The sequence below is a fragment of the Canis lupus genome, unplaced genomic scaffold (assembly GCF_011100685.1).
Source record: "Canis lupus familiaris isolate Mischka breed German Shepherd unplaced genomic scaffold, alternate assembly UU_Cfam_GSD_1.0 chrUn_S1887H2086, whole genome shotgun sequence".
NCBI classification, from domain to species: domain Eukaryota; kingdom Metazoa; phylum Chordata; class Mammalia; order Carnivora; family Canidae; genus Canis; species Canis lupus.
In genome coordinates, this window is record NW_023330750.1 from 1 (window position 1) to 64,311 (window position 64,311).

Consider the following 64,311-nt stretch of genomic DNA (forward strand, 5'->3'; position numbering starts at 1 on the left):
CCCGGACTCCAGGATCATGCCCTGGGCCGAAGGCAGGCACTAAACCGCTGAGCCACCCGGGGATCCCAGGCTCCTAGATTCAATCAAGAATCATGACAATGCATCATATTCACCCTTAATTTCTGTCAGAGTCACAGATTTCTCTGGAAGTCTGATGATAACCGGAAACCTTTCCCCAAAACAATGCATATATGCATATCTATGTATATGCCTGTGTCTCTGCCTCTCTCTCTCTCACGAATAAAGAAAATCTTTTTTTTCTTCTTTTTAAAGATTTTATTTATGTATTCACGAGTGACACAGACACGACCCCGGGGGTTGCGTGTCTCCAGGGTCACGCCCTAGACTGAAGGCGGCGCTAAACCGCTGAGCCACCCGGGCTGTCCAAGAAATAAGATGTTTAAAAAATACAAATGAAGTAACAATAGCCTGCCACCCTCGGATCAGAACGAGCGGAGACACGAGAGTGAGAGGTAAGGAAACTAATATACTTAGGGAAAGGAGTCAACAAAGAAAATGGTTTAGAAGTCTTAGGAAATTCAAGGAAAATGAAAGATAGTTTAGAGAAAACGAAAAATGAAAGCATTAGAGATTTGCCCGGCTGGAGGCTTTTGGTTTTCTGAAGAACTTCAGAGTTCTGTTCCAGTTTACTCACCAATATTGGCAGGAAAGGGTACTTCATGTACAGCCGGGTCCAGATTAACCACATAAGGTGGAGAGCCTCGGCTATGCAGATGTCCAGTAAGCCTCTGCAGAGACGCGAGAAGAGCGGTGGAGTGAGGCCGAGGGAATGATAAGGGGCCGAGATTCCTTTATGGATCACAGCTGAAGACTTCTGCACTACGTGTCCCTCCCTCTACCTGAAACGCTCGTCCCCAGGATCCGCCTCCAGCATTCAACTCTCAGGTGAAATGCTTTCTTTTCTTGATCATCCCGCCAACAGGGCCTCCCCTATTGTCGGTCGATCACTTAATCACTTGATTCGTGTGAGGTTTCTCCCCATCACTCCCATTAAAACATCAGCTCCGATAAAGCGGGAACCTTGTCAAATTCGATCGCGGTCTCTCCAGCGCTCGAGACGGAAGAGCCGCGCAAGAAGCCACACCGTAGTAATCCCCACCCAGGGCCTGGGCGCCAGCACCGCACTAACTGCCGGCGACGTGGGAGCCCCCCCTTCCAGGGGGCGGCAGTGTCAGCGGCAAGACGATTCCAGAACAACGTGGCAAGCTGTAGCAAATACGAACTGAGGGTGCGGAGAAGAGAGCCCTAACCGAACCAGGCTAGAGCCCGAAAAGGCTCGGGGCCGGAGCTGCTGGCGAGGTCCTGAAAGCCCCACGCGGATCCCCTTCAACTCGCGAGCGCGTCCTCGAGGTCCCCCTGGCCTTCCGCCCACCACTGACAACCTCTCGAGCGCACCTCCTACTCCCGCGCCCTGTACGTCACCTGTACAAAGGTGGTCTTCCCAGATCCCGCCATTCCTAACACCAACAGACACACTGGGGGCCGAGGACCCCCCGAAGCCCGCTCCTCAGCGGCCTCCGCGGGCGCCGCCATCTTCCTCGCGCTCCGCCCGCTCCACCATAGAGACGCCGCGCACCTAGAGAGGCTTCCGTGCCGCCGCGGGCCGCAAGGGACGCTAGAGCCTCCGCCGCGCGGCCGGGGAAGGCGGAGGGGCGGGCCGCTCGCCAGAGCATCCTCGCCTCCGGGCCAACCAGGGGCAGGGGCGGGGAAATGGAGGGCAGGGGAGGAAGGGGAGGACCCGGGGGACAGGCGCTCACCGCCGCAACGGAACGAAGGGTCTGGGAGAGACGACGCTCTGGTCCCCAGGAGGGCAAGACGAGATGCGGTCCCCAAGGCAGGGCGCCCCCAGGTCGCAAATGAGGAGAGTGCGCTTCTCCTTCCGCCCCCAAGGAGCGGGGGACGGAGCCGCCGGGGAACTGGCTGCTGGGCCTTATTCGGCAGCCGACGAGGTTCAGGAGCTCAGGGCTGGACAGGCTGGGACTGGGGCGGAGTGCGACCCCGGGGGTTGCTGGGCGGCGCCGACCCCCGGGAGCACAGAACCGAGAAACTGCGGAAACGTTCCGCAAGGGGGCCGCGTCCGCGCGTCGGGGGCCCCTGACTCGAGCGCTCCTTCCTTGGCGGTCCCCCTCGGTGAGCCTCACCGTCGCCTTGGAGACGGACGCTCGGATTCCGGGAGCAAGTAGGTACTGAAAGGGGCGCTTTTCCCTCCACGGAAGTGTCCCCGGATACCGGGAAGGGGCTGGAAAAGCCGGGAAATGTATTGCTGCTCTCGCCCACCTCAGCGGGTCCCGTCGCCCTTTGTGGCTACTGCAGTGTTCAGTGAATCTTAAACTCGAGGTTTCACACCCACGCGCTGCCACTGCTGGCGTCGTTTAAATTCTCTGAACTTGTTTTCTCCTCTCTAAAACGGAGGGAATGCCTTACGGGGGTTGTAGTGAATGCGTGCTTGTAAATTGTAAGCCACATTCATTCATCTCTACCCTGGTGCCTCGCAGAGTGCAGAACCATAATAGGTACTCAAAAAATTTTTCTCATGTGAATTAAAGTATACTTGTGCATTTTGTGTTTACTAAACTTTCATTAAGAATTGATGGGGAGGGGCAGCCCGGGTGGCTCAGCGGTGTGGCGTCGGCCTTTGGCTCCAGGCACGATCCCCGAGTCCCGGGATGGAGTCTCAGGTCAGGCTCTCTGCCTGTGTGTGTGTGTGTGTGTGTGTGTGTCTAATGAATAAATAAATAAAATCTTAAGAAAAAAAAAGAATTGATGGGGGAATGTCTTACTTGTTCTTCCTTCAGGTTTGCTAAGGACTCTAGGAGTTCCTCTCCACCGTATCTTAGTTTAATAAATGATTTTTTCAAGCCAGAGAAGCTAAGCAAGTCAGAGATGAGGTTTAAAGAAAAGGCAGTGGTGGAAATGACAAAGCTGAACAACCAAATAAAACAAGCTCAAAGCCAGCAAGAGTCACTAATGGAGGAAACCAAGCAGCTATATGCTGAGAAGTTACTTGTCCAGACTGAAAACAAATTCTTCCTGGAATATCTAACCAACAAAACTGAAGAGTATAGAATGCAGCCTGAAAAGCTGTGGAACAGCTATTTACAAAAAAGTCAGGAGATTGAACAAAGGAGACGAGACTATGCCTCCAAATATGCGAAACAAACTTCAGTGTTTAAAAGGGAGCTTTTGCAGAAGGAAAAGATCCAATGCAACTTAAAGCAGCAGTTGCAGACACTGAGGAAAATTTCACTGTTAAAGGAGAAACAGGAGAGAGAAATCCAGATATTACAGGACGAGAAAAAGAAAACCCCAGCTGAGACAGATGCCAAGAAACAGGAAATCCAGGTCCAGTTACTCCAGGAAAAAGCATTTCTAGAGAAACAACTGAGTGAGCCAGACATGGGGCAGTTGGGAAAGAGGAAAAGAAAGGAGCTTGACGGGAAGGCCCAGGCCTTGGAGTTGGAAGCAAAGCAGTATACTTTTGAGTTCTACCGTGGCATCAGGAGAGAGAACCGGGAGTTACGGAAAAGAAGTTACTGCAGCAAACTCAGCAGTGCCAGGAGTTGCAAGCTACTAAAAGCCAGTTAGAAAATCAGAAGCAGCAGCTGCAGCTGGAACAGTGGTATGTGGAGGGCTTAATCCGGGCGAGGCAACGATTGCAAAGAAGGCGTAATTGGTGCCCAGGACAGGATGCTCCAAGGACCACATTAACCTCTGAGTACCAAACCAAAGATTAATCCAAACCAATTCCTAAAATAACACTGCGTAAATAAAGACTGGAGCAAGTATTCTTATAAACCGATGGCTGCATAAACTTAGTTAGGAAGGCTTTAGGATCTCAGATTGCTATGGCAAAGTATCCATCATGATGTGTTAGTGTGAAATATTAGGTGCATTTTTCCAGCAGTACTGCTGGATATTTGTGCCACCAGCTTCCTTTAATTAGATTTTTCCTTAATTAGATCTTGTTAATAAATGGGATGTTCCTCAAATCTCTAGATAACACCATTTCCCAAACACCAGTACATTAAACTAGCTCAAGAGACCACCTGGAGGTAGTGAAAGGAAGACAGTGGTGTGATTATTTCGTGTGGCCAAGTTAGATTTCTAAGAGTAGCATTTCAGATTGACTTTATATAATACCTTCCTCTCTGTAAACAAACTGCTTATCCTCATGCCTCCTGGCCAGCTCCACACAGAAAAGGGAAAGTGATCAAAAAAAAAAAAAAAACAACAACAAAAAAAAAGGCAAAGTGCTTTTAAGGTCTTTTTCAAGTTTGCACCACTGACCAGGCAGCTGCTTCTATAGTTTTGTCAAGAGTGGAAAAGTAATTTAAGCAATATGTTCATTAAGAGCTAGGCAAAAAAAAAAAAAAAAAAAAACTGGGCAGAATGACCTTTTGTCTAATGCTCAGCCCCTACAATTTTAGCTTTGAGTAAATTAAGGGAAGAGCAGATATTAGGTCAACTCTTAACTTTTGAAAAACCTTTTCTGTCAAGAAATACATCTAGCATTAATGAGGTAACTGAATGCCTCTACTTATTTCAGGAAAATATGTGAAAAACGTTTTAAAATATTGGGACAACTGTAAAGAGTCTTGTGCCGTCTATTTCCCTAACAACATTCTGAATTCTAAGACAACGAGTAAGATTACTTAAATATAAGTACTTCAGGTTTAGGTCACTTCTACATTTTCTTACTATGTGTGTACCTGATAGTACATTTTGAAATGCCTTTTATAATTAAAAGTGCCTTATATTTATGTCTATTGAGAAGAACAAGCTTTGTGCAGTGGCAGTATCCATCATAGCCAAAGAAGTTTATTGCTAATTTAGAAGAACTGGAAATAATATTTTTAATTAGTAAGACTTTTATGGTAGTTTTTAAAAATTTTTTTGCACTGAGGACATATAGACGGTTAGACTAGTTATTTATTTGCATGCTGAATCCTAGTACAGAAATATAATCCCACATTTTAACATTGCTCCTCTATGGGAAAATAAAGTCAACTTTATGTAATCCAGAAATTGTCAGTGATTAAAAACTTCAAAATAATTTTCCTGAGTTTTCAGTTTCATGCCTAGGTAAAAATGAATTCCTTTAAAATTGTGGAGTAAAACGTTTTTTCTCCCTCAATGCCTTCACCGTCTACCTTTAACAATGTTTTTAATGTGTAGCTTATTAGAAATAAAAACCTTAGATTATACTGTATCCGTTGACTTTTCCCCAGTAACGGATTTCCTGTTTCATCACTTTTCTCTTACTACTGCTTCTGTATATCTCATTCATACTAGTATGGATATAATAAAACCAATTTCGATACAGAAAGTAGAATTTTAGATAGTATGCAGGTAACTTAACACCTTCAGTTCTTGAGCCGAAAATACAGAAAGACTGAATCTGGAAAATATGGTAACCAACACAAATTTGAAGCCTTATTCTCTGTAGATGCAAAAATGTGCCAAAAAGCGTAGGAAATACATACCAAGGCTCGATAAGGAGTTAGAAAGCAAGAGGGATTTAGAATCTTAGTATTCTGCTGTTAATTTCCCTCCTGCCTTTGCTGTCCCAGTAGTACCTAAGTGGGGGAGTGGATAATTTCCATCTCATACGTTTCTTCTTTTCATTCCTATTATCCAGATCATGAATCTGGTGTATTGCTGCTTTACGTCTGTCCCTTTCCAAGTGAGCTTTGAGAGCCTGAAGACTATTTAGAGAGTGAATCATTGATAAAGATAATTTGAAATGCATACCTGCAAGTGAGCAGTAGGCGGGCCAACTAATACTTCAATCTACTTTGAATCTGCTTTTGCAATGAAGAAAACTAAACACAGTGATGTTACAGAAAGTGCATTTAGGTGGAAAAGGACCTCCGAGGTGAAATGTAGGTTAAGACCTAAATGATACAATGAAGCCTACCTTGCAAAGCCCAAGGAAGAAGCCATTCCAGGCAATGGGAACAGTGTATGCAAGGTCCTAAGATGGGAATGAGCTTACTAGGTTCCAGGAACAAAAAGGTCAATATGGCTAAGGTTAGCTGGGGAATGGTCAGAGAACAAAGGAGTAGGGGAAGAAGAGGCTAAATGGGTTGGCAGGAGGAGGAGAAGGCCTTGTGGACAAGGAGGGAGTGATTTGGATTCTAAGTGGAATGGGAAACCAGCAGGCTTTGAGCTGGTGAACGAGCTCTGATTTTACAAGTTTAAAAACTCACTAAGGCTGTTATGTGGAGTGTATCCAAACCAGTAAAAATCAGAAGGAAACAATTAGGAAACTTATAGTCTAGGCAAGAGGTGATGATGGTTTTGGAGTATGGCGTCTGCGGCTTTGAACTGAAATAGACGTAAATAGAAAGAAGAGCAGACTAAAGGGTGAAGGGAAAATGAAAGGTTAAGACAAGTAACATTTCTAAGGTGTTCCCTATTAAAGGAGGTGAGCAGAACAGTTTGTGGGCACTGATTTTTTAAAAGAAGTATTTCAGACACAAAATACAGAAGATCAGAACAAACTTCACTATCCACCTTAAGAAATAAGAACTTAAAAATTTCACTTGTAGTCCTTCTGAGTCCCAGAAGCACTGTCCTAAATTTGGTGTTTATCATTCCTGTGCATGTTTTCATGCCACGTATACATATACATATGATATTAAACTATAAATGTATACTACATACACATATTTACATATATAGCATATAATATATTTTTATATATCCATAAACCATATAGAGCATTGTCTTTAAGCCTTTTATAAATGGCCTACTTCATGTATTCTGTAACTTGCTTTTCCCAGGAATTATTTTTGAGATGTATTCATGAAACAAGGAGCCTTAATTTTATCGCTGTATAGTATTTCAGTATATAACTGTATCCCGATTTATCCCTTCTCCTGATGGAAGATTAGATTAGTTTTAAAGTAGGTTAACAAAGAGACCCAAGAAGGTTATAGTGCCTCAAATAAACAGATCTTTTTTTCTCTTCAGATAGATGTTCCTGGTTGGTGATTTAGTTCTTCATGGGGTGATTCGGGGCATCAACCATTTTCCATTTTGTGCTCTGCCACCCTCTAAAGCCATTTTATCATCTGCATCTGGCCCAAGGAAGGGGGAAAAGAAGCATAGAAGTACACTCATTTTCTTAAAAATTCTAGCTTGGATGTGACACCCTCACTTCCATTCACATTCTACTGGAGAGAAGTGAGTTGGCTACCCCTTCGATACAGGGGCAGGGGGTTAGAGAGCTGGGAAACATAATCTAACCATTTGTCCTGTAATCCTATAACTCTGCAAGGTGAGAGCAGATTATGGTGGACAGCTATTCGTCTCTGCTATGTGGTATCAACCGTACTACAGTATCATTCTTTGTTTATGTCTCCTGGTATACCTGGGCAGGAGGATTTCCCTCTGTATATACCCAGGAGTAAAACTGCTGCATCTTAAGGCATATTTTCAGCTTGACTAGATACTAACAAATCGTTTCCAAAGTGATTGTACCATGTTACATTCCAAACCGTGCATGAGAGTTCACATTCGCTACAAACCTGGCTATGTTCGATATTGTCCAATTTGTATTCTAATGAACTTTGTTTAAAAACTTAAAAACTCAGTAGAATGATTATGATACTCTCTACTGAGACTTGCTGAGACCTGGCCTCAGGAAGGAAAAGTTTTTTTTTCACAAATTTTCTTTCTTTTTTTTTTTTAAGATTTTATTTATTTATTCATGAGGGACACGAGAGAGAGAGAGAGAGAGAGAGAGAGAGAGAGAGAGAGAGAGAGAGAGAGAGAGAGAGAGAGGCAGAGACACAGGCAGAGGGAGAGGCAGGCTCCATGCAAGAAGCCTGATATGGGACTCGATCCCCAGTCTCCAGGATCACAACCTGGCTGCAGGCGGCGCTAAAACCGCTGCGCCACTGGGGCTGCCCTCTTTCTTTATTTAAGAGAAGGAGAGAGAGAGATAGAGAGCATGAGCAGGAGGAGGGGCAGAGGGACAAGCAGACTCCCTGCCGAGTGAAGATCCCGACGTGGGGCTTGATCCCAGGACCCCAAGATCATGACCTACACCTAAGTCGGGTGCTTAACCAACTGAGCCACCGAGGCACCCCAGGAAGGAAAATTTTTTTAAAGTGCCTACAATGGCACTAGATGAGACTGGACAAGTTTCCTATACTAATTCACTTTAACCTCAAACAAATTACTCGTTTTAGCCAACACATTTCAGGAACTAAAAAACTACTGAGACACCGCATTTGGTACTTATTTCAAACCCACTCCCATGTCTAGCCATCTTCTTATCCCCATACACTGTGTCGGCAAGGAGTCGGGCAGCAGGTTGGAGTCAATGAACACCTGGAAACATCATTCTAACCGACAGTCATTTATTTCTTTTGTCATTGCCCAACATTCCCCAAGTCTTACTCACCAGAAATTAATATAGCTTCTTCATTTCTCCTCCCTGACCATCCTCACCTACCGAAAGGGTTTCAAGGGTGCAACTGCCAATGAAAAGGTAGACTGGACATACCACGTCATTGACCTGTTTCAAAACTATCTATCTGGCAGTATCCAAATCTGGTTTCAGTGCTCCCTTGTTTGAAAGTGGTCTTCACAAAAGCCCACATTTTAAAGCTATGTGGAGCAGCACAGAATACAGAGTTAAAGAGCAGTAACAGCCTTTCAGAATTTGAAAAGGTAGTATTTATCCATATCAGGGTTAAGGGCCCTTGCTTTTTATGTGGCATATGCCACAAAAGTTGGCAAGAATATATAAGACCAATATTTATGGAAGAGGGGAAGAGAATCTAGAAACACAACAGAGCTGTTCTAAACAATGCTCCAGAGAAAGCCAGCCTTGAAGAAGAAAAGTAGCCCACTAGACATTACCAGGTAGGCATGAGGTACAGAAAAGGAATTTTTCTTTCCAACACCAGAGAAATACCTACATCTGGTGTCAAGTCTCAAGATATAAAGAGGATAAACGCCACATACAAAAGAGGACAGAGGACGATATTCTCAGAAAACTCCAAAAGACAAGACGTCGGCTAAGGGGAGGAATAAGGACTTAGCGTGGTGTAGACGAACAAGTGAGGTCAAGCCCAGGGGAGACGGAATGTGCCCCTTGGCTGCCAGTCTATGGCATTACTAGGAACACTAGGATTCTGTGTCAAAACATCAAGTGCAATGCGGTAATTCTTCATCCTTAAAACTGGGGGTTGGGAGTTGAGGGGTTGGGGGTGGGGCACAAGCGCCCAGAGGACACTGATCATAGCAACAGATGAGGACTCAAGCCCTAGGAAAGTCAAGGCAGTATTTATTGCTTCGTCTACTTCCTGCTTTCCAATCATTTTCATGTTTGGGACATTTTGATGTTTGGGCTGCTTTTCATGCTTGTGGGTCTAGCCAGTCACTGCTACTTGGGACAAACGAAACACTTCCCAGTAAAACCAGCATAGAGAGGTTCTAGCTTTTTCATCTTAAGTCCATTTTCTTACTTTCAATCCTAAAACCACACTGAGAGAGAACAAACGGCCTCCATAAAATCTGTTACCCAGGGAGACAGGATAAGCTTATTACATGAGTGACAACAGTTCTAGCTTCTAGGATTGTTATATCACAAATACAAAATGATAAATCAGTATGATTCTTAAAAATTAATTTGGAATTGTTTTATAAGCGAAATGATGGAATGACTAATCAGTGGAGAGTCCAAGAACATTCTATAGCCCGGGAAGGAAAAGGACAACCAAATGGGTTTCTCAGTTTTGTACAGAGCAAGAATGGCCCACAGTTGGCCTGAAGAGGGAGCTCTTTGGGCAAAATGAGAGAACAACAAGAGGACTCCAATGAGGAATAGCAGGAACACCTACCCAAGAGGGGGTGGGGGGGGAGTGGGGTAAAAGTGAATAAATAGAACAGTGAAATTTACACAGGAGGAAGGAGCTGAGAAAGTCACAGCCTTACACAAACAAAAGAGTACATTTCTCCTCGCTCAGCCCCAGTGACTCAGTCCTCCCAGCACAGGTCCCCGTGACAACAGCATCCCATTTGCTCTTCTAGGAGCTTTCACACTGCCTGCCTATTTCCTTCCTCGTTTATGATGAGTCTTTGGGGGCTTTACTTTCTGGAACTGTGCTGGCACTGGCTCCTGCTCCGGTTCCTTATAGGAGGTCGACACTAGCAATTCCTCGTTATTCCTCCTCTGATCCTTCCCTACTCTAAGACTCAGCTCCGCCTCAGGCAGCTGGATGCCTGGCTGCTGCAGCCTTCGCAGAGACCTTCTGCTCCTGTGCTGCTGTCTCCGCTTTTCTTCTTCCTGCTGCCGCTGCTTTATCTTCATTAGCTTTTCAAAGCTTTTGGTGGTGGTTGGGTTTACGACGAACCAGTCCTACAGAGGCAAAATGGAAAAATTATCCAGTCAATACACAGTAGAGAGCACAAGGAATGGGTTTGGGAAGAAATTCTTTCGTTTTTGAAAGATTTACTTATTTATTTGACAGAGAAAGAGAGCACGAGGAGGGGGAGGGGCAGAGGGCAAGAGAGAATCTCCAGCATATACCCACCCCTCCCACCAAGCATGGAGCCCTAGGCTGGGGCTCGATCCCGCGACCCTAAGATCATGACCTGAGATGACATCAAGAATCCCATGCTCAACCGAGTGAGCCACCCAGGCGCCCTGGGTGCGAGAAGATTTTCTAAAAGGCACGGCTAGGGCAGAACACAGTAAGAAGGAAACGGATAGGGAACCAGAGCTTATAATTCTGTACTTTAAATGGGAGAAATTCAATACAGAATAGTGAGTAGTCATTATAAGCATTTATTGTGTAGCACACGATTTGGGGTACTTCATACTTCAGTAAGTGAACTACAAAGTCTGTTCACTTAGCATCATCCTACTTATTTATCTCCTTTGTAAAAATCTCATGAGCTATAAAGCTTCGGGCCATAGGACATTTTTATTTCATGAAAGTATAGTGGTTAAGGGCATGCATTCTACAGCCAGACCGTCTTAGTGCAAATCTCAGCTGTTTCTGGCTCTGTGACCATGGGGAAATTACTCAACCTCTCTGAGACTCAGTTTAAAAAATTAACAGTTGAGGAACATGCAATCCAATTATGAAACACTCTTGGGGAAGGAAGGAAGGAAGGAAGGAAGGAAGGAAGGAAGGAAGGAAGGAAGGAAGGAAGGAAGGAAGGATTTCAATGGAAATCAAGTGATCTGATCAGTCTTCTAGGTCTAACTACCGATTCACAGGAAATACCCTGAGAGAGGACCACCACCACCACAGGAATGCACTCAGCAAAATCCAAAATGTGTATACATGTGACAAATGACCGTTTCTCCAACATATAAAAAGGGGGAGTAGGGGAAACTTCTAGACCTACAATTGAGATATGCTTTCAATATAAAAAATACACATTGTATTTCAAAGACTTAGTATGAAAAAATGTAACGTATCTCATTAATTTTTATTAACTACATGTTTAAAAGATAATATTTTAGGTATACTAGGTTAAATAAAATATATTATCAACATTAATTTCACCTATTTTTATTTAAAAAAATTTTTAGAATGTGTGTACTAGGAAATCTGAAATTATATACAGACTCACATTACATTTCTATTGGATAGCACTCTAGATTAAAATATACAGTACATGGACATTTTTTTTCTTCCTCCTGAACAAGCCAACTCTGAAAAAAAATTATGAGGCAATCAAGGAAATTTAAATAATTTCAATAATGACTAGGTATATGATGATATTCAAGAACCATTCTTTGCTAATTTTTTAGGTGTAATGATGGTTGTGCTTATACAATTTTAAAAGTCCTTATATTTTAGACACACAGATCAAAAGAAGCAGTGACAGTTGACATGGTATGTGGAATTTGCTTTAAAATAAGCCCTAAGGGACAAGAAAAGTGGGTGTGATTATAAAGGAAAAGAAGATTGGCCACACACTGATTTCTGTTAGGCTGTTCATTATACTATTCTGTCCATTTTCATGTATTTGAAAATTTCTGTTGAAAAAAAGTAGCTTCAGAATATGTGAGGCAGAGAGGGAGGAACAGAGTGAAAATCTTTTACCACCACGTATAATTTATAAATATAGGCACAAATCATTGAACTAATAAGACTTGGAGAACAAACTCCAAACCAAGTGAAATTTGTTGTTTCTAACTTTTTAAGAAGAAATTGGAGAAATAGGCTCACTACATAAAGGCTGGATTTTGTTAGGAGATTAATTATCTTTTAAATACTTCCTGAAGTATTTACACTATTACTATGAGAAAGATATGACCGACTGCCTTCCAGAGGAAATCTCAGGTATAGAAAGCGATTCCCAAAGCTTAAACCTGTAAAACAACAGAGACCACATTTCATGACACTAACTATAGCCCATAGCGTTAAGAACTATTAAATGTGAGGGCAGAAAACAGTTGACGGTGTTTGCTCTTTTTCCTTATTAGGCCACAATAGCTTCTGCGGTAAGATATTCCAAGAGAATGCACACTCTACTCCTTAAGCTTTTGAAATACAGGTATTTAATTACACAGGAAACAATTTCTCTATTGACCTGTATAACTAAAAACTTGCCCCAAGAGAAACCTCTTGACTTTCTGTACTTAAAGTATTTTTATGCAGAATTGATTTTATTTATTTATTTATTTATGTATTTATGTATGTATGTATGTATGTATGTATTTATTTATTTATTTATTTATTTTTTGAGAGAGGCAGAGACATAGAGGGAGAAGTAGGCTCCCTGTGAGGAGCCTAATTTGGGACTCCATTCCAGGACCCCAGGATCATGACTTGAGTGAAAGGCAGACGCTCAACCACTGAACCACCCAGGCACCCCAGAATTGATTCTTTAATTTTGAAAATTTACAGACCTTAAGAAAAGTGACAAGAATTCAGTGAATCCTAGATTTACCACTGCCTACCTCTCTTCCCTTTCTTCCTTCTTCTCTTCCTTTTGCTGAACCATTTGCAAGTTATTTGTAGACATATTTCATCCCTAAAAACTTTAGCATAGATCTGCCTGAGAACAAGGGCCTTCTGCACAGCTACAACACAATGATCACATTTGGGAACATGAACATTGACTCATCACTGTTATTTAATAGAGCCAGTATACCAATTTCTCCAGTTTGTCTCACTGATGTCCCTTATCGTCATTTCTTTGCAGTATTTGAAACATTAAAAACAGATTGCTCAAAGGCCTTAGAATAGGAGAAAACAGAAGTATAGAGACTGCTATAAAACAAGAATTCTACAGCTATAAACTCAGCCCAGTGCCCAAACTCTTGGTTTAACTGAATTTAAAAGAATCACAAGAGCTCAGGGGTGCTCACACTTACAGTGATTTCAAATGCTTTCACATAAAAATACAATTACACATCTAATTTCACAAAGTATTTTAACTCTGTCTCTGGTAAGCACTTTCAAATTCCTTTTCTCAACAGTCCCAGCCCACAAAAACGCACAAAATCCACTTTTGGGGGCGCATACGTATGGGTTCCACAGGATCACAAAAACATGGCGGGGAAAGCAGGGACCTCACCTCAGCATGGACAGAGTTGATGTGATACTTGACACCACTCTCTGACACAAATTCTTTTTGACACAGAAGACACTTGTATTTTCCAGCCACAAAGTTTCCTTGTTTTCAAGAGAGAAAGAAAAGAGAATTACTCGTAAATTCAGGAACACATACCTGAGCCATGTGGGAGATTGTTAAGAGACAGAAAGGGCGGGGATTTTACTTCAGCAAAGAAGGAAGAAAATCCAAAACAGCAATACATTTAGGAAAACTCGGTTGGGCAGACTATCACCACTATAAATCTATCCTACTTATAATTCTATACGTAATACCCCCACCCATTCAACACAAACTGAGGTTCTCCTTCTTTTGCTATAAAACCTGTCACACTTTTCTAACTTCCTTGTTTCTTTCCCTTCCTGGTTCTCTTGGAATGACTCTTGGACTCCTGAGGTTCACCAGAGGCACCAATGCATATAATTCTTCCCACCATAATCCACTGTTTCAAAGAGTGCCTTGGACATCCAGAATTCGAGAAGTATCATCTGCAACACCTAGGTTAAGGACTCTGAAACTAAGATCATGACGACAAACTCCTAAGCATTCCTGGACAGATGCGGTTTGGATGTCTACACTCCCGTGCTGCCTTGACTCCTGAAGCTCTGAGTGCCCATGGGGCTCCTTTTGTGTGAAGAGATATTTCTGAATGGGAATTAAAAAGTTACAGCAGTTTGTAGGGCACCTGGGTCAACACAAAAAAGATTCAGTGAGGTGAACAGCCATCGGCCTGACAGCAGATAGAGCCTACTTCTCATCCCCAGAGGCCAGTATAATTCAGATGGGAGTAGAGGATCTTCAACAATCCAGATAAACACATGTAAGTTGATTCAAGAAAGTTTAAGGCCCGATAAGATAGGGAAGCCCCAAGGCAGGAGAGGCTCAGGTGGAAGATGTTAAATCCCTGGTAGAGACTCAAAATTAATAATGTATTTCTCCAAATTCCTTAACTGATAAGACTTCAGGCTATGTTGGCTTTTCCTGTATCTTGAACATATCCGGGCATCCCCTCTAATAACAGACCAAGCATCTTTAGGACATGAAAAAACTAAGCCAGCCTCTGAAGATAATGGCAAACAGGACAACTAGCTGTTCATCTAAACTGAATTCTCTTCCATGTCAGACTATTTTAGACGTCATGTTAAGATAAATTGTTCAGAAAGTTACAAACCAAGGTACAAGAGCCCAGGTGAGCTTTAAGGCCTGATACACTACTGTAGACCGCTTCACAACCCTGAAAAAGAGAAGAAGAAATCCATGAAAACTATAGCAAACTGCATCCTTCTCTTAGCAACCTGGTCATTTATTTACACTGACCAGCCCTACATTTGGAGGAAGAAGCCCAATAAATCACGTTACAAACCAAACAGGAAAAGAATTCACACACAAGCCACAAAAGCAAAAAAGAAAAACCAAAGAAAGGTTTTAAAACAAATGGTGAACAAGTTGTTGAGAATAGCTTAAGATATTCTCTTCCCTGCTACTTTTTCTCTGACACTCTGAGAAACAGAAAATTGCAGTTAGATATTTTTTTTAAAATCTGCCTTCTTCAGTACAAATGTGTCTCCTATTTCTTATATATTTGCTTCTTCCCAAAGTTCTGCATATATGGTTGTGGTAGAGTAGAAGATGGCTGGAAATTCTCTGCCACTCTTTCCTGCAAGAAGTGGAGGCTACTTACCCTCCCTTTGAATCTGGGTGAACCCTGTAATTCCTCTGACCAATAGAATCCCATGGAAATGATGTTGAACAAATTCTGAAGCTAGGCCTTAAGAGATCTGCGGCTTCCATCTTCGTGTTCCTGGGATACTCTGAAAAGTCAGTTGCCATGTGCCCTGCTGGTAACCCACTACACCCTGATGGAGAGAGGCCATGTGGACAGCCGAGCTCCCAGCTCAATTGGCTGCACAGAAGCCATCTTGGACATCAGGTCCCATCTGAGCTTGCGGCTAAATACAACCCACGAATGATCCCAGTTGTTGCCACGTACGACAGGAGAATGTTCTTTGAGCCCTGGCAGAATTACTGATTTATAGAACTCTGAACAAATAAATAACTGAGGTTTTAAGCCACTGAGGTTCATGTACTTCATCATGACGGAATAAATAACTGAAACAGCAGTTTGATAAACATTTATGGAATAAAAAAATGAGAAAGACCACCTGGTTAGGGCACTGAATGCGATGGTATTTCTTGATATCTGACTTCCATTTGTGTAGCACTTCCTGGCTGAAGGTAGGCAGCCCAGGGCGAGTATATTTTAACTATGAGACAAGAAATATTTATTGGAGGAACCCAACTTCCAACCAAAATACCCCAAAAGTTTCACACCCAACTCTTCAGGTTATGTAATTCTGGAGTTCGACAAGCATCCTTTCACGTGCAAAAAAACTGTAGTAGGTATGAGCCTTTAAGTACAAGTTTACCCAACACTGGTAAGTATAATTTTCTATAGTTTAATCTTAGAATAGTTGGATTTTTACCAGAGGGCAGGATACTTTCAGATATGGCACTTCATCTATAGTTTGAAAAAGCTACTGACAGAGCATTTATACAGCTAAAACACTTGTTACAAAAAAAAAAACCAGGGATACAAATATGTACTACATGTAAATTATACTTATTATATGTATACATAAACACAAGGTACATACATACACGCACATATATAATACATTTGATAGAAATATATGTAAATTGGGAAAAGGCTAGAAGGTTATAAATGAACACGTTAACAGTAGTCATCTCTGGGTGGTGGAATTTTGAGTGGTTTTAATGTCTGTTCCCTGCTCCTCTGCATTTCTCCTTTTTCTTCAGAAGTGTCACGTTAATTCTGGGTATTTTTAAATTCAAACACAAACACTGAGATTCAACCTAAAAATGTGAAACATTTTAAAACAAGAATGTGAAAATAAAAGATGTGAGAGAACTCAGGGGATGGAATACACTATCTTTCCTGATACTGCCTGAGAGGAGAATTAACTATTCCTCGCACTTGCCTTCATGTGCTTTGACACAGGTTAGTCTCTTCGCAGAAGTACTGCGCGCTAACGATTGCGCGACTGGAGCTCCAGGTTAGTCTCTTCTTAAACAACAACTGTAGTTTCCAGAAAAGAGACAGCTGGCACTTGGAGAGACAGTTCTCACAAAGCCCACCACAAGTAATAGCTATGTTTCCAGTGAGAAAACAATCCTCCTGCTTGAAAAATTTAAGTATCTGAAACAGATACTGAGATAGAAAAACAGAGCCAAAGCCCATAGAGGTCAGGGGAAGTAAGGAAGTCACCTTCAGGAAACGCTGACAAATCTATAAAAGCAATCAGAGCACAGAGCTGGCTTCATTTGTAAGTACCTCCTCTCCTCTGCAGCTAGTGTATATGGGACCATCTAAAATCCTTTTATAGCGGGGCAGCCCGGTGGCTCAGCGGTTTGGCGCCACCTTCAGCCAAGGGCCTGATCCTGGAGACCTGGGATCCACTCCCATGTCAGGCTCCCTGCGTGGAGCCTGCTTCTCCCTCTGCCTGTGTCTCTGGTTCTCTCTCTCTCTCTCTCTCTCTCTCTCTCTGTGTGTGTCTCTCATGAGGAAATAATAAAATCTTTAATAATAAAATAAAATCCTTTTATAGTGATAGCAGAATATTTACATAAGCTATTATATTCATAAACTATCATATTTATGCAGAAATGAGAATAATCTATGAGCACATATGGAGTGATTTCTAGGACAGACTTTTAAGTGAAATAAAGCAAAACACAAAAAAAGCATCTATGTAAGAAAGAAAAGAATATAGAAAATATGCCTTATCTGGTTATCCATCCCATAAAATATAAGAAGGATAAACCAGAAACTACTGAGCATGATTATCTTTGCAGGGAGCAAGGTGGGAACGGGATGGAAATAGAAGGGTATTAGGAATGGGACAGCTGGGAAGAGGGCAGTAGCCCTTCTCTAAGAAGACTTTTGGTACAGGTCTGACTTTTAGAACCACGGCAATGTTTCACATACTCCCAAGATAAATTACTCATTTCAATTAAATGGGATGTAGGGGGAACCCAAAATGTAGTAAGAGTAACACATGAAGCTAATGATGATAAATGAGAAACCAAATGAAGTGAGGAAGGAGCCAATCTAAGTAACTGTAAAATAGTACTTTGACTATATACTGTAAGGCTAAAGATTAAAAGAACTATAACAAATATTGTTCTCTAGGTAGTAAATCTGTTTTTACAGGGGTATGGGTTACAATTGTGAAACTAGGTTATACTAGAACTAAGCAAGTAAGTAAATATATTGTACACTATGAGAGGTCTCTCACTGTTGGAGAAAGAAGTTAGAAATAAGCACAGAGGAAGGCAAGAATGAAACTTGTGTTGGATTGGAATTGAAGGTATCATGGCCTTAAATCTGTACACTGATACCCAGACAGACATGAACACAGAGGGGAGTGAGTAGCTCAGTCAGTTACGCATCCGACTCTTGATGTTGGCGCAGGACATGATCTCAGGGTCATGGGATCAAGCCCACGTCAGGCTCTGCACTCAGCATGGGAGTCTGCTTATCCTTCTCCCTCTGCTCCTCCCCCTGCTCTCTCTTTCTCTTCTCTCTCTCTCTCTCCCTTAATAAATGGATAAATAAAATCTTTTTAAAAAAGAACAGAGTGTGTGCATGTATCCATGAATATACATATAGATCCTAGCTCTATCCACTAAGAGGGCCCAGAAACAATGACACCCTAGCAGGAATGAGTACACCTAGCATTCAAATCTTGGTTTTTATTTTTATTTTTTTTAAAGATTTTATTTATTTATTCATGAGAGACAGAGAGAGAGAGAGAGAGAGAGAGAGAGAGGCAGAGACACAGGCAGAGGGAGAAGCAGGCTCCATGCAGAAAGCCTGACGTGGGACTCGATCCTGGGTCTCCAGGGTCATACCCTGGGCTGAAGGCGGCGCTAAACCGCTGAGCCACCCGGGCTGCCCCAAATCTTGGTTTTTAAATATATTCTCCAATAAAAGAAATCAGGATTCCTTAGAGAAAGGGTTGATTCCAGGGCTGGGACAGGGAATATATGAGATGACCCTATAGCATCTCGAGGTGTCAAAACAAAAAAAGGGCTCAAAAAATGATAGAAGCATTTCAAAAAAGACATAGGAACCCACTTGGAAGAGCTCTTGATGGCCAAATCTGAGACAATTTGAGCTATAAATTGAACAACAATAATAGCACTGGATGATAATGCTACAATAAAATATCCATGAGTCCATATGGATATAAACAGATTAATAGAATAAAAGGACATATCTTTCTCACAGTAGAATTCCAATTAATAACTATGGAGAAAATAATGGAAACACTAACCATCATTAGGCAAACCACCATAATAATAATTATAATTATTGCAGACAAGAATCACTGACAGATGCTATGGTAAGTGGGCAGAAGTATGATAAGACACAGGCTAGTTGCCATACTGTCAATCTCCCCCCAAAATATTCACTAATTAAAGAGGGGAAAGTATAATTTTGCCTTGGAGAAAATTGGGCAACACCCTCATCAAGTGATCAAAGTTATCAGTAAAAAGACACATCAATATCACGTACCTCCTGATACGGTGTAACACTGCTTCAGTGGTATTCTTGACAAAAACATATAACCCTCAATCTAATCTCAAGAAACACTAGACAAATCCATTTGAGGATAAAGTTTGGCACTTTCAGACCAATTCCCCATTCTCTGGAAAGGCAAAGGGGCTAGAAATGGAGTTAATCAATCATGCCTATGTGATGAAACCTCCCTAAAAATCCCAAAATTATGGGGTTCAAAGAGCTTCTGAGTTGATGAACATATATATGGCCAAGAGGGTGATGCACCCCCAACTCCACAGGGCTGGGAGCTCCTACTGTGCTTGGGACTCTTCCAGACCTCACTCTATATAAATTTCTTCATCTGATTTTTCATCTGTAGGTTTTATTATATTCTTTATAACAAACCAGTAAAGTGTGTTTCCCTGAGTTCTGTGAGCCATTCTAGCAAATTACCAAAACCAAGGATGGGGTTATAGGAACCCCAATTTATAGCCAATCACTCAGAAGCACAGGTGGCAAACTGAGACTTGCAATTGGCATCTGAAATTGGAGCAGTCCTGTGGGACTGAACCCTTAACTTGTAGGATCTACCACCAAGTCCAGATAGATAATGTCGAACTGAATTATTTGTAGGATGTCCAGGTGGTGATAGAAAATTGGTCTGTATGGGACAAACCCACACATCTGATGTCAGAGCTTAAGTAGCGTGAGAGTAAAGGAAAACACAAGAGCTTCTCCTAGACAATATTGCTTGTGTTTGCATCAAGAAACATTGGCAGGAAAAAAAGAAAAGAAACATTGGCAGGACACAGAAATCAGTGAGAATGGTTAACCATGGAGACAAGACAACAAGGATGGGGTGAGAGTGAGATACCTCAATGTTAATCATCATTTTGACATTAATGACAACAATGTATAATCTATTCAAACAAATTAATATCTTTTATTTATTTTATTTTATTTGGGAGGGGCAAATGGAAAGGGAGAGAATCTTACGCAGGCTCCATGCCCGGTGCAGACCTGACATGGGGCTCGCTCAATCTCACACCCTGAGATCATGAACTGAGCCGAAATCAAGAGCTCGACACTTAAGAATGAGCCACCCAGATTCCCCTAAAATTTTCGTTTAAAAAAACAAAATAATTCCCTTAGCCTACACAAAGTCAAAACATAAAACAGATGATTTAGTAAAGTAGCTGCTAGATAAGACTATCAAAACTTATCAATGAGCTACAAATATTTATGTCAAATTCCCTACCACAGACCATGCACAGATGAGACTATAATTCACAATGTACTTACCAATGTATAAAATTCACATTTAAACTGAATTTAGATAACCATATACTTTAGTCTGTGGCAGGAAATATCAATAAGTCTGAAACAAGACAGGATGCTTGATATTCAATTACTCCTTGGACTGATTTTTAGGCCAAATAAGAGGTATCAACTTCTGAGATTTGACAAATTTTCACATAACTTACGACATTCCCATCGCATGAGTGAAAGCCCTAGGCCAAATCTAAACTATTCTTAAAAAAAAAAAAATAAATAAACTATTCTTGTCCATACCATGGAGATGATAGGTCCTTAGCTCTAATCTTAATCCTTACTGTATATCCTCCAAGCTCTCGAATGACCTACTCCCATTAAGTCATATACCCCTTGTCTCCTCTTGGCCAAATAATGTTCCTCTGGTCTTTGATCTGTTTTACACCAAAGGCTTCCAGGGGCACCTGGGTGGCTCATTCCTTTGAGCGTCTGCCTTCAGCTCAGGTCAAGAAGATCCCAGAGTCCTGGAATTGAGCCCCATATTGGGCTCCCTGCTCAGTGGAGAGCCTGCATTCTCCTTCTCCCTCTGCTGTTCCCCCTGCTTGTGCTCTCTCACTTTCTGTCAAATACATAAATGATTTAAACAAAAAACAAACAAACAAAAGCCCCAAAGGCTTCCAAGCTGGTTCTGTACCACTCACAAGTACACTTGGAACCATGGAGGTAATGATAAAAGTATCAAGGAGAAGGCCAAGTAGACAAGGCTTTGGGCTCACTACCTCTAGTTATTTGGAGTGACTCCATTTTCAGTTATTTCACATACTGGTGTTTTAGATAAGCTTTCATTTGGAAAAAAGAGTGCGTGGGGAGAGGAGTTCTGTGGCTAGAAAAACAAATGGAAAGCATTAACTAAATATAGACTCCCACACGTGAACTAACAAAGTGGAAACATGCTGGGCAACAACTAAGCAAAAGACTAATCTGGGGAATTCTGTTCCCTCGGGAAGTCGACCAGAAAATAATGGGGTTCCCTTAAGAAACTTCTGGAACAGAACTGTCCCTCTCTAGGACCCACATGAATCCAAACACTGAAAGTGGTATTAACATATCCCATCTCTAAAATAAAGAAGCAAAATAATCATTTATCATGTACTCAAGTGCATTTACTTTTCCGTACATAAGCACAGTATTAGACATGGTTCTAAAATTAATACAAGTTTCTACTTACCTTCCGATCATCAGGTACCAAATCCTGAAGCACCTTCCTCTTAGGCCATTCCTTGGCCAGTTCAGCAGAAGCCAGCTCCTGCAGGTGGTACACAGCTATCTTGACAGAACGCCTCTGAACTCGACCCCCACTCTTTGGCTCCAGACTCATCTCTTTTAAGCACTCTGACTGTCCTGACTACTCTGGAAAGAATGAGATCTGCAAGAATGAGAAATAGCAAAACACAGGCCTGAGACCTGTGTAAGGCCTGTGTTAGGTCTATGGTTTAGAACAGTCACTCTGAATGCTATATGGAAGATGAAAAGAAAAAAAAAAAAAAAAAAAAAAGGAAGATGGCCCATGGAGGAAGAGTGAATAAAGGAAAGAGGGGTTAACAGTACAGGGAAGAGGTAAAGGACGACTTGAACGAGGGTTTGGTAGTATAGGTAAGTTGGCAGATTCAAGATAACACGTTAGAGGTAGATCAGATAAGAATCACATAGAGGTTGTGGTAGGGAGAGTTGGAAGTACCACAGATGAACCTTTCTTAAGAAAATCTATACATAAAAAAAAAAAAAAGAAAATCTATACATAAAAGTGTGATATATGCCTGTTATGGAATAGTATGTAGTTGTTGGAAGCAACAACTTTCTCTTTGTTAAAGGATTTTATTTATTTATTCATGAGATACACAGAAGAGAGAGAGGCAGAAACATACGTAGAGGGAGAAGCAGACTCCCTTCAAGGAGCCCAATGCGAGACTCGATCCCTGAATCCCAGGATCACACCCTGAGCCATCCACGCGTCCCAGCACAAATCTTTTCTATACATAAGACATGAACATAACTGAAAAGCATACTGGTGAATGAAAAATAGAAAACAAGGGTGCCTGGGTGGCACCAGCTCATTAAGCATCTGACCTCAGATTTGGCACAGGCCCTGACCTCAGGGCTGTTAGATCGAGCCCTGAGTCAGACTCACTGCTCAGCACTGAATCAGCTCGAGACTCTCTCTCCCTCTCCCTGTGCCCTCTACCCTCTACCCCGAGCATGTACACACATGCACGCTCTCTCTCTCCAAAAATAATAAATCATTAGAAGAAAAAGGAAAAAGTAATAGAACAAGATTTAACTTCAATGTGGTAAATTAAAAACTAGTATACATGTACAACAACACTAGCTACTTTACAAGGATTCATATAATATTTAAGGACAAATATCAAACATCGCTAACTCCGTTGTCTTTGAAAGGGAATAGAATAAAGAAGAAACAGAAATACTAGGGACTGATGATGTCAGTATGCTATGAACAGGGAAGAATGATTTTCAGTTCTTTGCACATGAGATCCAAAATTACAAAAAAGTTTAATACAGTGGAAGTTATCATTCTGCCGCAGTGCATAAGGCCACTACGACCCATCCCTCCTGCTGATCACAACTGAAAAATCCTCGACTCCGAAAAGTAAAACAAGCAGGTGGATTGTGGAGGGGAATCAAAATCAGGAGGAGTGACTCATATTGAGTGTGTTTCCCCATTTTTGTTTTTTCCCTCACGTGGCCCTCTGCAATTAAGGGTGGGCCCCATTTGCAGAGCAGCATAGGCAGCCTAAATTCTAATAGAAAACTCTAGAAACTCTATCTTTCTGGCAAGAGAACCTGGAAAAGGGATCTCCATGGACAAACCTGTGTAAGAGAACTGTGGAGAAGAGAACAGACAAGGAGGATGATCTCATAATTCTCTGTATGAATCTACACAATCATGGCTTAATTCCAAATCTCATTGTGTGGAGCATACCCAAACCCAGCTTAGCAAAGGCTTTGAAAAATGAAATAAGATATGAACAAGCTGCACACCAGATATAACCTGCGAGCTGCTAGTAAAAGACAGACCCAAAACCAATGTATCAAAAGCTGGGAGAAATGAAACAAGACTTGAAATACCTGAAAAAGTCTCAGACGAACCCCTAAGCAATTTAAGCAGAGGTAAACCAACATAGCAAAGACTCAAGAATGAAACTAAGACTGAACCAATACCCTCAGAAAGCAAGACAGAACTATGGTCTGAACAGGTTACTTGCTAAAAGAAAAACAGCAAATGATCACCCAGAAGATTCTTTTTTATTTATTTGAATTCAATTAGCCAATCCCCCAGAAAATTATAAAAAGACCCAAAGTCTATACAAATAACATTCACTATCTTAGGAATAAATTCCATAATGATGTAATACACAAAAAATCGGAAAATGTGCATAATTCTGAAAGGATAGGAAATGAACAAATGTCAACCCCAAGATGATCCAGATGCGAGAAGTATAAAAAATTTCGGGCAACAATTATAACTGTGCCCCATGCAATACAGGAATACACACTTGAAATGAAGGACAAGGTAGAAATTCTGAGAAAAATAAAACCATAAGAAAGAACTACTTGAATTTTTAAATATATTTTATTTATTTATTTGACAGAGAAAGAGAGACCACATGTACAAGCAGGGAGAGCAGCAGGCAGAAGGAGAGGGAGAAACTCTCTCTCAGCAGAGAGCCTGATGTAGAGCTCGATCCAAGGACCTTAGAATCAAGACCTAAGCTGAAAGTAGATACTTAACCACCCAGGCCAAACTACTAATTGAAATTTTAGAACTGAAAAATACAATGTTTGAAATAAAACCAGAATGGGCTCAATAATAGAATGGAGATGACAAAGGAAAGAACTTGAAGACAAATTATCCAATCTGAAAAACAAGGAGGAAAAAGGTTGAAAAAGAGTAAACAGAGCCCCAACCACCTGTGGGTCAATACCAAAAGGTCTAACTTAAGTGTAGCCACAATCCCAGAAGGAAAGGAAAACGAGACTGTGGCACAAAAATACATTTGAAAAATTTTATGGTAGAAAATCACCGAAATTAATGAGACATAAATTTATAGATTCTAGGAGCTCAACAAATACTCAACACGATAACTCAAAGAAAAACACACCTCGACACATCTTAATGAAAATGTTTCAAACCGGGATGCTCCGGGTGGGCTCAGTGTTGAGTGTCTGCCTTTGGCTCAGGGCCTGATCCAGGGTCCATGATCGAGTCCCACTACGGGCTCCTTGCAGGGAGCCTGGTTCTCCCTCTGCCTGTGTCTCTGCCTCTCTTTCCTCGTCTCTCATGAATAAATAATTCAATCTTAAAAAAAAAAAGAACGAAGAAAGAAAGAAAGAAAGAAAGAAAGAAAGAAAGAAAGAAAGAAAAGAAAAGAAAAGAAAGAAGACAGGATAGCTGGGTAAATACATTAACAATGACAACAACAGAAAACCCTCTTTAATAACAAATTTGTAACATTCTCTGGTAAGGTTTTCAACATATGTAAATGTAATACTTATGATAGCTATAACTTATTGGTCAGCAGGCAGGGGTTAAACAATCTATATGGTTATAAAGCTTCTACATTTAAGCAAAGTGGTAGTAGTATATTAACTCAACGCTATGAAACAATAGGTATGTATATTATACTTCCTAGAGCAACCACTACACACAAGAGAAAGAGAGAGAAAAGAGAAAGAGTCAAAAATCAGTAAACTAAAATCAGACACCAAATATTCAAATAATCCAAAAGAAGGTATAAAGGAACAAAAAAACAGGGTACAAAGACACATAATCAAATGGCAGACCTAAATCCAACCATATCAATAATTAATTCAATTGTTTATGGTCTCAACACTCCAGTTGAAAAGTCAGAGATTGTTTAAGAGTGGAATAAAAAGGCAATACTCTAGTACTCTAGTAATACTCTTGAACAACACAGGTCTGAACTGTATGGATCTACTTACACATGGATTTTATTTAATATACAGTACAGTATTGTAAATGTCAATAATAAATAAACTTTTTTAAAAAGATTTTTTATTCGTGAGACACACAGAGAGAGGCAGAGACATGGGTAGAAGGAGGAGCAAGCTCCCCACAGGGAGCCCGATGCAGGACTTGATCTCAGGACCCTGGGATCACGACCTGAGCCAAAGGCAGACAACCACCGAGACACCTGGGTGCCCCCTTTTCCTTGTCATTTTAATAATATTTTATCTCCTCTAGCTTACTTTATTGTAAGAACACCATAGTATATAATATGTATAACACACAAAATATGTGTTAATTGACTGTTCATGTGATCAGTAAGACTTCCAGCAACAATAGGCTATTAGTAGTTACTTTTGGGGGGAGTGGATTTTCAACTGTGTTGTGGTCAGCATGTGTTGTTCAAGGGTCGACTAAGTGTAAATTGTGCCAAAAGTGGCAGACTTTTTTTTCTTTTCTTTTCTTTTAAAATATATTTAAGTAATCTCTATACCCAATGTGGCCCCTGAACTCGTGACCCGGAGATCAAGAGTCAAATGCTCCTCTGACTGAGCCAGCCATGTGTCCCCACACTTTCAGTGTAAAAACATGTAGATACTGGAAATAAATGGATGAAAAAATTAAACTACACAATCAGCAAACAGAAGTCTGAAATGGCTATTTTGATACCAGATACAATGGACTTCAAGACAAGAGTATCACCAGAGATAGAAATAGACACATATCATAACGATAAAAGTAACAAATCATCACAAAGACACAATTCCTCATTTTATGTGGCTAGCAGTAGAGGATCAAAGTACACAAAGCAAAACTGATAGAATTAAAGCAAAAAAATAACAATTCTACAGTCTTAGAAGGAAATTTTAAGACTTCTTCTTTCAGGAAGTGATAGAACTAGACAAAAATTCAGTAAAGACATAGAAGATCTGAACAACAATATTAGCTACCTTATTCTAGATCACTTTATTGAACACCACATTCAACAACTACAGAATATGCATTCTTTTCAAGTAGACATTGTGCATTCAACAAGATAGAGCATAACTCTAAACTTAAAAAGAGGAAAATCGGGCAGCCCCCGTGACTCAGTGGTTTTGCGCCGCCTTCAGTCAAGGGCCTGATCCTGGAGACCCAGGATCGAGTCCCATGCCCGGCTCCCTCCATGGAACCTGCTTCTCCCTCTGCCGGTGTCTCTGCCTCTCTATCTCTCTCTCTGTCTCATGAATAAATAAATAAATAAATAAAATCTTTAACAAAATAAAAAGAGGAAAATCATACATGTATTCTCTGACCACATCAGAATTAAATTAGAAATCAAGATCAGGGGATCCCTGGGTGGCGCAGCGGTTTAGTGCCTGCCTTTGGCCCAGGGCGCGATCCTGGATACCCGGGATCGAGTCCCACGTCGGGCTCCCGGTGCATGGAGCCTGCTTCTCCCTCTGCCTATGTCTCTGCCTCTCTCTCTCTCTCTCTCTCACTGTGTAGCTATCATAAATAAAATAAAATAAAATAAAATAAAATAAAATAAAATAAAATAAAATAAAATAAAATAAAATAAAAAAGAAATCAAGATCAGTAAGATATTTAAAATAAAAAAATAAAACATAATTAAATAATCTCCTTGTAAATAATTCATAGGTCAAAAAGAAATCACAAGAGAAATTCAAAATATTCTGGAGTAATAACAAAAATACACATATCAAAATTTGTGGATTGCATCCAAAGCGGCACTCAGAAGGAAACTTAAAGCTCTAAACACTCCTATTAGAAAATTAGACCTAAAATCTAATTTCCTGACAAGACTTCATCTTAAGATACCTTACAAAGGGCAAAGTAAACCCAAAATAGAAGGAAAAATATAACAAAGAGGAGGAATTCATAAATTAAGACAACACAGAAAATCTGGTTCTTTGAAAAGATCAACAAAATTGACAATCCTGTGGCTAGATTGACATACTAGCAACAAGCAACTAGAAATGAACTTATTAAAAGTTATTATTTACAGTAATATTAAACACACACACACACACACACACACAAAACACCTAAGAACAAATCGAATGAGAGATAACCAAGACTTTGATAATGAAAACTACAACATGTTGGTGAGAGAGAAGTTAGGGATCTAAGAAAAGGAAAAATACGGCATGCTCATAAGTCAGAAAACTCAGTATTGTTAAAATTGCAATTTTCCCCCAACTGATCTACTGATTCAATATAATACTCATCAATACTCCAGCATGCTTCTTTTTATAGAAATTGACAAACTAACTCTAGAATTTATATAAAAAGACAAAGAACCCAGAATAGCTAAACAAATTTTTAAAAAGAACAGTAGGGGGATCCCTGGTGGCGCAGCGGTTTGGCGCCTGCCTTTAGCCCGGGGCACGATCCTGGAGACCCAGGATCGAATCCCACGTCGGGCTCCCGGTGCATGGAGCCTGCTTCTCCCTCTGCCTGTGTCTCTGCCTCTCACTCTCTCTCTGTGACTATCATAAATAAATAAAAATTTAAAAAAAAATTAAAAAAAAAAAAGAACAATAGGGCAGCCCGGGTGGTTGGGCAGCCCGGTGGCTCAGGGTTTAGCTCTGCCTTCAGCCCAGGGTGGGTGTGATCCTGGAGATCCAGGATCGAGTCCCACATCAGGCTCCTTGCCTGGAACCTGCTTCTCCCTCTGCCTGTCTCTCTCTCTCTCTCTCTCTCTCTCTCTGTGTCTCTTATGAATAAATAAATAAAATCTTTTTAAAAAATAAAAAAAAGAACAATAGAGTTAGATGACTTACCCCATCTGATTTCAAGACTTACTCTAATCTCACAGTATCAAGACAGTTTTAGTATTGGCAAAAAGATAGATATGATATATACACCAGCAGAACAGAATAAGAAGTCCAGAAACAGACCCACACATATATACGTTTACGTAATTTCTGACCAAGGTACCAATGCAATTGAATAAGGAAAAGAAAGTCTTAACAACAGAATTTACAAAATTTAAAGAAATTGACATTCTTAGGACACACCATGCACAAAAAATTAACTCTAAATGAGTCATAGACCTAACGTAAAATCTAGAAAAAGTCTAAGTATTTCTTCACTTTGGTTAATAATTGATTTATATATTTGGCAGCTCCCACATTCGGAGCATATATATTGAGGATTGTTAAGTCCTCTTGTTGAATAGATCCTTTAAGTATGATATAGTGTCCCTCTTCATCTCTCACTACAGTCTTTGGGGTAAATTTTAGTTTATCTGATATAAGGATGGCTACCCCTGCTTTCTTTTGAGGACCATTCGAATGGTAAATGGTTCTCCAACCTTTTATTTTCAGGCTGTAGGTGTCCTTCTGTCTAAAATGAGTCTCTTGTAGACAGCAAATAGATGGGTCCTGCTTTTTTATCCAGTCTGAAACCCTGCACCTTTTGATGGGGTCATTAAGCCCGTTCACATTCAGAGTTACTATGTTGAGATATGAGTTTAGTGTCATCATGATATCTATTCAGTCTTTGTTTTTGTGAACTGTTCCACTGAATTTCTTCTTAAAGGGGAATTTTAAGAGTCCCCCTTAAAATTTCTTGCAGAGCTGGTTTGGAGGTCACATATTCTTTTAGTTGCTGCCTGTCTTGGAAGCTCTTTATCTCTCCTTCCATTTTGAATGAGAGCCTTGCTGGATAAAGTATTCTTGGTTGCATGTTCTTCTCATTTAGGACCCTGAATATATCCTGCCAGCCCTTTCTGGCCTGCCAGGTCTCTGTGGAGAGGTCTGCTGTTACCCTAATACTCCTCCCCATAAAAGTCAGGGATTTCTTGTCTCTTGCTGCTTTAAGGATCTTCTCCTTATCTTTGGAATTTGCAAGCTTCACAATTAAATGTCGAGGTGTTGAACGGTTTTTATTGATTTTAGGGGGGGATCTCTCTATTTCCTGGATCTGAATGCCTGTTTCCCTTCCCAGATTAGGAAAGTTTTCAGCTAGAATTTGTTCAAATACATATTCTGGCCCCCTGTCCCTTTCGGCGCCCTCGGGAACCCCAATTAAACGTAGGTTTTTCTTTCTCAGGCTGTCGTTTATTTCCCTTAATCTATCTTCATGGTCTTTTAATTGTTTGTCTCTTTTTTCCTCAGTTTCCCTCTTTGCTATCAACTTGTCTTCTAGGTCACTCACTCGTTCTTCCACCTCGTTAACCCTCGTCGTTAGGACTTCTAGTTTGGATTGCATCTCATTCAATTGATTTTTAATTTCTGCCTGATTAGCTCTAAATTCTGCAGTCATGAAGTCTCTTGAGTCCTTTATACTTTTTTCTAGAGCCACCAGTAGCTGTATAATAGTGCTTCTGAATTGGCTTTCTGACATTGAATTGTAATCCAGATTTTGTAACTCTGTGGGAGAGAGGACTGTTTCTGATTCTCTTTTGAGGTGAGGTTTTCCTTCTAGTCATTTTGCTCAGTGCAGAGTGGCCAAAAGCAAGTTGTATTGGGAAAAAGAGAAAAAGAGAGGAGAGAAAGAAGGAAAGAAAAGAGAAAGAGAAAAAAAAGGGAAGAGAAAAAAAAACGAAAGAAAAAGAAAAAGAAGAAAAAGAGAAAAAGAAAGGAGAAAAAAAAGGGGGGGTGGGGGAAGGAAACAAATCAAAAAGCAAAACAAAACAAAACAAAAAAACAAAAAACAAAACAAAACAAAACAAAACAAAAAAAAGAACCACGGGGGAGTATCTTCTGATTCTGTGTTCTTTAAGTCCCTTGGCTTCTTCTGGAAGTTGTCAGTCTAGCTGGTGTTCTGGGGGAGGGGCCTGTTGTGCTGATTTTCAGGTGTTAGCAGTTGGGGGAGCTGCTGTGCCCCTGCCTGGTGCAGGGCTCAGTGGGGGTTGTTTACCCCGTGAGGCCGCAGGAGGAACAGCCCCAGTGGCGGGGCAGCTCTGGAAACCTGGATTCAGCTCCGGCAGGAACTCCGTCTGCAGGGCCTGGAGGCTCCGGGGCGGGGCCGCTGATCTGCTCAGCTCGGGGCAGGAGCGTCCTCGCTGTCCTGGGCCCTCCCGGCCTCTGCCTGTCCCGGGGGAGGCGGGATCCTGGGCTGTGTCCCGGCGCCCTGTGCTCCGGTGCCTGCGCTGTTGGATTCGCGCTCCCGGGCCGTGCAACCCCCTCCGCGGAGCCGCCGCCCGAGCCCCTCCGAGCTGCTCCTGGAACCGCGCAGGCCCCTCTGCACGGAGCCTCTTCCTCTGCCCGAGACCGGCCGAGCTGCTCCCGGGGCCGCGCAGCCCCCTCCGCGGAGCCGCCGCCCGAGCCCCCCGAGCTGCTCCGGGTCCCGCCGTGCGCGCTGCAGCCCTTAGGGAGCTCGGCGCACTCTCCTGGGCGCGGAGTTGCTGTTACTGTCCCGGGGAGCCCGAGGGTATCCCCTCCCTCCTGGGTCCTATTCCAACTCCCCGCGAGCCCCTTTCCGCCCGGGAAGGTCGGTGCAGCTCCTGCGTCTCCGGGACGGGGCTCTCCTGTCCTGGGGACACTCGCCCCGGCCTCAGCCCGGCTCCTCGCGGGGCCCCTCCCCCTTGGAGGCCTTTGTTTCTTTATTTCTTTTTCCCCGTCTTCCTACCTTGATAGAAGCGCGAACTCTTCTCACTGTTGCATTCCAGCTGGTCTCTCTTTAAATCTCAGGCCGAATTCATAGATTTTCAGGATAATTTGAAGGTTTTCTAGGTAGTTTGGTAGAGACAGGTGATTTGGGGACCCTACTCTTCCGCCATCTTGCTCCCAATTCTAGAAAAAGTCTAGAAAAAAAAGGAGAAAATCTTTGCAAATAGGGATGGCAAAGTTTTCTCAAATAAATCCAAAAAAAAAAAGCTGACATATATAGAAGGGAAAATAACGTTATAACTATTTTTGATAATAAATTAAAACCATTGGTCTTCAAGGTGCCTCGTGCTCAGTTAATTGAGTGGCTTCAGCTGAGGTCATGATCTCAGAGTCCTGGGATAGAGCCCCAAGTTGGGCTCTACACACAGCTGGGAGTCTGCTTCAGAATTCTCTCCCTCTGCTCCTCCCCTTTCTCAGTAAACTAAATAAATAAATCTTTAACAAATAAATAAAACTATTGATTTTTAATTAATTAAGTTTTTAAATTTAGTGTATATTTTTTATTGGAGTTTGATTTGCCAACATATAGCATAACACTCAGTGCTCATGCTGTCAAGTGTCCCCTCAGTGTCCCCTCAGTGACCATCACCCAGTCACCCCAACCTCCTGCCCGTTTCCCTATCTACCACCCCTTGTTCATTTCCCAGAGTTAGGGGTCTCTCATGTTCTGTCACCCTCACTGATATTTCCCACTCATTTTCTCACCTTTCCCCTTTAATCCCTTTCACTATTTTTTATATTCCCCAAATAAATGAGACCATATGTTTGTCCTTCTCTGACTGACTTACTTCACTCAGCAAAATACCCTCCAGTTCCATCCACGTGGAAGCAAATAGTAGGTATTTGTCATTTCTAATGGCTGAGTAATATTCCATTGTATATATAGAGCACATCTTCTTTATCCATTCATCTTTCAATGGACACCAAGGCTCCTCCCACAGTTTGGCTATTGTGGACATTGCTGCTACACACATTGGGGTGCAGGTGTCCTGCCGTTTCACTGCAACTGTATCTTTGGGGTAAATCCCCAGCAGTGCAATTGCTGGGTCATAGGGTAGCTCTATTTTTAACTCTTTGAGGAACCTCCACACAGTTTTCCAGAGTGGCTGTACCGGTTCACATTCTCACCAACAGTGCAAGAGGGTTCCCCTTTCTCCACATCCTCTCCAACATTTGTTGTTTCCTGTCTTGTTAATTTTCACCATTCACCCTGTTGTGGGGTGGTATCTCATTGTGGTTTTGATTTGTATTTCCCTGAGGGCAAGTAATGCGGAGCATTTTCTCATGTGCTTGTTGGCCATGTCTATGTCTTCCTCTGTGAAATTTCTGTTCATGTCTTTTGCCCATTTCATGATTGCATTAACACTATTGGTCTTTAAAACACACCATTAAAGGGATGCCTGAGTGGCTCAGTGGTTTAAAAATAAATAATATTTAAATGAATGAATGAATAAATGAATGAATACACCATTAAGAAAAATAAAATGCAAATCAGAGACTGGAAGAAAATACTCAAGACACATCTATCAAAGATACGGCATTCAGAATATAATTTTTAAGAAATACTACAATTCCGGGCAGCCCCGGTGGCGTAGTGGTTTACCGCCACCTGCAGCCCAGGGCGTGATCCTGGAGACCCTGGATCGAGTCCCATGTCAGGCTCTCTGCATGGAGCCTGCTTCTCCCTCTGCCTGTGTCTCTGCCTCTCTCTCTCTCTCTCTCCCTCTCTCTCTCTCTCTCTCTGCATTTCTATGAATAAATAAAATCTTTATAAAAATGCTACAATTCCATAGCAAGACAGACAACTCAACATTTAAAAATGGGCCAAAGAGGGGTGCCTGGGTGTCTTAGTTGGTTAAGCTTCTGACTTCAGTTCAGGTCATGATCCAGGGTCCTGGGGTCGAGCCCCCAGTCAGGCTTCCTGCTCGGCAAAGAGTCTGCTTCTCCTTCTACCCCTCTCCCTACTTGTGTCCGTTCTTTCTCTCATACTCTATCAAGTAAATACATTAAAAAATCTTTATTTTTTAAAGATTTTATTTATGTATTCATGAGAGACACAGAGAGAGGCAGAGACACAGGCAGAGGGAGAAGCAGGCTCCAAACAGGAAGCCCAATGCAGGACTTGATCCCAGGATCCTGGGACTCAGGGATTACACCCTGAGCCAAAGGTAGACGCTCAACTGCTGAGCCACCCAGGAACCCCAAAAACAAAATCTTTAATTGGGCAAAAGATATGAACAGGTGCTTCCCAGAAGATATATGAATGGCTAATAAGCACATGACAGATGTTCTATATCATTATTCATCAGGAAAATGTTAAAATGACAATGAAACACCACTATACACCCTTAAAATTGGCTAAAATTAAAGACTTATTCCTATACACTGCTGATAGGAATATAAAATTATACCACCAATTTGGAAAACAAGCAAATTTTTTTTAAAAGTTTAACACACTCCAGACATATGACCAATCAACCTAAGATGGCATATCTTGGTAAAACAATACCATCTCAGGTATTTATCAAGAGAAAAAGAAAAAAAGGGCCAGCCCGGGTGGCTCAGCAGTTTAGCGCCGCCTTCAGCCCAGGGCGTGATCTGGAGACCCGGGATCAAGACCCACATCGGGCTCCCTGCCTGGAGCCTGCTTCTCCCTCTGCTTGTGTCTCTGCCTCTCTCTCTGCATCTCTCTGTGTCTCTCGTGATAAATAAATAAAATCTTAAACAAAAAAATTCCCACAAAGAAGTGCACATGGATGTTCGGAACAGCTTTATTTTAATACTCCCAGAAGGCAAAGAACCCAAATGTCTCAAGGAAGATGGCTAAACAAATTATGGTATTTGTATAATGAAATTCTATTCAGCAATAAAAATTAGTTCTCATTCAAAACCACTATTTTGAATGAAAAAAATCATGCAAAAATAGAACATACTACCTGATTTCATTATATAAAATCCTAGAACATGCAAACCACTGTATGGTGACAGAAAGAAAGGGCAGTGCTGTCTGGGAACAGGAGTAGGGAAAAGAATGGATGACAAAGGAACCCAAAAAAACTTGGGGGAGGGATAGTGACTGTAGTGACACTGTTATGGTTATTTACACATGTCAAAGCTAATCAGTATGGTTTCACTCATACATGGAATATAAGAAATAGTGAAAAGGATTATAAGGGAAAGGGGAGGGGAATTGAGTGAGAAAAATTAGGAAGACAAACCATGAGACTCCTAACTGGGAAATAAACCAAGGATTTGGGAAGGGGAGGTTGGTGGGAGCGGGATAGGGTAACTGGGGGACGGGCAATGAGGAGGGCACTTGATAGGATGAGCACTGGATGTTATAATCTATATTGAAAATTTGATTTAAATTTTAAAAATGTAAAAAAAAAGAGCTGATCATACTGTATGCTTTAAGTATGTATACTGTAAAGATGCATTCTATTGTACTTCAATGATACCTCAATAAAAGTATAAAAAAAATTTAACAGGAATTAGCAGTACTCTAGGACCAAAACCCACCATCCAAAACAATGGGAGAAATCTCTACTTGGAAGACTTGCTAGTATCAGGAGGCCAATAAGAGTCAAGTCCCCTCTGACTCCTCTTAGTAAACTGTCACCATAGGAATTTCATCACTGTCAGTGTAAGACTCAGATATACCCATATCCCTTCTCATGAATAAGCATAAGCACATTAAAAACAATAATAACAACAACCAAAAAAAAACAATACTTCATATGATCAGCATGATTAACATCTTGGGAATTAATCAACATGGTTAAGAAATCACTCCCCCTAGGTCTCTTTTATTTTTCAAAGTTTCAACAAAAACGATTGTTTTACAATACTTGTCAAATGAGGGTACTTGATTGCTCACAAAATCTCAGATTAATCCTAAACTTCGATGGCTCCTCTCAGAGGGACTGCGACATCTCCTCTCAGAGGGACTGCGACATTTCCTCTCAGAGGGACTGCGACATCTCCTCTCAGAAGGGCTCCGATGGCTCTTTACAGAGAGACTGTGATAGCTCCTCTCAGAGGGACTGTGATGGCTCTTCTGAGAAGGACTGCGATGGCTCCACTGAGAGGGACGGTGATGGCTCTTCTGAGAAGGACTGCGATGGCTCCTCTCAGAGGGACTGTGATGACTCTTTTGAGGACTTCGAAGGCTCCTCTCAGAGGGACTGTGATGACTCTTTTGAGGACTTCGAAGGCTCCTCTCAGAGGGACTGTGATGACTCTTTTGAGGACTTCGATGGCTCCTCTCAGGGGGACTGTGATGACTCTTTTGAGAAGGACCGTGATGCCTCCTCTCAGAGGCACTGTGATGGCTCTTTTGCGAAGGACCACGATGGCTCCTCTCAGAGGCACCGTGATAGCTCCTTCCAGAGAGACTACGAGGGCTCCTATCAGAGGGACTGTGATGGCTTTTTTCAGAAAGACTGTGATGGCTCCTCTCACAGGGACTGTGATGACTCTTTTGAGGAAGACTGCGATGACTCCTCTCAGAGGCACTTTGATGGCTCCTCTCAGAGAGACTGTGATGGCTTTTTTCAGACAGACTGTGATGGCTCCTCTCAGAGGGAATGTGATGGCTCTTCTGAGAAGTACTTCGATGGCTCCTCTCAGAGGGACTGCGACATCTCCTCTCAGAGGGACTGCGATGGCTCCTTACAGAGGAATTATATGGGGTTCTCTCCCTTAAGAAGCCGTGGTTTTGCTTCTTGGGTGCGAGTTTCTCTTTAAGGTGGCTGTGTGAGGTTCTGTGAGGTGAACCATGTAGATTTCTCCCTCCGACTTGAACTCCGGTTCCTGTTTTGGAGTTCTTGGACTCCTGGCTAGAGATTTCACTTCTGTAGAGCTTTTTCTTACCTTTGCTGCTAGAGTCATTTTGAACAATACCCATAGGCTGTCCAAGTGAACTGGTTTTGAAAGCGGCACTTCCTTGGGAAACTATGGGCTTAGGCAGTTGGGTACGTCTGAGTTGGAAAGAGCTATCTCTTTCTGGTGGTTGAGCTGATCTGAATTGCTCTCTTTCTTCCCATAACATGTTCTGCTTAGTGGTTATGTCTACTGGCTTTACCTTAACAACTGACATCCTGTCTCTTTTGATATCTCTTGATAGGTAATCATTTCTGGCTCTTTGTTTTAGATGCTGGTTTTTGCTTGACCACGAATGGTCTGGCCGTGGCCTGTCCACGGGCTTCTGCCCAGCAGAAGTCATAATTCTGTGTGCTGTCTGCAATGCTTGCTTTAGGCCTTGAAAAAGCAGTTGAATGAATTTGGGTTGGGAGGATTTCTTAGATTGTCTTCTTAAAGACGCAGAGGTAGTTTGAGATGTTCCAGTCCTCTTGCTTCTTACCTGGGCTGGTAATTCCCTAGAAGGACTCTGTATTATGCTTCTACCGTTTGTGTAGAGTTTTGTGTTTTGTGTTCTGCTTCCCTTGGTGATTCTTTTCATTGGGTATGGGTATTTTGGATTATGGGTCTTTTTGGTTTTCCTTTTAGCCCATTTTACATTCTGATTGCTTTCAGAGACACTCTCTGGTAGAGAGTGAACCTGACTAAATTCATAGAGCCCCGGCTTTCTAATTTCTGTCTTTCCTACTAGGTCAGGGCCTCTATACTGCCTTCGCCTGATGTGGACTCGTACAGGAGAAGGAGACTGGGAAGATCCAGACTGGAAATATATCGTAGAAGTAGGACTCTTGGAAGCTCGAGTATAGACTTTCGCTGACCTTAGCGATGGTGATATAGGACTTCGTGGTGTGATGGGTCTGTCTCTTCTGTGGTACTTTGGGACTTGGGGTCTTTTCCCAGTTTGCAACCTAAAGCCAAGTTGCAACCTAATCTCTCCGTGGCCCTCAGGAGTGCGTACAAGGTGGAGCTGTGGATAGATAAGAAGGTAAGGTCCGAAAGTGCCCTGTAATTTATGACAGCAATTAAATCCTGCACATCGGCCACACTGTAAGCAGATAGGGTATTTTAAAACCAGACCTGAAGTTAGAGGCGGAGGTACATTTGGGGGTATTTGACTCCTTAACAGTTTTGCTGCTATTTTTAGCTGCAGATCTTGTAGCAACTGGAACTGTTCTGAGAAGTCAGTCTTGGCCTGGTGGGGAAGATAACTTGGCTTGAGACTGTGTTGGGACTCAAAACTCAAAGAGTTCTCACTCTCTTCCACTGGAACAGAATCTTTCCTGGTGAAAACTATATTGAAGGAAGACTCTAGCTGTACTGGGGCAGGAGGCTGGCCCTCTGATGTGCTGAATGGTATGTGCTGAAAGATGTCCTGGGATATATCAGTGAGCTTTGAACTTTTCTTTAATCTCACTCTAGTCCCAGAATATTGCTGTATTATGGAGGACATGGAGCTACGTGTCCATATTCTTAAGGCTGTTCTTTGCTCGTGACCACGACATGAAGTGTGCCTCTGAATGTAGTTTCTGGCCACTGAAGGCTGAGGAATAACACCTCGACCTTTCTCTAGCAGACTCTGGGAAGGCTTCATCAGTTCAGCTGGAACCCCAAATAAATTCTGGATAGATTGACGGATATCTCTAGTGGCTCTTTCCATTAAAGATGTTGGAGAACAAAGCTTCCTTTCCATCGTGGTTCCCAAGACATCCCCCAACATTAGCATATTGGAGAGATATTTTCGAGGTAGTCGCTGTCTCCAGGAGTGATTCTCCCAGACGTTCTGTTGTCTGCCCAGGACAGAGCTGGTAAGGCCTCTTTGAATTCTTGAGCCTGAGTGGAATGTCCTAGGTGGTGATCTCCAGCTTTGTGGTGGATGTTGGGATAGGCCCTGGAGTGAGTTCCCTAGCTCTTCCACCTGCTTCTTGTCAGTCGTCTTAGATATGACACCCACTCCTGAGATCTCAAAATGTGGAGTTTCTACAATGTTAGCTATCTTATCAGAGAGTTGATTGTGAAGGGAAAAGGGAAGAGTTGAAGATTGTATCATAGTAGGGTCTATAAAGGACTCTTCAGGCTGAAAAATATCTGTCCCAATGTTTCTTATATCCAAGGCCCTTGATACTTCTGGCACCTCAAAATCACAAAGGCTTCCGAATTCTGTTTCACCAGAACTTGTGATGAGGGAGTTGGAAGAGTTATGGAGAAATCTAGAGAAATAGTTCCCTATTTGTAACTCCTCTCTTGATGTAAAATCCTCACATTCCCTATTCTGATATACCTGTCGTAGATTCAAATCCTCAGATTCCATCATTTGAGGAGGCCTTATTTTTATCCCTATTGCTTTCACAGCCTGAAGCCCTTGTTCATGAGTGAACACTGCAGGCTCCTCAAAGGGACATGCTGGCTGTGAGAGTAATTCTGCAGATTTCACATGGGTATTTGGCCTTGGAGTTAATTCCACGGGTTCTACCATTTCTTGAAGATTGAAGCAATCTATTACTTCTATCGCTGATCCTAATGCTACTCCTATTGGTTCTACAACCTGAGGAATTGGCCCTGGTGCTAACTCCTCAGATTTTACAATTTGAAGTGGTGGCCATGGGATTAACACAGTCTTTACAATCTGAAAGCCTGTCAACTTCATTATGTCCAAAATTTGGTGTGTTGGCTCTGTGGTTAATTCTTTAGATTTTACACTTTGCAACCACAGCTCTGAGGTAAACTCAGAGGGTCTCACATCTTGCAGTTTTGGGGTCAGCTGAACATAGTCTATCATTTGAAAGGCTGGCCCTGGGGTTAATGCTACAGACTTCACAACCTGAAGTGGTGGCCCAGGAGTCACTTTCACATACTCAGTAACTTTTTGGGGGGCTCCCGGGGTTATTCCTATTGAGAGCGCAGCTTGAAGCTGTGTCTTTGTGGATCCTGGGACTTGATCTAGTGGCTTTGGACTAATCCTCATAACTTCTGTAATTTGAGCCCGTACTCCTGGAGCTCTCTGTGAATATTTTATACTTTGATTCTGTGACTGTGGTAGCCCCACTGATCCATCCCCTGGCTGCCATGTCTCAGATGTGAGCTCTACAGACTCTGTGTGTCCTACAGCTTGACCTGTTTGCTTTTGGAGCAACGCTAAAGATTGTCTCCTTTGAAGCCACTGCCTAGAGGTTAAACCCACAGATTCAGGAACTTGATATCCTAGCCCTGATGTCATTTCTGGAGATTCTGGAACATGATGCAATGACTTTGTAATCAGTGCCTCAGATTCTCCTCTTCGCAGTCTTTTCTCAGAGATCACCTCCACAAATTCTAGTGCTTGAGGATAGGGCCTAGGACATCTCTCTGAATATCCAGTGGTTTCGCTTACTGGCTTTGGGGTCACTCTGAGGAATTCCTTCCCTTTTTGCCTTGCCTTGGAGGTCAATCCCACAGTTTCTGTAGTGTGATGCCTGGGCTCTAGTGTAATCTCTTCAGATCCTACAGCTTGCTGCAGTGGCCTTGTATGTAACTCTCTCAAATCTCTAAGTTGAGGCCGTGACTCAGAGAGCAACTCTAGAGTTTCTGGGATTTGGTAGCTTTTCTTTAGGGTTAATTTCGAGGATTTAGAACCTTGATTCCTTAGCACTGGAGTCAGATCAACAGATTCTGGTACTTGAAGATCTAGCCTTAGAGGCACTCTTGAAGAATCCATGGCTTTACTTGTTGGCTTTGGGGTCAACTCCACAGATTTTTCTGTGGTTTCATTGCCTTGATGTGCCAACCTTTCTGTGATGTGATAAACTGGTATTGAAATCAAATTCATAGATTTAGGGACTTGATGCTTTGGTGTCGGGATCATCTCTGCACATTCTACAAACTGATGCCCTGGCCTAGGGATTATCTCAGAGTCTGTGATTTGATAGCTTCTTTTCCGATTTAGCATCTCAGCTTTTGTTCCTTGAAGCAGTGCCCCCGGTGCTAACTCTACAGATTTTGTATCTTGCTGTAGAGAGGCTGAGGACAATTTCACATGTTTTATACTTTGCAACTTTGGATCTGGAGTAAACTCCAAAGATTTCTCACCTCGTTGCTGTGATTCCGGAGACCAATCCGAAAATTTAACGCTAGTCAACAATGGTCCTGGTGCAAACTTTTTAGTTGCCTCTGGTGCCAACACCACCGATTTCATACCTTGCCATCCTGAAGTCAGCTCTCGACAATTCGTACCTTGCTGTTGGAACCCTGGTGTCAATTCTACCGAGTTCATATCTTGAAAACATGGCTCTGGTGCAAAGGCCTCAGAGTTAGCATGTGGTGACTTGAGGCACGTTGACAACCCTAAAGAATTAGCACTTTGACAATGTGGCAATAGGTTTGATTTCAAAGATTTCACATCTTGAGAACGTGGCTCTGATTCAAACATCACAGATTTCTGCCAGAGGCAAGAACTCAAATCCTTAGAATTCACATTTTGAGTTTGCGGTCCTGGTTTCAACTCCAGAGATTTCACATCTTGAAAACACAGCTTTGGTGCAAACACCACAGATCTCACACTATGTTGTCTAAGGTGTGAGGGCAACTCCTCAGAATTCATACCTTGAGGATGTGGCCCTGGATTTAACTCCACATATTTCATTTTTTTAAAACATGGCTCTAGTGCAAACATCTCACATTTCAAGTCTTGCAGCTCGGAGCCTGAAATCAGTTTCACAGAATTTGCACCACAAAGCAGTGGCTCTTTGTTCATCTCCACCGACTTTACATCGTTCAGCAGTGGCTCTGGTAAAAATAACACAGATTTCATACCATTTAACGGAGAGCCTAAAGTGAACACCGACTGTACAACTTGTGGCTGTGACCCACAGTGATTCTCCAAAAACTGGATTTCTGGAAACTTTGTCCCTGGAATTAACTCAGAAGATTTTACACCTTGCCAATATGCTCCAGCATTGAACAGAACAGATTTTGTACCTTGATATTCTGATGTAGGGTTAGTTTCAGAGGGCTTTGTGCCGTGCATCTGTGGCCCTGGATTAAACTTTATGGAATTTATGCATTGAAGTTCTAACCCTGGTTTCAAATCAGAAGAATTCATGCTTTGCAGCTGTGGGCCCCAGTTGAACTCCCGTGATGTTATACCTTGAAACTGTGTCCCTGGAGTCAATTCACATTTCACATTTTGTAAATGTTGCATAGGGTTGAACATAACAGATTTTACACCTAGAACTTCTGTTCCCAGATTCAAATCAAAAGGTCCCATACCTTGACATTTAATCCCTGAAGTCAACTCAAAAGATTGTATACCTTGCAAAGGCGGCCCAAGTTTGCACCCCGTAGAATTTACACATGGTAATTTTGACTCTGGATTCAACTCAGAAGAATTTACACACTTCACCTGTGGCCCAGGGTTGCATTCCATAGGTGCTACACCTAGAAACTTTGACCCTGGAATCAATTCAGATTTCAAACATTGCAAATGTGATTCCAAGTTGAACACCACAGATGTCTCACTTTGCTTCTTAGTCCCTGGATTCACCTCAGATCCCATACCTTGACATTTTGTCCCTGAAGTCAACCCAAAAGACTGTACGCCTTCCAAAAGTGGCCCACGTTTGCACCCCATAGAATTTACACATTGTAATTTTGGCTCTGCATTCAACTCAGAAGAATTTACACACTTCATCTGTGGCCCAGGGTTGCATTCCATAGGTGCAACACCTAGAAACTTCGACCCTGGAATCAATTCAGATTTCATATCTTGCAAATGCCGGTCAGGGTTGAACACCATAGATGTCTCACTTGCAATCTCTGTCCCTGAACTCACTTCAGAAGACTTCATACCTTGAAGTTTTGAAGCTAAAGTTAATTCAGAAGGGTTTATACCTTGCAAAGGTGGCTCAGGGTTGCATCCAAAAGAATTTACGCACTGCAGTTTTGGGTTTGAAATAAATGCAGAAGAATTCACACCTTGCACATGTGGCCCAAGGCAGAACACCTGAGATTTTATACCTTGAAGCCCCGGCTGAGGATTCAACTCAGATTTTACACCTTTCAATTGTGGCCCAGTGCTGAATGCCACAAGATTTGTACACTGAAGCTGTGGCCCTGGATTCAATTCAGAGGATTTCCCACCTTGTAATTTAGGCTCATGCTTGAATTCCAGAAATTGCTCATATGGAAGCTTCACATCTGTGCACAACTCAGATTTTATCTCTTGTAGCTGTGGCCCAGGATTGAGCTCAAAAGACTGCATACCTTGAAGCATACCTGTTCCCTTGCCTAACTCGGGAGATTTCACATCTTGCAACTGCTGCTCGGGATTGAATTCCATAGCTTTCACATCGTGAAGCTTTGTCTCTTTGCATAATTCTGAAGATTTTATATGTTGCAGATGTGGTCCAGGATTGTATACCATAAATTTCATACTTTGAAGCTCTGGCCATGGTTTCAACTTACAAGATTTCTCTTCTTGCCACTGTTTCCCAGCTTTGAACTCGGAAGATATCACACTGCAAGTCTTTGATTTCAAGGCTAACTCAGAGGGGTTTGCAACCTGAAATTCTGGGTCATGTTTGACTTCTGTCGTTTTCATTATTCGAAGGTTTATGGACTCAGGAGATTTTGCACCTTGCAACTTTGCCCCGGGGTTGAATTTCATAGATTTCACACCTTGAAGGTGTGCCCCTGGTGTCAACATATGCAGTTTCCTGTTTTGTAACTCTGGGGCTGACCCAAACCCCAAAGATTTCACATCTTTGACCTTTGCACCTAGAGTCAATTCAAGAGATTTCATATCTTGCTGCATGGGTCTGGCAAGGAACTCCACAGATTCTCCACTTTGAAGCTTTGTTTCTGGTGCCAACTCAGAAGAGGTTACACCTTGTAACTGTGGAACAGGTTTTAACTCAACAGATTTCAAATCTCGAAGCCTGCACTCAGGTATCCAATCAGATTTCTCACCTTGTCTCTGTGGTCCAGGGTTGAACTCCACCGGTTTCATATCTTGAAACTTCCTCTTCTGGGTTAAATTAGATTTCCCACCTTGTAGCTTTGGACCATGGTTGAACTCAGAGGATTTCACTTCTTGAAGCTTTGACCCTGGGATCACTTTAGAAGACTTCATACCTTGAAAGTGTGATCTAGAACTGAACCCCGTAGATTTTGTATCTTGAAGCTTTATACCCATGATCAACTCAGAGCATTTCACATCTTGTAACTGTGGGCCTGATTTCACAGCTGGAAACTTCCTCCCCAGGGTCAAATCAGAAGATTTCTCACCTTGTAACTTTGGATTAGGTTTCAGTTCTACAGATTTCATACCTTGAAGCTTTCCCCTTGGGATCACTTGAGAAGACTTCACATCCTGCAAGTGTGGTCCAGACTTGAAATTCGTAGATTTAATGTCTTGAAGCTTTATGCCCATGATCAACCTAGAAGGTTTCATATCTTGTAACTGTGGGGCTGACTTGAAATCCACTGATTGCACCTTTTGAAGCTTTGTCCCTGATATCAGTTCGGAAGATTTCATACCCCTCAACTGTGGCCCAGGTTTGAACTTCACAGATTCCACATCTTGACACTCTGTTTCTGAGATTAACTTAGAACATTTCTCTCCTTGAAACTGTGGCTCAGGGCTGGACGCCAGTTTCATATTTTGAAGCTCTGATCCAAGGTTCAGGTCCGAGGATTTCACAACTTGCGTCTGGGGACTGGGGTCGCTTTCTTTATGTTTTACACTTTGAAGCTTTGACTGTGAGGTCCCCTCAGCAGCATTCACACCTTGTAACGATGACCCAAACAAATCTGTAAATTTGGCACCTTGAATCTTTGTCCCTGCAGTCGGTTTAGAAAAGGTTATGCCTTCCATCTGGGAACTTGGATTTAACTCAATAAATGTCATATCTTGGGACTTTATCTCAGGTGATAACTTAGAAGATTTTAGATCTTGCCACTGTGACCCAGAGTTGAAATTCTCAGATTTCACACCTTGAAGCTTTGTCCGAAGAGTCAACTCAGATGACTTCATCCTTTTCAAGTGTCGTGGGGAGTTCAGCTCTATAGTTGTACCACTTTGTAATTGTGACACTTGGCTTAATACCCCAGATTTTGTGTCAGGAAGCTGTGGCTCTTGCGCAAGCACTAGAGACCTCACACCTTGAAGCTGTGCTCTTGGGGATGACTCTAAGGATTTCACTTCTTGAAGCTTTGGTCCTGCAGTCAATTTAGTAGATTTCCTATCATGCAAGCAAAGCCTAGATTTGAATGTCATAGATTTTATATCACAAAACTTTGACTTTGAAGTCAGGTCACATGATTTCACACTTCTAACCTGTAGACAAGGTTTCAAATCGAAACCTTGAGGCTGATGTTCCTGGAGTGATGACGAAGATTGTATATCTTGGAGCTTTGGCCTTGGAGTCAACGCAGATGACCTTCTATCTCTTAACTGTTTCAAAGCTTTCAACTCTACAGACTTGACACCTTGAGATTGTAACCCAAGATTTAACTCTACAGATTTCACAGCTTGGAAATCAGGTCCTGGTATCCACTGAATACGTCTCACAGTTTCAAGCTGTGGCTCTCTTTTGAACCCAATAGTTTTTACATCTTGAAGCTGTGGCTCCGAGGTGGATGCCAAAGCCTTCCCTTTTTGCAGCTGTGGTCCTGGTAGCACCTCAGGGGATTTCACATTCTGCAGCTGTGGCCCAAAGTTGAACTCTGTATATGTTGCACTTTGAGGTTTTGGCCCTGGAGTCAATTCAGATGACTTCACATCTCTTAACTGTATCGAGGATTTCAACCCTGCAGATTTAACACCTGGAGAATGTGACCCAAGATTTAACTCTACAGATTTCACGGCTTGGAAATCAGGTCCTGGTATCCACTGAATACGCCTCACAGTTTCAAGCTGTGGCTCTTTTTTGAACTCAGTAGTTTTTACATCTTGAAGCTGTGGCTCCGAGGTGGATGCCAAAGCCTTCCCTTTTTGCAGCTGTGGTCCTGGTAGCACCTCAGGGGTTTTCACATTCTGCAGCTGTGGCCCAAGGTTGAACTCTGTATATGTTGCACTTTGAGGTTTTGGCCCTGGAGTCAATTCAGATGACTTTACATCTCTTAACTGTGTCGAAGATTTCAACCCTGCAGATTTAACACCTGGAGAATGTGACCCAAGATTTAAGTCTACAGATTTCACGGCTTGGAACTTAGGTCCCGGTATCCACTGACTACATCTCATACTTTCAAGCAGCGGCTCTTGTTGTAACTCAAGAGTTTTTACACAAAGCTGTGGCTCTGAAGCTGACTCTGAGGGTTTTACTTGGTGCAACTGGGGCCCTGGGGTCAACTTAGGAGATTTTAGGCTTTGCAACTGTGGTTCAAGTTTGAATTCCTTAGGTTTTAAACCTTGAATATTTGATTCAGGAGTCCAATCAAGTGATTTTATATCTTCAAATCCTAACTCAAAATTGAGGTCTTCTAATTTTCTGCCTTTAAATTTTAGTTCTGGAATTAACTCCAAAGACATCCCATCTTCTGCCTTAAGCCTTCTCTTCAATTGCTCTGAATTCTTCCATTGCTGCTTTGATGAGATTACAGATATCTTGCCATCCTGTTCTGGCCCAGAAGTGAAATTCATGAGTGCCATCCCTTGAAACTGTTGGCTTGGGGCTAAGTCTACAGAGTTTACTCCTTGAAACTTTGCTCTTCTGGTCACATTCCCAGATTTTACTTCCTGCTTCTTTACCCGTGGGGTCAATTTCACAGATTTCACATGTTGCAGCTCTGAATCTGGAGTTTCCTCTACAGATTTTAAGCTTTGATGCTTTCCACATGGGGGTACTGTCGACAACCTTCCTATCTTGCGTTTGTGGCTCTAAAGTCAATTCCTCAGGTTTCACATCTTGCGGTTCAGACTTTTGGAGCAATGGTCCTGGTGCAAAAGGCACAGGTTTCTCACCTTGCATCTTTAGCCCAAAGTTCAGTTCCACGGTTTTCACATCTTGCGGTTGTGTTCTCGGGACCATCTCCACTCCTTTGAATTCTTGAATTCTTGCATGCAGAGCCAAGTCAGGTGTTGCAACTTGAAGCTTAGTATCTTTGGTGTCTTTCACAGATTTGACATGTTCTATCCCTTGCACTGTGGTTGTCTCCATAGATTTCTCACCTTCCAGCTGTGGACTGGGGGTTAACAACATAGATTTCATACCTTTTAGACACTGTCCTGTAGCTAAGGCCACAGATTTCACATCTTTCAGCTCTGAGATCAACAACTCAGATTTTAAACCTTGACGTTTTGAGCCTGGTGTCAGCTCCATTGGTTTCACACCTCCCACGTGTGGCCCTTGGATCATTTCAGAAGACTTTATAGCTTGTAAATGTGGTCTTCTAGTCGACTCAGAATAGTTTACTCTTGGCAACTGTGACTCAGGAGTCAACTCCATAGATTTTGCATCTGGTTTCTGTGGTTGTGAGATGAATTTATAAGGACCGTTACCTTCCAAGTTAGACATTTGGCCCACCACGAAATGTTTTATGCCTTGAAACAATGTCTCTGGTACTAATACCTCAGGCTTGACCACTTGCTTTTGAGGTCCTGGGGACAACCCCATAGATCTGATTCCTTTCATCTTTGGCTTTGGGGTCAACTCAAAAAATTTCACATGCTGTAGCTGTGGCCCTGAGTTTAACTCTGAAGATTTCACACTGGAAGGTTGACTTCTTGATGTCAGATCACAAAATTTGATATCTTGTAGCCATGGCCCTGAGCTAAGCCCCACCTGTTTTAGATCTTGAAGCCCCGAAGACGTCTTTGCTAATTTAGAATATTGAAGCCCTAATTCTGGGGTCATCTCCACAGAATTCACACCTTCAAACACTGATCCTGGGGTTTGCTCCCCAAATTTGACACCTTGAAGCTTTGGCCCATACGTCAATTCAGAAAATTTCACCTCTTGCTGCCTTGGTCCTAGATTCCGTTCCTGAGACTTCACACCTTGATACTGTAGTTCTTTGGTCAATTTCATAGATTCCATGCTGTGAAACTGTAATCCTTCAATAGGCAGAAGAGATTTCATATTCTCATTCAAGAGCCCTTGGTTTGATTGCAAAGATGATTCTGTTTCAAATCCTATGGACTGTATATCTTGAAGCTGTGTTCCTGGTACACACTGCACACGTTTGAAACCTTGATGCTTTGGTTCTGAGGTCAAATCTGAAAATCTGACATCTTGCAAGCGTGGTCTTGAGTTTTGTTTCACAAATTTCATACTCTGAGTTTGTGATTCTGGAGTCAATTGTACAGACATAACGCTTTGATGGTTTGGCCCTGGGGTTAAATCTAAGGATTTCATCTCTTGCATTGGTGAACCTGGGGTCAGTTCATCAGATTTCACACTGTGATGTGGGGATCCTGAGATTAAATCTACAGGTTTTTCTCCTTGAAGAAGTGGCCCTGGGGATAACTTTGAAAATCTGACACTTTGTAAATGCGGCCCTGGGGTCAATTTCACACCTTGAAGCTGTGCCCCCTTAGTCAAGTCTTCTGATAGTATACTTTGTAGTACTGGTTCTTGTACCAGCTTCTCAGATCCTACCACTCCAGTAGTAGCTAGCTGTTGAATTACATTAACATATTCCACATCTTGTAATTGTGGCTCTGGCTTCAGCTGCATAGACTTTACTCCCTGGAGCTGTGGCTCTGCGGTCAACTCCATAACATGTCGTTTTGCTCCTGTGATAAATTGTTTAGATCCTTCCATTAATGGGGATGTTCCAGGGGTTGACATCACAGATTTCAAATTTTGCAGTAGTGGCTCTGATTTCTCATATTGCATGCCTGGTCCTAAAGTCAATTCCGGAGATCCTTGTACTAAATATGGTGGTACTGGCATTGTCTCCTGGATATTTTCAACTTGAAGCAATGCCAACCCAAAATTTTCTGTATTTTCATGTTCTGACCTTACGGGCATCTCTGAAGGCTCGGTAACTTGACAATGTGGCTTTAGAGTCATTCCTGTAGATTCCATAACTTGACCTGTTGGTTTTGTGTTAATGCCATTTGGAGCAAAGCCTCAGAAGTCAGCTGCGCAGTTTCTGTGCCTTGATGGCCTGGTCCCAAGGTCATCTCTGAAAACTTTTGAAAATGTGGCCTTGGCATCATCCCAGCAGTTTCCGTGACTTGCTGTGGGATTAACTTCACAGATTCCTCCTCTTGTGGCCAGATCTCAGAAGCTAAAGCTGCAGAGGCTGTGTCCTGATGCCTTGATCTAGAAGTCGAACTCAGAGATTTCATTGCTTCTAAGTGTGGTTCCATGGTAACTTTCCTTGATTCAACATGTGTTTCAGGAATTAACCTCCCAGATGCTTCCAGTGGTACAGTTAAATCCACAAATTTATTATCATGCATTAGTGGCCCTAGAGTCAACGTCTCAGGTTTTGTACGTTGGGGCCGTGGTCCTGGGGTCAATGGCACAGATTTCACACTTTGAAATTGTGGTTCTGAGGCCAACTCCTTATAGTTCATAAATTCGGAATATGGTCCTAGATTCAGATGAACAGACTTCATACCTTGAGACTCTGGGTTCATCACTTCTGGGGTCAGATCTTGAATCTCTGATCCTGGTACCAACTCTGGAGATTCTTGTATTGTGTGTTGAGACATCCGAGTCTCCAAGGCTTTTACGCTTTGGAGCATTGTCTCAAGAGCACCTTGGAATGGCATTGAGTTCATCTGCATAGATTCTAAAGTCTGGCTCAATGGCCTTGGAGTACTTCCTAAAGATGATTGTTTCAACTCCATAGATTCTTTCCTCTGGTGACAAGTGTCAGAGGTCAACTCTGCTTCTGCTCCTTCGTATCCTGGCTCTGTGATCATTCCTGAAGATTCTAAAGCTTGATGCCATGGAGTCAATCCTTCGGGATCTATGGCTTCACGATTTGGCTTGAGGTTGAGCTCTGCAGATTTCACTGCTCGAATGCGTGCCCCTGAAATCGGCTCCTCGTATTTCATACCTTCCACCTGTGTTTTAGGAATCAACCTTCTGCATTCTACCATTCGAGGAATTTTCACATCTTTAAGTAAGAGTGCTGGAGCTATCTCCTCTGGTCTTTCATCAGGTAACCGTGGCTCTGGGGCCAACTCCATGGATTTCATGTCTTCCTGTAGTGGTCTTAGGGTCAACTCCGCAGCTTTTATATCTGGAAACTCTGGTGGCACGGCCAAATGAACATATTCCAGACCTTGCAACTGTGGACTGGAGGTCAACTGCATTGATTTCCTATTCTGTAACTGTGGTGCTGGGGCTAACTCAGCAGATTTTCCACTTTGTTCTTGTGTTCCTAGAGTTAAACGAATAGATTGCAGACCTTGAAGCTGAGACGTTGGGGCTAACTGCACAGAATTCCCACTTTCCAGCAGTGGAATGGGTGCCAACCCATCAGAGTTTACAACCTGCAGTTGAAGTTCTGGGGCCGATTCTATGGAGTTCACAGTTGGGATCAACTGTCCATATTTTGCCATTTGTGGGATTGAACCTGAGGTTCCGTCTATAGGTTTTACATTTTGTAATCCTGGGGATAACTTCATGGAATCCACAACCTTAAGCTGTGGCATTGGCTTCACCCCCAAATATTCTACATCTGGCAGTAGTGATGTAGTGGTCAATACTGCAGAATCTGTGACTTGATGCAGTGGCTCTTGATTCATTCCCTCAGATGCTGTACTTTGACCCAGTGACCTCGGGACTGTACCTAAAGATTCCATTATTTGATGAGGTGACTGTGTCAACTCAGTTAGATTTGTGACTGTGGGATCAGAGGCCAACCCTCTAGTCTCTATAGTTTGGTGGCTTTGCCTTGGACTCATCTCTGAAGGTTCTAAGATTTGATCCCACGGGGTCATCCTTGAAGACTCTATGACTTGATGAGATAGGCCTGGGGTTAATGCCATAGTTTCTGTGCGTTGATGATATGGTTGTGGAGTCATCCCCACAGAGTCCAGCACCTGAATCCATGACCCAGGGGTCAACTCCAGAGGTTCTTTGACTTGAGATACTGGCCTTGAGGTCAAATCCGGAGTTTCCACAATTTGTGATTGTGATGCTATGATCATTCCCATGGGTGACCCCAGGGCTACTGGAGTTACCTTTAGAGAATGTACGGATTGATGTGATGGCATTGGAATCACCCCTACTGATTCTGTGACTTTAGGTGGTGGCTTTGGAGGTAAACCCACAGTTTCTACAACTCCAGGTGAACCAATAGTAGTAGGAGAGCCGGAAGTCAAACCATCTGGTTGAGTCACTCCTGGGGTCAATTTTGCAATTTTAGACTGTGAATCTCCATATTCTATAACATGTGACTGTGCTGATGGAATTATCCCCATGAAATCCACAGCTTGTAATAGTGCCACTGGAGTTACTTTTGTGTAATCTGTAACTTGATGCAATGGAGTGGAGATCATTTCCAGGGATCTTGTGTTTTGACACACTGGTCCTGGAGGAATGTTCAATGGTTCTATGGCTTGATTTTGTGGCCTTGAGGTTATGTCCACGGATTCAGCAACTTTAAACTGTGGCCCTACAGTCATTTCCACAGTTTCCACAACTTCATGTCCTACCTGTGGACCTATCTCTCCTGGTGGCATGACTTCATGATCCAACGATGTGTTTATATCCCCAGACTCCATGGCTGGATACTGTGTTCTTGGGGTTATTCCCTCTGATTCTATGATATGTGAATGTGATTTTTTAATCATCCCGATAGAATCCATGACTTGAAGCAATGCTACAGGAGTTACCTTCACATTATCTGTGACGTGATTTGGTGATCTGGAGGTCATCTTTGATTTCATAACTTGATGCTGAGTACTTGATGTTACCTCCACTGATTCAGTGATTTGATATGATGGTTTTGTGCTTACACTCACTCTTTTCATCGTTTCGTCTGGTTTCCCAACTTCATCTGGTGGCTGCGGGAACAAACCCACAGATTCTGTCACTTGTGAATGTGATTCTGGGATGATCCCCATTGAATCCATGACTTGAAGTAATGCCAATGGAGTTACCTTTATGCTATCTGTAACTTGATATGATAGCCTTGGGGCCAACTCCACTTTAGTCACTTGGGTCTCATGCTGCTGCATCCTTTTTTTCCGGAAGACCTATGACCCTCTGCTCATACTAAGCTCTAGGATGTGTTTTGGCTTCTTCTGCAGGAAATTGGTTTCCCCTTGAACTATGTCAACTCCTAAACTTTTGGGAGGTGGAGTGCCCAGTGATGTAACTAAGGGCCTGGATTCAACGATTTGGGGGCCATCCCCCAGTTGTGACAGCTTACCTGGGATAAGTGACTGTGAAATTTTTGTTTCTGTTCTATTCAATCCAGATTCCACTCCAATATTCACATGGAGCTGGAATGATGGACAGTTTGGGGATTTATTGTTGATACTTTGTTCAGTGCTTTGATGGGTAGGCATAGATACCTGCATTTGAGGTTTCTCTGGTTCAGGGACTACTCCTCCTCGTGCCTCAGTTAAATAATGCAGCATTTCCCATGATTCCTTCACAGGCAGAGGAACTGTTTGTTCCTTCAAAGTACAAACCTTCCAAGCCATATGTCCTTCTAACTTCCACCTAGCCAAAGGAGAGAGCTGGAGTGGAGCCCGCCCTGAGAATCGTGGTCTTGCCTTGCAGATAGAACTTGACCCATGATCCAATGTCAAATGACTCTTGCTCCCTCTCCCATTCTTTGTTTGTTCTTGTTGACAGAGACCTGGGGATTCAAAAACAGAGCTTTGAGACCTTAATGGTGAAAGAGCTGCCAAATCCTCCAAAAGATTTGATTTCTCAAGCTGTGAGAGTTGAAAAGGGGGCAGGGATGTGCCTTGGTTCCTGAGCACAGAAGACTGGTTTTTGGGTAAATGGTAAACTAAGGCTCTGGAGTTGACAGGTTGTTCCTTCAGAAATGACAGAAGGTGTGACAGGCTGGAGCTGTTGCATAATGATCCAGAGGAGATGCTGTGATCAGTAGAATGTTTTGCCTTCTTACAGCCACAACAGGGTAGAACAGGCTCCTGAGACACAAACACAGAGGAGGTGGAGGAAGAAATCATATCCGAAGATTCTTGCAAACAGAGTGCATAAGACTTGATCTAAGAAATAAAGAAAAATTCCATTTGCTTTGAAGCAGGAGAAGGTAGGAAAAGTAGGAAAAGGGAAAGATAATGGCCATTTCAAATGTAAAATATTTTGACCTGAGGGAGTACAACAACAAAGAGGTTGCTTTCCCCAACTTCAATTACTTATAGAAAGAATTCCTCTACCAGGAGGAAAGGGAGGCCATTGTCTCCACTGCAATCAGAAATGATTCATAAACCAGTTGTTCTTAAACCTTTGAACTCAGAATTTATCCCCACTATCAAAACTAACCAACCAACCAACTAACAATCTCGCTTTTCCCTCTCTCTTTCCCTCCCCTCCTTCCCTCTCTATAACCCTTCTTCCTTCAGTCCCTTCCTTCCTCTCTCTTAAAAGTTCTACCAGCTTGGGGGTACCTGGCTGCCTCAGTCAGTATAGCATGGAATTTTTGATCTCGGGACTGTGAGTTTGAGCCCCACATTGGGGGTAGAGTTTACCTAAAAAAAAAAAATACCAAAAACTTCCATCACTTTCAACCCCCACCCAGAACTACCTTCCCTGACCTTGTGCATTCCAGATGTTTGAAGATCTGTTGAAGACTTCTGTTCATTGACCAGAGTATATATTCCTGGGCCCATCCCACAGGGAGTCTTGAAAAGCTGGATACAACAGAGTGTGTCAGTGTAATTGAAGTGATATTAAAAGTACTAATAAGGAAACCAATAAGAAGAGTGGCTTAAGTTAGAAAGGAAACTACTATCACAGTCAGAAAAGTAAAACAGTACTAGGTATCTTTCTCCTAACTTTACAGGGTTTATCAGTAGGGTAGGCTGAAGAAAGAAAGAATAAATAGTGACGATCAATTTTACTCACTTTGTCAGGTTAGCTTCAGAGCAACCCATTCTGAGATTTTCTTCCCACTGGGAAGCTGGGAGCAGAGGTAAAGAATCTGTTAGAATCATAATTATTGATACCACCTAGTTCAAGCCACTTGTTTTACAAAGAAGAGATCGAGGGTGAAATCATGTCCAGAATCATAAAGTTAAGTAGTGATAGAGCTCAGACGTAATGTCGGTCTAAGTTTTTATATTTTAAAATATACTATGCCACCTTTACCATGTAGTGGATGTAAGTCATTGGAAACAGCTGGAACAATCACGGTAGTAGGGAGTTGGAGTAAGGGAAATAAATCTGTAATACATATTTTTTCCTTCAAAGGAGTCTATTCAGCGTCTATGGCAGGGGAAAAATGTATCGAAACTTCCCCCACTAAAGATCTCATCAAATTTCTTTCCTGATACTTTGAGTTTTGCATAAAAGGAAATTAGGAAAGAAAGCATGAGGAACAGAAGCATAGAAAGAACTATAAATCAGTTTACATCTCTTTGGAAGTTACCAGAAAGAATTCAGCATCTTTGCAGATGTTAGGAAGAATAGGCACATTTCTTTCACTTATACAATCTTTTTCAACCTCCCTCCCTCTACCTGTTATTAAAGTCTACAGTCTAAAAGCAGACCCACTGTTGATTTGTCATTAGCCTTGAGCTAAAGAATAAAGTATAAGATCTCTCTGACCTGTGAATTTCTGGATCTTTTTCAATTTATGCTGCCTTGAAGTCTAGAGGGGCACAAAAAGGAAAAAAATAAAACCAGAAAATGTTCTAGGTTAGAGAATTTATCAACAGCACATTTCGTCTTACAGATACAATTATTGATCCAGTTGGTAACCATAACCACAGCAACAATTCCACCACCCCCATTCACTTATTCATAAATCATCTACTGCTTTACTAACTTCTAGGCATTACGTTAGGTGCCAGGACTACAAAAGTAAATGAGATCCCTGTATTCTGGGAACTCCCATTACTGGGGAAAACAGAGGTCTAAACGCCTAAGTTACAATATCATGTGGTAACAGAAATATAAAGGTTAGGGAATAAAGAGGACAGTGGTTAACTGCCTGGGAAAAAAGGAAAAAATTACTCAAGAAATTGCCAATTGAACTGGAGTTTAATTATCACCAGAAGATTTTTAGGTAAAGAGAGAGCATTCCAGCCAATGGGAACATCACCAAGAAGATTATAAAGTCATGATTTGTTGGGTGTACTTTTGCTAATAGTGAGAGATGAAACTAAAATATAGGTGGAAGCCAAGTTGTTCCAGGTCATTTATTTATTTATTTATTTATTTATTTATTTATTTATTTGACAGAGAAGAGAGCACAAGCAGGGGGATGGCAAACAGAGGGATAGGGAGAAGCAGGTTCCCACTTGAGTGGAGAACCTATTCCATCCTAGAATCCTAAGATTATGACCTGAGCCAAAGGCAGACACTTAATCAACTGAGCCACCCAGCACACCCCAGATCATTTTAAAGACAGAAGTGATATGTGTTGCCACTTCAAATAAAATAATTTTTATTTCTTCCTTTTGATTCAGGACATCAGTCTCTGAGAGTATATTAAAACAGTCTATACAATTTCATTCATAATATTAGCAAATGTTTTAGCTAAGCAATCCGATGTTGGACAGAAGTGTTGAAAGTAAGATCTCCCAAGAACACTAAGGTGGTTTAACCTAAGAAAGTAAACCAATGTGATACACCACATTAATAACACAAAGAGAGCAGCACCTGGGTGGCTCAGTGGTTGAGTGTCTGCCTTTGGCTCAGGTTGTAGTCCCAGGGTCCTGGAATCGAGTCCCCCATCAGGCTCCCCATGAGGAGGCTGCTTCTCCCTCTACCTATGTCTCTGCCTCTCTGTGTGTGTCTCGAATGAAATGAATGAATGAATGAATAAAACCTTTAAGAAATAACATGAAGAGGAAAAACCTGAACAATTATGTCAACTGATGGAGAAAAGGCATTGGCAAAATCCAACACTCACTCATGATTTATAAAAAATAGAAACACTCAACAAACTAGGGTTCGAAGGGATGTCCTCAATATAGTAAATAGTATTTATGAAAAACCCTCTGCTAATATCATTCTTCACAGTGAAAGACTGAAAGCTTTGCCTTTAAGGGGGGGAACAGACAAGGATACTCACTTTCACTACTTTTCTTTAATATTGGACTAGAAACTTCAACCAGAGCAATTAGGTAAGAAAAATAAAAGCCATCTCAATTGGAAAGGAAAAAGTTAAACTATCTCCATGTCTATTCACAGATGACATAATCTTGTTGTCAGAAAATCCTAAGAATACACACACAAAAACCCAATTAGAGCTAATAAACGAATTTAGAGAAGTTGTAAAATACAGTAAATCAGTTGCATTTTTAAAAAGATTTTATTGATTTATTTGTGAGAGACCCAGAAAGAGAGAGAAAGAGAGACAGGGGCAGAGACATAGGCAGAGGGAGAAGCAGACCCCCACAAGGAGACTGAGGTGGGACTTTACCCTGGACCCCGGATCACCCCCTGAGCTGAAGGCAGACGCTCAACCGCTGAGTCACAAAGGCGTCCCTGACATGTTGTTTTTAACTTGCTTTAACTTCAGAGAACAAACTGATAGTTACCAGAGGGGAGGTGGGTGGGGGATGGGTAAAAACAGGGGATTAAGAGTACACTTATCTTGACAAGCACTGAGTAATGTACAGAATTGCTGAATTACTATATTGTAAACCTGAAACTTATATAACACTGTATGTTAACTATACTGGAATTAAAATTTTTAAGTAATAAAATAAAATTTTCTGTTCTGAAGAAAGAAAGTGGTCTGTAGCCTAACAGCAGTAACAGAACCTGGGAACTTGTTAGAAAGGCAGACTCTCCGGCAGCCCCGGGGGTGCTCAGGGGTCTAGTGCCGCCTTCAGCCCAGGGCGTGATCCTAGAGTCCGGGGATCCAGTGCAGGGATGGAGTGCTGGGATCAAGTCCCACATTGGACTCCCTGCATGGACCTGCTTCTCCCTCTGCCTGTGTCTCTGCCTATTCTGTCTGTCTGTCTGTCTGTCTGTCTCTCATGAATAAATAAATAAAACCTTCAATAAAAATAAAAGAATCACAGGGTTAACCAACTGAGCCACCCAGGCACCCTCTGCCATTTTCCTTTTTTTTATATAAATTTATTTTTTATTGGTGTTCAATTTGCCAACATATAGAATAACACCCAGTGCTCATCCCATCAAGTGCCCCCCTCAGTGCCCGTCACCCCACCCCCCGCCCACCTCCCCTTCCACCACCCCTAGTTCGTTTCCAAGAGTTAGGAGTCTCTCATGTTCTGTCTCCCTTTCTGATATTTCCCACTCGTTTTTTCTCCTTTCCCCTTTATTCCCTTTCACTATTTTTATAGTCCCCAAATGAATGAGACCATATAATGTTTGTCCTTCTCCGATTGACTCATTTCACTCAGCATAATACTCTCCAGTTCCATCCACGTCGAAGCAAATCGTGGGTGTTTGTCGTTCCTAATGGCTGAGGAATATTCCATTGTATACATAAACCACATCTTTATCCATTCATCTTTCGATGGACACCGAGGCTCCTTCCACAGTTTGGCTATTGTGGACATTGCTGCTAGAAACATCGGGGTGCAGGTGTCCCGGCGTTTCATTGCATCTGTATCTTTGGGGAAAATCCCCAGCAGTGCAATTGCTGGGTCGTAGGGCAGATCTATTTTTAACTCTTTGAGGAACCTCCACACAGTTTTCCGAGTGGCTGTAGCAGTTCACATTCCCACCAACAGTGCAGGAGGGTTCCCCTCTCTCCACATCCTCTCCAACATTTGTGGTTTCCTGCCTTGTTAATTTTCCCCATTCTCACCCCTCTGTCATCTTTCAATTGCATATGGGAATAATATTTATCAGAAGCATTCAGCCTGGCATTCAAAGCCCTCTACAATGTCATCTCTACCAATTTTCTAAAATTTTCTCTCATTGGGCTCCCTATTCTACGCTCCATCCTCATAGGTGTCCTCTCTACACACATCCAACACTCTTCAACTTCCCATGCTTTTTCTCAATCCATTCCCTACAACAGGAAAGTCTTCACTACTCTCTTCCATCCACACTATCCACCTTCAAAGCCCTACCCTTCCTCTGAAGCATAATTCAAACCCGAGCTTTCCAGAGGCATTTTATAGATCTCCCTGCTTCAAAACACTCCACCTCCAACGTCTGCAGCAATATTTATACTTCTGTTAACTCATCACGTTCTCTTTCCTTGGATTATATACAGACCCATTTGATCATCTCCCCCAGTTCACCTCGAGCTCCTAAAAGGTGGGAGATGGTGTTTTATTTTTCTTCAATGTCTAGTATGCTACCACATATAATAGGTGCTCGAGGTTTGTTGAAACAAACTGAAAGGAACAGGATCGAGCATGACTTGTACTTATCGAAAACATGCATAGGAACGATCTCAACTCCCCTCTTTCCCCAGCCAGTTCCTCTCATGGCCCAAGATGTGGGAGTTGCCATGGCTTCGGGGGCAGAGACAGGGAGCAGTGAATTTCAAGGGAGGGTTGCATTACATACCTTGGAGTCTGTCTTGGTTGCCACCTGCTTCCTGCTCTGTTTCCCAGAAAAGAGTATCCAAAGTCCCCATGCAAGGAAACCAAATAATAGTAGAAGGCTGACATACGGTGGAGGCGGCATGGCCAGCCCCCAAATCAGTGCCATTATTCAACCCAATGCTCCTCTCAACCCAATGCTCCTCTCAGCTCCTCTCCCTCAAGGCTGTGTGTGACCCCATATGACGTCACAATGGAAATTTCAAGGTAAACCTGACAGGGCCCAGCCAATGTCCGAGCTGCTGGCCTCTCTCCTCTGAGCCATACCCATCTGCTGCCCTTTTCTGCACCTGCTCACGGGTTCTGTCCTGACAATCAATGCTCAAGGAAGCCTCCTTTACAATTCTACTAGGATTTGGCTGGACAACTTGTCATAAAGTAGAGAATGTGGAGTCAAATTTCAAAGGCTCCAAGTCACCTCTCTTGCACTAAAGCATCTTCTCTGGAACCAGTCATTCCTTAGAGGTTCAGGTATGGTGTCATATGTTCCCAAATCACAAATTAGAATACAGAGTCAAATACATTTAAGAAAGCTTGGATATCTTAAGTAAACACTCTCAGAAAAATGTGATACATATAATTTCCTACTCCAAGGCTTAACCCATTTCTTAGTTGCTATAGCACTGAAACAGAGAAGAGATGTCACGTAGGGAAATTAAATAATCTCAGAGGATCACTCTACTCCAGAATCCAGGGTCTCATTTTCTAGAACATTTATTATATCATTACACCCAGAGCTACCTGGATTTTCTATGCTAATTCACTGTAAACAAAATTTACAAGGAATCGGCCTATGCTATAATAAAGATAAATAAAACTGGCCCGGGTATTTTTTCTTATGCCAATGTTAATCTGGAAAATCAATTCAATTAAATAACTGTTGAATAGCAGGCACTGTTTTTGAAAAAGGCAATTATGGTTCTCACTTTATACAATTTTCAGTCTATTGGTGCAGCCAAAGTAATATTCTCAGAAAGCCCATCAACAAGGAAATGGCTAAATAACATATGGTATGTCCAAATTATGAAATACTTTGCAGTCACTATAAAGATAATTATAAAGAGCCATACTTGTCAGGCTGAGCACACATTATGTGGCAATACTACTATATGCCACCTGGAGAGCTAAGGTTAGGGCCGGAGGTACAGTTTTGGTTCTTAGAATACATTTGCACGGTTTGACAAGGACTTTTTAAAAAAGATTTTATTTTTTTAAAGATTTTATTCATTTATTCATAGAGACACACAGAGAGAGAGGAGAGAGAGAGGCAGAGACACAGGCAGACGGAGAAGCAGGCTCCATGCAGGAAGCTCGACGCGGGACTCGATTCCGGGTCTCCAGGACCACGCCCTGGACCGAAGGCGGGCTAAACCGCTGAGCCACCCGGGCTCCCCAAAGATTTTATTTATTAATTTATTTATTTGAGAAAGAGAGAAAGAGAGAGATCAAAAGCGGTGGAGGGGGAGTGGCAGAGGGAGAGGGAAAAGCAGGCTCCTCACTAAGCAGGGAGCCCAATGCAGGGCTCTATCCTAGGACCCCAGGATCATGACCTGAGCCAAAGGTAGACACTGAAGCGCCACCCAGGCACCCCACTTTTTTCTATGCGTATATAAAAATATATATTCTTAGTGTCTTGAATATTTACTCACCATTATGTTTGAGCCATCTATGCTCTTTGGTACACCTAGGATTCATTTTCATTATTTCATTACTGCACTACTGCATAACTTATTTTCCAATTACGATATTGACGGACATTTGGCTTGTTTTCCATGTCTGGCTATTATAGACAGTGCTGTTAAAACATCCTTGCCCATGTATCTTGCTGGATTATATTCCTAGTTCTTTCCGGTAGCGGTTCTCAAGCTTTAATATACACCAAAATCACCAGGAGGGTTTGTTAAAACACAGACTGCTGGGCTCTCCCCCTAGTATTGCTGATTGAGTAAGTTTGGAGTGGATCTTAGGAATTTGGCATTTCTAAGGAGTTTCCAGGTGCTGCTGATGCTGCTGTTGGACCAAGGACGGCACATTAAGAATCCCTGCTCTAGGGCAGCCCCTGTGGCTCAGCGGTTTAGCGCCGCCTACAGCCCAGGGCGTGATCCTTGGAGACCCGGGATCGGTGAATGGCATTTCTTCCTGCCTCTTTTTCACACCAACGTGTGGTATTGTCAGGCTGTTTCATTTTAGCCAATCGGGTATATGTGGTAACGGTATTCCATTGCTTCACTTAAATTTCTCTGGTTACTAATAATTACTAACTTGTGAACACACTTTCATGAGTTAATTGGGCATTTTGTTTTTAAACATAATACTGTATTCTAGCTGCTAATATTTTGTTTAGGATTTTTGTTACCTATTTTCATGAGTGAGGCCATCCTATAATTTTTCTCTCTTGTTCTGTCTTTGTCAGGCTTTTGGTATGAGGGTTGTGCTAGACTCCTGAGTTGGGGAATGTTGTTTTGTCTTTTTCTGTAATGCCCTGAAAAAGTTTGCATCAGACTGGAACTACTTGATCCTTCAACATTTGCTATAATTTGTCGGCAAAGCCATACAGGCCTGGAGGTTTCTTTGAGTGAAGTTGTTTTTTTTTTTTTTAAGATTTATTTATTTATTCATTCAGAGAGAGCAAGAGAGGCAGAGACACAGGCAGAGGGAGAAGCAGGCTCCACGCAGGGAGCCCGACGTGGGACTCGATCCCGGTCTCCAGGATCACATCCCGGGCTGCAGGCGGCGCCAAACCGCTGCGCCACCGGGGCTGCCCTTTGAGTGAAGATTTTTGACTAAAGATTTCATTTCCTTGCAGGTTACAATGCTATTGAGAATGTGTAAATTTTTTGAATCATCTTTGGTGTGTTATTTTTTAGTGATTTTTCTTTTTTTTAAGATTTGTTTATTTATAAAGACACACAGAGAGAGAGAGGCAGAGCGACATAGGCAGAGGGAGAAGCAGGCTCCCTGCAAGAAGCCTGATGCAGAACTCCATCCCAGATCCCAGGATCAGGACCTGAGCACAAGGCAGAAGCTCAACCACTCACTGATCCACCAGGCGTCCCTCTAGTAAGCTTTCTATTTAATCTACACTTTCAAATGTATTGACATAAAGTTATTCAAGCACAGTTCTGTCTCCTTGGTTTTATGATATTGGTTATTTGTGTCTTCTTGCTAAAGATATGTCAGTCTTAATTCTTTCAAAGGACCAATTTTCTGTATGTTTGCTTTCTACTTCAAGAATTTCTCTCTTTGTCTTTATTATTGCCTTACTTCTACTTTCGTTTTTGCCCCAGTTTTATTGGGACAGTTCTACTTCCTTTGGATTTATCTTGCTGTTTCGTTCCCCTAATTTCTTGAGATAAATGCCTAGATCATTCACTTTTAATCCCTTTTCCCTAACATATGCATTTGAGAGTATAAATTTTCTCCTAAGTACTACTTTAGCTTCATTCCACAAGTTATGATATGTAAAAATTTTATCATTCTCTTTCAACTGTTTTCTAATTTCCGTGATGATTTCTCCTTTAATCCATGGGTTATTTGGTAGTTCATTTTAAGTTTCTAAGCACAGGGGGATTTTCTAGTTATCTAACAAAGTTGCACTGTGGCCAGAATGTAGACTTTAATTTCACTCCCTTGAAATATTCTAAGACTTTATTCCCACTTCATGGTCAGTTAAAAAAATTATTTGCTTAAAAATACAATGTATTCGGCAGGTGTTAAAAATAGTCTCTTCAAGGACACCTCAGTCGGTTAAGCACTGGAATCTTGATTTCTGCTCAGGTCAAGATCTCAGGGTCCTGGGATGGAGGGCCACATCGTGCTCCACCTCAGCAGGGAGTCTACTTGGGATTCTCTCTCTCTCTCTCTCTCTCTCTCTCCCTCTGCCCTCCCCTTGCACTCTCTCTCTCTCAAATAAACAAATCTTTAAAAGAAGTTTCTCTCCAGAGTTTTCCTTTGGTGGCGGGGTGGGGGGAGCGTCTCTATGACCATTTGGTCAATTCTGTTCATCTCAGTGTTTTCAAGTCTATATTATTCCTTAACTTTTGTCTGCTTTTTCCCACTAGTTACTAAGACAAGTATGTAAAATCTTTCATAATGATCGTGGGTGTATTTCCCTTTGAACACGGAGGAGTTTTGCTTTATGTATTTTTAAGTGTTATTTAAAAACATTATTTATTCCTGGTGAATTAAATCTTGTATCACTATGAAGACCCTCTTTAACAATACTTTTAGCCTTTACTTCTTTTGTCTGATACTAATATTGCTATAGCAATATTCTCTTGACTGATACTTGCATAGTGTATCTTTTCCCTTTCTTTTACTTACAACTTTTCTATATCTTTTTGTTTTAATGTTGGATAAACAAAATCTAAATATATGCAATGTGCAAGAGACACATCTAAAACAAACAGATTTTATTGGAGCACTGATAGAGTAGGCAGTTAGGTAGACAGAAGCTGGAGGCAAGGATGGTGATAAATGGTTACACATTAGAAGCCTGAAGGGGGCACAGCATCTTGAAGTTGTGGCTTCCAGGACCCCTTGGCTAATAGACCAAGAGCCCCAGATGCAGGACGGGCCACTCTCCTCTCCCACCTCTGCTCCAGGGTAACCCCCAGACTCATTATATGCATTCACGTTGTGTTTTAGCCCTACCCCCAATCCCAAGAGGGAAGGTTGCCCTGACGGTTCTGGGACAAACTTTGTAAAGTCAGAAACTAACCTCTCCCAACCTGTGGAAGGAGTCCCACAAAGGATTGGAAGCCTCCATTAGAGACCACCCCATACACACACACACATAAAAAGAAAAGACTCCTGTAACCTCGGGGCAGTTGCCACCGCTGAGCCGGCCCACTCTCCCACCTTGAGGGTTTACTTCCTTAACAAACTGCTTTGTTCTTCCTACTTTCTTCTGTCTTCGTTTTTTTTTTTTTTAAGTTTTTATTTTTTTAAAATTAAAAAAAATTTTTTTAAATTTAAATTCAAGTTAGTTAATATATAGTGTATTATTCATTTCAGGGTGGAGTTTAGTGATTCATCAGTTGCATACAACACCGAGCACTCATTACATCACGGCCCATCACCCAGTTACCCACCTCCTTCCCAACTGTCTTTATTAGAGTATGGATCCTCGTGGAAATTGTTCATAGGAAACCCAACAACTGAGACCTCCATTCATACAACACAGACTCTCCCACCCTGAACATCATGTATTCCATTTGCAGTTCCATTACATGTTCCATTATATTTAATGTCATCACTAAAGCATGAGATTCAAAATTACCCTTTTACTTGGCACTTTCTGTTTCACCCTGTTTTATATTTCGTTTTTTTTTCTCATTTCTTGCCTTTTTGTTAGATAACTAGGTATTTTTAATGAATTACTCAATTTTTTCCCTTTATTCATTGGAAGATAAACTCTGGTCTTGTTCTTTTAGTGCAAGGATTGACAAATTATGGCCTGTGGGTCAAACCTAACCTGATGCCTGTTTTTTGGTAAATAACAATGTATTCCAGCACAGCCACACTCATTTTGCACATTGTCTATGTCTACTTTGATGCTATGACAGTAGGTAGTTAGAGCAAACACCACAGGGGGTCTGCAATGACTAAAATATTTACTATCTAGCCCTTTACAGATAATTTGCAACCCCATTTTTAGTGGGTATCCTTTGAAATGCAATGTATATATATATTTTTTTTAACATACCAAATTCTTAAAACCTCCTCTTTATGGATGATAAATCAAGTCCCTCAAAATCTTTTTTTGTTTTTAAGATTTATAATTCATGAGAGACCCAGAGAAAGAGAGGCAGAGACATAGAGGGAGAAGCAGGCTCCCAACAGGGAGCCTGATGCAGGACTCGATCCCAGAACCCAAGGATCATGACCTGAGCCCAAGGCAGATGCTCAACCACTGAGTCACCCAGGTGTCCCCCTCGGAATATTTTAATTATATTTTCCCCTTCCCGCATAGACATTATTGTACTCAGGAATTTTATTTTCTTAATAAACTCTGTTTTGGAATCATTTTAGATTCACAGAAAAGTTGCAAAGATAGCGGTGAGTCCATGTATGCCCTTCACTCAGCTTCACCTAACGTTGCTGTAGAACGTTGGTACATTTGTTAATCTATGTGATAATTGGTACATTACTTTTAACTAAATGCCAAACTTCATCTCAGATTTCACAAATTTTTTTCACCAACAATCCCACTTTTTTTTTTTTCTAGGATCCAATCGAGGGTCCATGTTGGATTTAGTTGTCATGCCTCCTTATCTCCTCTGGTCTATGACAGTTTCTCAGTCTTTCCTTGTTTTCTCTGACCGTGACAGTTTTGAGTACTGGCAGGTTCTTAAATTTAGGTTTCTGTTTTCTGTATGCTTAGACTGAGGTTCTGTGTTTTGGGGGAAAAAAACCACAGAGGCGACATGCCCCTCTCATTACATCACATCAGGCAGGCAGTACTGAGATCAGCTGGGTGTTGCTAATCTTCATGACCTGGCTAAGGTTGTGCTGGCCAAGTTTCTCCTCCTGCATGGAGCTCTCTTTTTTTCTCTTTCTATTCTCAGTGCTTTGGCAGCAAGCCCCTAAGTGGAGCCTACATTGTGGCTGGAAGGAGTGAGAGGTGGAGTGG

At 42.0% G+C, this 64,311-nt stretch overlaps 2 protein-coding genes and 1 pseudogene across 2 annotated transcripts; 1 reads left to right on the top strand and 2 right to left on the bottom strand.

The window, feature by feature from the left end:
- Positions 1-2,210: 2,210 nt before the first annotated feature.
- On the top strand, positions 2,211-4,010 carry LOC119878764 (annotated as a pseudogene).
- Positions 4,011-8,373: 4,363 nt separating this feature from the next.
- Positions 8,374-21,870, bottom strand: LOC119878765 (zinc finger protein 512-like). Its single transcript, XM_038589350.1, has 4 exons — positions 21,699-21,870; positions 14,785-14,848; positions 13,579-13,676; positions 8,374-10,396 (listed from the first exon to the last, which is right to left on the bottom strand). Exons 1-4 carry the CDS (start codon positions 21,846-21,848, stop codon positions 10,088-10,090), a joined length of 621 nt encoding a protein of 206 aa, XP_038445278.1. The 5' UTR covers positions 21,849-21,870; the 3' UTR covers positions 8,374-10,087.
- Positions 21,871-34,916: 13,046 nt separating this feature from the next.
- On the bottom strand, positions 34,917-42,519 carry LOC119878766 (uncharacterized protein C2orf16-like). Its single transcript, XM_038589351.1, has one exon. It carries the CDS (start codon positions 42,459-42,461, stop codon positions 35,022-35,024), a length of 7,440 nt encoding a protein of 2,479 aa, XP_038445279.1. The 5' UTR covers positions 42,462-42,519; the 3' UTR covers positions 34,917-35,021.
- Between the last annotated feature and the right edge of the window lie 21,792 nt (positions 42,520-64,311).

Excerpts from the sequence above, each read along its gene's own strand:
- LOC119878766 (XM_038589351.1), bottom strand. The coding sequence starts at position 42,461 with ATGAAATTTATGGTATACAATCCTGGACCACATCTGCAACATATAAAA.
- LOC119878765 (XM_038589350.1), bottom strand. The coding sequence starts at position 21,848 with ATGAGTCTGGAGCCAAAGAGTGGGGGTCGAGTTCAGAGGCGTTCTGTC. Across the intron at positions 14,849-21,698 it reads TGGTACCTGATGATCGGAAG|GGTTGTGAAGCGGTCTACAG; the intron begins GTAAGTAGAAAC and ends TCTCTTTTTCAG. Across the intron at positions 13,677-14,784 it reads CCTGGGCTCTTGTACCTTGG|GAAACTTTGTGGCTGGAAAA; the intron begins TTTGTAACTTTC and ends CTTGAAAACAAG.